The sequence below is a fragment of the Numida meleagris genome, chromosome 3 (assembly GCF_002078875.1).
Source record: "Numida meleagris isolate 19003 breed g44 Domestic line chromosome 3, NumMel1.0, whole genome shotgun sequence".
Classification (NCBI taxonomy): domain Eukaryota; kingdom Metazoa; phylum Chordata; class Aves; order Galliformes; family Numididae; genus Numida; species Numida meleagris.
The window spans coordinates 6,014,785-6,086,627 of record NC_034411.1 but is presented as its reverse complement, the minus strand read 5'-3'; the positions used below and the strand labels follow the sequence as shown (position 1 = coordinate 6,086,627).

Genomic DNA, 71,843 nt, shown 5'->3' with positions numbered 1-71,843 from the left:
GGCCCTGGAGTGTGTCAAGAGAAGGGCAACGAAGCTGGTGAGGGGTCTGGAGCACAAGCCTTCTGAGGAGTGACTGAGGGAGCTGGGATTGTTCAGTCTGGAGAAGAGGAGGCTCAGAGGTGACCTTATCATTCTCTGCAATGACCTGAAGAGAGGTTGTGGTGAGCTGGAGTCGGCCTCTTCTCCCATGTACCTAGCAATAGGACAAGAGAGGGTGGCCTCAAGTTGTGCTGGGGACACTCAGGTTGGATGTTAGGAAATAATTCTTCTCAGAGAGAGTAGTCATGTGCTGGAATGGGCTGCCCAGGGAGGTGCTGGAGTCGCTGTCCCTGGAGGTGTTCAAGAAACATGTAGATGTACTGAGGAACATGTTTTAGTGGGAAATATTGGTGATAGGTGGATGGTTGGACTGGATGATCTTAGAGGTCTTTTCCAACCTTGGTGATTCTATGATTCTAAGAGGAATTGAATGTGATTTTAGTCAGAGGTATGACTTAAGGGCAGAATGATATGATCAGAATATTAATGCAGTGTAACTAGTGAGAAATTCTGAGGGGAGATAGTGTAAACTTGAAGAGCATGAGTTAAGCATATCTATCAAAACCAGGAAACAAAGAAAATAAACTTTTTGAAGGTTTGCAGCTACTGATAAATAAAATGCACTGCTGCCATGGTAGTGCCACGACAATGCTGCTGCCAAGACAGAACTTCACATGGCAGAATTGGTTTAAATGGGTAAATTTGCCAACGTATTTGAGCAATTGAAGGAATACTGCAAGACAAACCGTCCAAAAAAAGTTTGGGAATGTGATGCAAACAGCATCCGTTTCTTATAAATAGAGGCTTTTCATCTTTGATGCCTGCCAGGACAGAATATTGTGAAATACTATGAAAGCAGAAGGCAACTTCATCACAAAGAGGTAAGTTTTTAAGGTAGTTTGAAGACATGAAATTAGAAAACTGCATAATAAAACAGACTAAGTGAACTAGAAAAAACAGGTAGGCTGCATTCATCTTGGAAAAGAAGTGTTCAGCATTTTCTTAGTTCAGAAAGGAAGCATAAACTATCCAGCATGGATCTTGGTTCAGAGCTTGGGATGTGTCATCTAGCAGATTTTCTTCTTTTACTCAAGGCTTACGAAAGAAGTGAACAGGAAACAAAAGCCATGTAAGATTATCAGGGAATTAGAGTATAAAATAGCCTGTGTCTGTATAAACAAAGGCTATTTTGCCCCTACATTTTCCGCTATCTGCCAGTAGCTAGAGATTAAATGTCAAGAAAGAAGCATAGTTTAGATATAGATGTAGTTTGTGATGTGTATTCTTTTTTTGTCTTATTTTGCTTAGAAAGTAAATCTGGTTAGATGTCTCACTGATATTGCTAATACCAGTGATAAAAAGGTTGGTACTTCATGAAAAACACAGGTTAACACTGGAAAACTTTCAGACCCTGATATATACAGTCTTGGGGCGTATATGGTTCTTGAAAATCGTAACTGATGTGATCATAGAGACTAGAAAAAGGGAAGTTCTTGCTTTTGAAAAAGAAGCTAGGGAGCTGTATGGTAGTCAGCTTAAATTCTGGCTTGGGAATGGGGAGGTCTGATACTGGTAGAAGAAAATGTGATTTTTTTTTTTTTTGCTTGTAAATATATGAAACCAGCTTGGCTCTGTGATTTATCAGGATGAGTAACAGTTAGAGACAACAGGTAAGTCACAGATGACTGTCTGTGCCCTGGAGGGGACAGAATAGAGACTTAATCATAGTATGTTGGAGATGGAAGTTGCATTTATTTTAAATTGTAATAAACTATATTCTATGCAATAAAGGATAATCATAAATTCTTAGCTTTTCAGTAGCAGTTCTGCAGAAACAGGCCTTGGGCTGTAATATGTGATACTTTAACGTGCTATGACTATATTTGAAGAACAGCAGTTATGGAAAGCATTGATAATGTTGTATTTCATTAACCACATGACTGTAGGTTACCTGCATAGTACTTTACATCTGCCCATAATGGTTAATGTCTTACCTGGAGATTTTTATGGGCTATGATATTGTGAAAAAGGCTTGGATCTGAGAAAAGAGCATCAGAAAATGTAACAGATGAGGGGAAGACCAAACGTAGAATAGCACAGGATAAAGAACATTTGGGGAGAAGTATGGAATAAAATGTGCTGTAACAAGTAATAAATTGCTGATTTCACTGTAAAAAGGAACTTGGATTAAAGCCATTAAGCAAAACTTGAAGTGATCAGACACTTTAGTGATAAGTGATAGAGTTCTGCAGTAGATGTCAGAGAGAGATGAGATGAGATTGTTCAGTTTTTCATGAGGATTTTGTAAATCTAACCAGAAATTGTCAGAATTAGATAGGATACTTTAGTTGTTTCTTTATCATCTTGGGATAGATCAACTAGATGGTCTCTGGATGAACTTTTTAGTTTTATGGTTATGATTCATGAATACATTATTACATTTTTGTCCTTCCAGGAAAAAGAGGTTTAGAGGAAGACAGTGATAATGATGGTGAACCAAATGAATATGATCTTACTGACAGCTTCATAGATGATGAGGAAGAGGAATGCGAACCTACTGATGAAGATTCTGACTGGGAACCAAGTTCAGAAGAAAAGGATAATGAAGATGTTGAAACACTTGTGAAAGAAGCACAGAGATTTGTTAAGACCAAAAAGTAGCTGCACTGAATAACATTAAGAATGTCCAATCTAGTTGTGTTAAAATTTGGGTGTGCAAGAAGAGGAATTGTTTCAAAAACTACTTTTTCCTTGATGATGTAGGAACCATGGGGAGAGTTTGATGGCGGTGAGGGGATTCAGCAATACTTTCATTTTCATGTGAATTTCACACTTTTTTTTTTATTAAGTGCTGGAGTCAAATGATTGAGCTCTGGGATTGTATTGTGTGTCAGCTGAAGTAGGGCTTTGTAAAACAGAGCTTTCTCAGCTATTTCTTCTCCAACATCATTATTCTGGTAGCGTGAAATACAATTGTAAAGGTTTATAATGCTTTATCTTTGTGTTTGAAATAAATATTGACTTTAGAAAAGTCTTCAGATTTGCTGAAACACAACATATACTGTGTTGAATAAAGAGAAGCTAGACTTCAGCCTGTGATATGGCAGGTATGATTCTTGGCCATCACTGGGGAAATATGTCTAAACCATCTTACATGTTCTTTTCAGTTGCTGAAACCTTACATTTCATTAATCAGCTACTAGCTTTCCTTTTAGGCTTCACTTCTTTGGTTGTCTTGATGTACAGTAGTTAAATACTGGTTGTCTAAATAACTTCAGAATATCTAAGTGTACTGAACCTGTCCCAGTGCAAATTATGGTGTATTTGCTCTAATTACAGTACCTGTTCAAATACATGTACATCCCTGGAGCTGTGTTTGGTTCAAAAAAAAAATATGAAATAAAATAACTATTTTTGCACAATCAAACTTATATGCCACAAGGAAAAAAAACTTACTCTGTCTCTGTTTTTTTTTAAAGGCTTTGTTGGAGATCCTGCCTTCAGCGTGTTCACAACTTTCCTGAGCTTAAGTTAAAATTTTTTAATGTGTTTCTGAACAGATGATTGAAGCCATGTTAATTTGGAACTTCTCTTTCTTTTTTTTTTCCTTACTATCTAATGTAGAAAATCAGCAAGGGTACCATTCTTGTGTGACTTTGTGAATTTTTTCCTGATTATGGTTGAATAATAGATACCCAAATGCACTTTGAGCATTTTTGTTGGGTGATGAAATGGTCTCTACTGGTGAACTTGAGGGAGCGTGTGTTCCAGCTGATCAGCTTTTTGCAGCACATTCCCAGCATGAAGAAAATACCATTGTCCAGGGCTTCAGAAGAAGCAGATGTTTGTAGTAATTTCCTACCTCTTTAATATGCTTTTGCAGTCGTAAGTTTTTTAATCATTTTTATGCCGTTATATCTGTGCTTGAAGTGATTGAGCGTCGTCAAAGTAAACTCTGCTACTCAAATCTGTGTTCTGACAATGTAATCTTTTTTTGCAAGGCCATCAGAAAGTTGCTTAGAAATTGGTTTGGGGCTAATTTTGGATGCACAATAGTAACTTGCAAAGTGCGACTGCAGTTTTTCTTAAACACAGTAGGTAATGAAAATGCAACCGTTCATGATAGGCAACCATTCAGTTTCTGTTGGCCAAAGACCTACATGATATATACAGTGTCAGATGAGTTCTGTGACCTTAATCTTCCTCAAGTAGAAACGTTAATTATTGTAATGCTATCCTCTGAATAGCTATCTAAGCTGCTCTATGGAGATACTCGCATTTGGAAAATTGAAATAGCTTTTTATCATGTGAGGCTTCTAATGAGGTGTGTAATCACAAAAGCAAGTGTAGATGTGATTCTTGGGTTTGTGTGATAGGTTAAGATTTACTACTGATACTTCGGGACTAAAAAAAAAATGTAATGTCAAAGGTATTGTATAAGGGTAGAATGAAGTTGTCTCAGTTTTAGAGTATTTTCCTGATATTTTCTCTTGACCTCAGTGTATGTTTTTATCCTTCTAGATGGAGAATTTTGTAACTGCAAGATATTTGAATATTGATTAAAAGAACTCAGTTTGTGATACAGGTGAGACTTCTCCGACACTTAACAAGACACTAAATGCCATGTTCTCCTCTGTTTTCAGTCAGTCAGGTATGCATTAAATTCAGTGGAGTGAGAGATAGTCTTATGATTAAATTCTCTCTGCCTGGAATCTTTTCTGTAAATATACTAGTACTGCTTTGGGAGGAATTTCAATCTGATCAGAATTTAAAAACCAAAATGAAACCAAAGTATGTCATCAAATGTTTTAACCCTTGGTTATTAATAGAAAATGTGATAAGTTTAAAGCTATGGGTTAACACTGTTATGGTTGCTCTGAAACCTCTAGGTTAACCTTGAGGCTTTGCTTGCTAGTCTGAGATGTAAGACAATAACTCATAAGAAATGAAACAGAAACCTATATTAATGAAAAGTTCCTGTTCTGGATGAACATATGGAATAGCAAAGAGTGCAAAATATAGCACATGCATTGACTTTCTTTCCTACTGCCTGTATTTCTGCCTCAATTAAAATTAAAAAATAGTTTACTTTATCTTGGCCTAATGAGGCAATAATGAAGTGCAAAAAAGCTTGTGACTGAATACTGAGTGATCCCTGTCAGTTAAAGCTACTCAAACTGTGCAACTAGCAGACTATTCTGTAGCATTTATAAATTCTTTCCACGTATGAACTATAGAGTTTTGGGGTATCATTGCATTATTTCTCACCTGGATGAAGCTACTTTATCACGGACCGTATTAGAAAATAGTGTGGGTGGAGAAGTAACAGAAAACATGGATGCAAAAAGTGTTTCTTCCTCCCCATTAGCCCACCTGAAACAAAACCAGAAGTCATAGCAACTAGTTATAAGGAAAGGTAAAATAGTTATAATAAAGCCCAGAAGAGAGAAGCATGGCTAAATGAGATGGTCAGACTTTAACAAGAAACCCATTAGTGATGCTTCTACAACTCTCACAATTTAAAGAAAATAAGTTGCTACTTTAGTCAGATAGCAGTAAACATACATTCCTTCATAAAGTTACTGTATAGAATCTGATCTTAGATTGGAATGTTTCAGTCTTCAGGAAATTACTACAGCTCAGTAACAGGAAAATGTTGTAACTTGTTAGAATTGCCTTAGAGCTACATTGAGATAGTGGTGCCTTTTGTTTGGCTTTCTGTTTTTTTGTCAAGTGCTTTTCTATTAGTATATTTTTGTGTTTTTCTTTTCCTAAATTGCTCTGTCCTCTGTTTTCTAAGTTTAAATTCTTCACAAGGCCACCAAAACCAACAGAACTATGCAAGTCTGCCCTCGGAGAACGTGTGTTCTTCAGTCTCAGTCAGTGGGAGTGTTGTGTGATTGCAGACTTGGAATGTCTGGAGTGGAAGATTTCCTGCCTAAGTAATACGGACATTGTGGGTGTCCTCTGAGTCCATATATCATTTCTTCTCAGAAATAGTCATCTCTGTAGCAAGCACGTTGCAATGTTGGGTATACTTGGTCATTGAAATATTCTTGGTTTTTCTTAAGCCAAAAGTATATTATGGTGCCCATAAGTATAATCTTAAACAAACAAACAAAAAAATTGCTGTCCATGTACCACTGAAGTAGATTCTCAGATTTTAGCCTATCTAGAGTTATCTCTTCATGGCGCAACTGCTTGTATGTTTGCACTGCAAACTTTGAGACAGAGGAAATCCGATAACAAAATAGTTCATTTTAATCAGAACCACTTTTCCAGTCCATTTTAATGTGTATGTACAATGAGAACAAGACAGTCTCTTTTATTCTTGTGTTGCTTTTTGCTTTTTTCACCTATTAGCAATTTTGGTCTTTGTGAAGCTTGAGTCGAAAATGAATTCTACAGTGTGTTTCTGTGTTCATTAGTTAAAAAAAACTGAAAAGTTTAAGAAAGTGGATGATTACTGAAGAATCCTATATTTCATGGAAGGATGCTTATATAAGCATTTTTCTAAGTATGGGAAAGAAATCTGCACAGTTTTGTTTGTTCAGGGACACATTCCACCTATCTACTGATAACTGTGGTAAAAAAAAAATATTGCAATCATGTCCATTACAATTGTGCAATACAGGCTAATTTTTTTTTTTTCTAGAAGTGTTGGGGTTCTTCAAATTTTGGATTTTATTGGTTGAGCTAGAACATAAGGAATGATGATTTCATTTTTTTAAAAAGCACCTGCTGTTGTTGATCTGGCATCTGTCTCAGAGATGTTTTAAGTAATAACAGTTGATATGAACCCTATGGACTCTTGTTTTGGCTCCAGTTGGAATGTTGCTGGTGTACAAAATCCCTCCTACAGTAAAAGAAGAGCAAGTCAGAGACTTCCTCATGAGGCTGATTGCGTACAAGTCTATTGGGCCTGATGACATGCATCCCAGGGACCTGAGGGAGCTGACTGATGTGGTTTACCAAGCTGTTTTCCATCATATTTGAAAAGTCATGGCTGTCAGGCAAAGTCCACAGTGACTGGAAAAAAGGAAACTTCACTCTAAGAAAGCGAGAAAGGAAGACACTGGGAACTGGAAAAAAGGAAACTTCACTCTAAGAAAGTGAGAAAGGAAGACACTGGGAACTACAGGCTGGCGAGCCTCACATCTCACATCATGGAACAAATCCTCCTGGAAGACGCATTAAGGCACGTGAGGCACAAGCAGGTGATCTGAGACAGACAGAATGGCTTCACCAAGGGCAGTTCATGCCTAACCTGTCTAGTGGCCAATGATAGAGTGATGGCACTGGTAGACCAAGGAAGGACAATGGCCCTTTGCGTGGTCCCACACCACATTCTAATTTCTAAATTGAAGAGAGGTGGGTTTTGAAGGTCAACTATTCAGCAGATAAGGAATTGGTTGGAAGGTCACAGCCAGAGGGTTGTTGTCACTGGCTCCATGTCCAGGTGGAGGCTGGTGGTGAGTGGTTTCCCTCAGGGTTTCATCTTGGGACAGGTACTCTTTAACGTCTTTATCAATGGCTTGCATTCAGTCCCTTCATCTGCCCTCAGCAAGTTTGCAGATGACACCAAGCTGAGTGGTACAGTTGATATGACAGAAGAAAGGGATGCCATCCAGAGGGACCTGCGCAGGCTTGAAAAGTGTGCCCATGTACACCTAGTGAGGTTCAACAAGGCCAAGTGTAAGGCATTACCGGTGAGTCAGGGCAATCTGAGATATGTGTACAGACTGAGAGAAGAACTCCTTGAGGTCAGACCTGCCAAGAAGAACGCAGGGAGTCCTGGTAGATGAAAAACTTAACATGAGCCAGCAGTGTGCAATTACTGTTGGGTCTTCTGGGCTGCAAGAGAAGAGTTGTGGCGCCAGGGTGAGTGTGGTGATTGTCCCTATCTACTGTGCCCTCCTGAGGCCCCATCTGGAGTACTGCACTCAAGTCTGGGGCCTGCAGCTCAGGAAAGATGTGGAGCTTTTCGAACAGATCCAGAGGAGAGCCACAAAGATGCTCAGAGGGCTGGAACACCTCTCCTGTGAAGAAAGGTTGAGGGAGGTGAGCTTGTTAGCTTGGAGAAGAGAAGGCTCTGAGGAGACCTCATTGCGGTCTTCTGGTATTTGAGGGGAGTTTATAAGCAGGAGAGAAACAGACTCTTTACACAGTCTGATAGTGATAGGACAAGGGGGAATGGCTTTAAACTGAAAGAGGAGAGGTTGAGGTTGGAGATTAGAGTGCTTCATTGTGCAGCTTTTGGTGTTTTCTTCACCATCCAGCCCTTCAGGAGTGCATCATCATGCACTTTTGTCTTGTTTTCTTTAATGTGCAAGTTTTTGCTGTTTTCTTAATTGTGCAGATTTTTCTCTTTTCCTCAGATTACAGTCCCTGAGGAGTTCTTTCATCGTGCAGATTTGCTCTTCAGATCAATGCCCTTGAAGAGTGCTTCACCATGCAACTTTTGGTGTTTTCTCTGTTGTTTAGCTTTTGGTGTTCAATTCACTGCATGGCCCTGAGGAGTGCTTCGTTCAAGTTTTTGCTGTTTTCTTCATTGTGTAGCTTTTTGTGTTTTCCTCAGAGCACCTCCTCTGAAGAGTGCTTCATCCTGCAGCCTCTGGTGTTTTCCAAATAGTTCAGCTTTTGGTACTTTCTTCATCATGCAGCTATTGCTGTTTTCCTCACCACATGGCATTTGAGGTGTGCTTCACCATGTGGCCCTTCAGTCATAGTTATTGGGCAGCTGTTTTTCTGGTGTTTTCTTCATCATGCAGCTTTATGCGTTTTCCTCAGATCTCCGCTCCTGAAGAGTGGACTTCAGTGTTTGTCTTCAGATCACTGCTCTTGAGGAGTGCTTTGTCATGCAGTGTTGGGTGTTTTCTTAATCACGGAGTCTTTGGTGTTTTCTCCATTGTATAGCTTTTTTTGTTTTCTTCAGATCACCACCCCTCAGGAGTGCTTCACAGTGGAGCCTTTGGTGTTTCCTTCAGATCACCATCACTTAAGAGTGCTTAATCATGAAGTGTTTCATGTTTATTAAATTGCTCTGTAGGTTTGATTTTATTGTGCAGCCTTTGGTGTTTTTTACTTTGTGACCTTTGGGATGCGCTTCACCATGTGTATGTTTTGATGAGTGCTTCACCTTACAGGTATGGATAAAGTTTAGGAAGTGTCCTAGTGTTATGAGTGACTAAAGCTGAATCTGGAGCAGGTGTTTCATTCCTGAGTAGCCTTTTCCTGTTGGGCTGGTTGTTCTTTGCTTTTGTGGTTGCAATTACCTTTAGAATCTCTTGCTACTTGTAGTGGTACAGGGATCTTGGGAATGTCTGCAAGGCCTTATCACCAAGGTGGTGGTTCTGCACAGGGCAATTTTCAGGGCCTTGCGTTGGGCATGTGATGCCGTGTAGTAGAGGTGGCAGCTGGAGGGTGCTATTGTCACAGGAAAGGCTGTCACGCTCAAACAAGTGGGAACAGCATGAAAATCTGAGCTCCTGAGTGGATCTGTTCTTGGGGCAATTTCACATCTTGACTATTGCAACCCACCCTAGCCTGGGGTCTTTCAAGGCCATCCTCCTTTGGTAGAGGGACAATGGTTGTCATTCTTTTTCCTGCTATTTCTTTATTGAAATACTTTTTATCTATGCTTTTTGCTGAGAATAGCTCCTGTTTTGTCTCTTAGTCATTCCTCTGTTAGTTCTTTGGTTTCATCACTTCATTTTCTAATTACAGCAAGTTTTTTTTTTTTTTTTTAATGACCCGCTGAGAGAGAGAGAGAATAAATTTTACATCAGTTATTCCTCTAGCAGGGGTTGAAGAATGAAGTGAGCCTATTTGTGCTGCCTCACTCTTTTTCCCACAGCTCACATACTCCTCACTGAGGAGCTGTAACAGAGAATCAGCTGAGCAGGGATCAGCAATGACAGCACTACATCTTTGCCTTTGGAAATAAAAATAGGAGCAAGTCACAATGTACACATGGTTGCATGTGATTTACTAACTGCATGTTTGGTCTAAACCCTTCTAGCAGCTCTAAGCAGGATGCATCACCTCCAGCTCTCTCATCATCCTTGGCACATCCCATAGTTCTTGCTGAAATCCTCCTTGCTGCTGGAGCTAATCAGGGGCAGCCAATGGCCACTGATGTTGTGCTGCAGCCTTTACTGCCTTCCATTGGGTAAAAGCTTGTGCTGGTATGGGCTGCTTCTCCTGTGTGGCAGATGCTGCCTTCCACCCAGCTTATGCTTTTTTATTTCAATAAGACTCACACAAGTGGAGCTCCAGAACATGGAGTCCATTTTCAGTTCCCTCACTGAAGTTTACCACTCAATGCAGATGAGAAAACATTTCTCCAGGGAAATGCAGGAAGCAACAGGCTAGGCCCAGCCTGACAGAGAAGCAAGGAAGCACTCAACTCTGGAACACCTGCATGTAGGTAGCTGCACTGCCTGGGGCCCAATGGGTGCCCAACCTTTTGGCTTGTTGGGCCATGTTGAGTGAAGAGGAATTGTCTAGGGCCACATACATGTAGGCCACTCTGAAAGTAGTGCCTACTATTTATTTCCATGGAAGTACCAACAGATACAAAGAGCACGAGAACACTATTTGGTAGAGGAAATGCTCAGCTACAAAGCACTATTTTTCAACATAGTCACCACCGTTAGTTGTGCATTTTTGCCAGTGATGAATAAGAGCCTGCACCCTGTGCTTGTAAAAATTTGCACCAGAGGAGGTGACCCACTGTTGCCACTGCTGAAATGCAGCACCTACTGCCTCACTGTGCTCACATCCACTGTTTGGTCTCCATAAACTTTCAGCAAGCATCAGTGAATGTCAGTGGGTTCCATTTTTTCTACATGGAGGAATTCAGTGCCACACCTTTGCTTCATACACGCTTCCATGACAGATGCCATTCTGTCAGGCTGCCCCTCTGCTGCCATCTGTCACCCGGCAACAAAGTGTAATGGGATATTGATGGGAAGTTTCAGCCTCTACTGCCATCCCACCAGCATCTGCCTCTGATGTTGTGGGCCAACATAATAGAATAGGAGGCATTACTTTTGGAGCAGCTCTCATAAGATGTATATTATAGTTAATGTATATGAGTAACAAAACTTATTTTAATGTTTGTTTGTTTTAATTAAAAATATTAAAAAGAGCAACAAAATCATTAAACTGGTAGGGTATGTGACCTTGTTTTTGTGGCACTAACACATCTGTCTGGTTCAATTGGCAGCGGCTGCAATTCTCAGTGAGCTCTCAGGTTTTCGTCAGAGATTTTTGGAGAAATTTTACTCTTCCTGTATTTCATCCTTGAAAATAACTGTTCATAGATGAACGTACAGCCAAAAAGCAGTGACATGAATAAGGCGTAGCTGCAAAGTGAGCGGTGTTTTCCTCTGGTAAAAAAGGGCTTATATAAGTCTGATCAAGAGACATGATCAGATTTTTAAGTTGCATGTCTGATTGCAACTTGATACATTTCATTTTGAAAGTTACAGGAAATGTGTTTATGTTGACTGAAAATTGAATTGCAAAAATATTTAAAAAAAAACGATTTTTTGGCACTCTAGAAACCTATTATCAAATTCCTATATCGAAAGGGAAGGCATGGGTGCACATTTTTTGCTTTTCACAGACCTGCCTTTAGCCAGTGTATCACAATGCACGCAGTTATTTGCCCTGACTGAGTCAGCACTGCCCTGCGCTCTCCCCGTGCCCTGGGTTTGTCCCAGGCAGTGCCAATCGCACACCGAGGTGTGGTTGTGGTGAGCAATGGGTGCGTGCCCGGGGCCGGGCTAGGCCGCAGGGAGGGGCAGAGCAGCCGCCATGATGGCGGGAAAGGGGGTGGCTGCAGGACGGGCTGGGCTAGGCCTCATGCGGCCCGTGGGTTGGATGTACCTGCCCTAGGAAGTGATGCTGATACAAACAAAGAAACAAAAAAAGAAAACTCTTCTGTTTTTCTTTTTTTTTTTTTTTTTTCTCCCCGCAAAACTCAGTTTCGTCTGGGGAATGTGGGCCGTGGCCCATTCCCTTGGCTGTTCTGCTTGAACTGTGGTCTGTTGCTTCACGGGGCTGTGAGTCCATCAGGAAAATGAGATTCAGGGGGCACCAGCAAGCCTTTCTTGGTAATGACTGAGGGAAAACCATGGCGGTAGGAATAACCTGGCATCACTTTCCAAGAATCAGTGAAAGAGGTAAGCAGCTGAAGCAGAGATTTGGGAGAGCACTCCCCTCCCTGTGCACACAAACACGAGCTGCCTTGGGCTCCCATTCTCCAGGGAATCTGTCCTGGCTTTGAGAGGCAGCCCTGGCCCAGCTGCCTGTCACAAAGGGCAGCTTCCAGCACTGCCCTGGCAGAAGGAATGGGTTTCGGGGAGCCATGTTTGTTTTTTGTTTTCCGTTTTCTTTTTGCTTTCCATTTTCTCCGAGATCTTATGCAGATGAGTTCTGCAATGAAAGTAGGATCTGGGTGCTGCTAATGAGCACCCATTCCACTCTAGTCTGGGCTTTGAGGGATGAGATGGATGGGGCAGGACAGAAGGCTCCTGGAATGGGGGCAGAGAGGGCTGGAGCCAGGAAAATGCTGACCTGCCTGCTGCCCCCAGCACTGGGGTGCAGAGGTCTGAGCTGCTGAGTTTTGCTTGATCTGGAAGGAATGGGAGAGGGCTCACAAGGGACAAGACCAATTGTCCCTGTCCTGCCTGTGAATGAAAAACCCTGAGATCTCCCTACAACTCTCTGTTACAACTAGAAACACATGAAGTGCACAGAGGGTGTCCTGATGTGTGCTGGAAGCCCCAGGCTGCACAGAGAGGTACATCCATAAGGAGTTTGGTGCCATGCACTGTGAAGGACTTTCTCTCCCAGCACCGCCCAGGAGGAGTCTATCATCACGTGGCCCTGGAGGATGCTTTTGAGAATGTTTCCCTTTGGAATTCATTTTTGTGGGCAATAGAGTACTCAAACTGATTTCCAAAATTTTTTCCTATGACTTTTGCTTGGCATTGTTGGTGGAGGTTTATTTACTTTTTAGTAACTCATCCTGAGGTTAATTTCCAGATGTGGAAACTTGTTGGTTGCTTGACTCTGTTTCACCAAGAATAGTCTAGGAAAAATAGGTGGGAGGAATATCAGGATGCTCTAATAACATATAATATTCCTAGCTAATCCCCAATAGCTACAACAGACTTCAGAAGATAAACGTGGACAGATAGTTTCAGGAGAAATTACAAGATTAATGCTCTTGATGATGTAATACTACAAGTCCTTGATATTTCTTTGGTAGGATAGAAAACCAGTAGGTTTAGTACTTTTCCCCGTTTCCCTAAAAATGTCATTTAAAAGAATGACTTCAGTAATGGTTTTACCTCAGAGAGGAAATTATGAGATCTCTCCAACACATATTTTTTAAGAGCAGCTAATGATAAGAGGATTTGAGCACGTTAATGGATTTGAATATCCTTTTGCTATTAAAATTAATTGGTCAGCCTGGCAGTTTTTCTTCAACAGACAGTGGATAATTCATGTTAATCGCTTGAGTAGAGAAATGATGGCTAAGGGAAAAATATAAAAAATAATTCACAATGCTCATTTTGACTCTGTGTTTGCTGTTTTATTAGCAAGGTTTGCTGCTCACTTAATATTCACAAGTAAACAAATTATTTACAAAAGCCATTTACTCCAAAAGTAGGTGCTGCCACATACTTTAAAACAGGAAGCGTTTGTTGTCACAATAGAAAAGACTTGATTTCAATACACGATAGTCCATGGCATTTTATGTGTAGTTTAAATTGTGTGCCTTACTGCTGTTGTCAACCTGTTTTATCACAATTTCCAGTTAAGAAACTCTCACTGTGGAGTTGCACAAAATGAGAATAGTAAAAATGGCATTGTGGGAGGCAATGCAGAATTTGTCTTGAGTTGTTGCTTCACATTTGACCAGACAATGAGCTACTCAACTCAAACAGTGACCAGCTTGATTAAACAAAGTCTGTCTTCATTGCTTGCAGGACAGCTCACCTCAAAATCCTTGTAATTTTGGCCCTACTTGTATTTTAGTTTGAAGGTGCACGCAGAGTGGATAAGGTGTCTAGGTATGGTTCAGCAGGGTGGACCTTTTCCCACCAACTTGCTCTTCTTTCCGATGTGCCCCACTGAAAAACAGGACAAGTCGTACGAGCACAAATTGAAACACATGAAATTCCATCAGAGCAAAAGGAAACACTTGTACCGTGAGGACTGAACGCTGGCAGAGGTTGCCCAGAGAGGCAATGGAGTTCCTATCTTTTGAGTAAGTTAAAGCTCGGTGGAACACAGTGCTGGGCAACCTGCTCAAACTGAGGGTGGCCTAGATAATCTGGAGACATTGTTCACCACACCCACAGTTTTGTGATTGAGTCTGTGATTCTGTGAAGTTCTCAATGACTCAAGGCAGCAGCAGCAGCTGACCAGAGGGTGCCTGAAAGTGAGAAGGATACTGTTCCTCTTAAGTATTTCCAAATACTTAATAAACAGAGTAACACTCTACAGAAAAATACAGGGTGGAATGCTGATAACATATTCTTAAACCAGATATCACATGAAGAGACTTCGGGTTTTTACTAGACTGAGAAGCAGTATTTAGCTCTGAAAATTTTGTAGAGAAAGTGTCTTTCGTAAGAGCATGCTACACATTGGACCATAGAAGCTGGTGGTCTGTAGGCTTCAAGGAGCTTCTTCATGAGAGGTAAACTGAGAGGGTAAAGAGTGACATGAAGCAAAATGGGCTTTTTTGCCATCCTTTCTATCTTGTCCATTAGGGAGTAGAAGGAAAAGGACACCAAGAAGCTTATAGATAAGATGATAAGCTCAAAGAGAGTAAAAGATTTTGGTTAAGAAGAAACGAAGAGACATCGTGGCTAGGGGTGGTGGTCAACTCTTGCGTCTTTGTAATATGCTTTAATGCATTCACTGTTTTTTTTTTTCTCTATCAGTGTTAAACAGCTCCAAAACAAGTGCCTACATTCCAAATTTACAGATGGGTAAACTGACGCCCAGCATCAGTCTGAACTATGGGATTATGCAGCAGTCCAGTAGAAGGATTCTAGTGGAAATCCATAGTATGCTGCTTCTTCAGGCCTCTCACCAGCAGCGGGTGTTTGCACGGACAAATGAGAGAATCTTCTGAGGTGGCACTATTTCCTCTTTCCTGCCTCCCTCCAAGATGCGTGAGATTGGAACCACCTAAAACTTACTTCAGTTTTATGCAGTCTACCTCCTCTGTGACTGGCATTGCACTTGTTTTGAGATCTAAGTCTGTACTAGATTTACTTCCATGGTACGTTGATCTCCATCTGAGCAACATGATCTTCTTGAAGTACTTCATGGTGTTATTTTTTACAGTTACAAAACACATTGTGTTTATCATGCTGTTACTCATAGCAATGCATTCAACTATGTAAAAAGCAGTAAGATAATGCTTCTCTTTCACAAAGATTGTGGGGAAAAAGTCACGGACAATGGTGAAGCCATAGAAAGGTGCCCAGCAGAGAACATAGGCGGTCAAGATGCACATCAGTACCATAACAGTTTTTCTTCTGCATCGAAGCCTCTTTCTGATTTGTTCTGTCTGAAATCCTGGTACGGTTTTAAACCAAAGCTCTCGAGAGATTCTGGCATAACATAAGGTCATCGTAATCACAGGTGCAACAAATTCAATGCCAAAGATGAATAGGAAATAGGATTTATAGTACATCTGTTGGTCAACTGGCCAAATTTGACCACAGAAAATTTTCTCCTGGTTTTTTACTATAAATAATACAGTTTCAGTTGCAAAGTATGCTGATGGGATAGCTACAAGTATGGAGACAATCCAGACCAAGGCGATGAGGACGGTTGCTGTTTGATAATTCATGCGTGGTTTCAGGGGGTGAACAATGGCCAGGTACCTGGAACAGACAAATACACTCGAAATGAAGTTTGCAAACAGCATTAACCAGAGCACAGTTCAAAATACAGGTGGACAGAATGAGGCAGGAGGAAATTGCTGTGACTGTTAGAGACTGACATATTCATCTATGAGGAGTTAAGAATAAATTTGCCCAAAGTAGCAGCCTAGAACGGAGATCCTAAACCAGGACAGAAGTTCTGGAGCAAATAGCTGAGGAGTTTGTTAAGATAGCAGGGACTTGGCAATCTGAAAACCTGACTGCATATTGTTTTAGGAACTCAATCTTAAACTCCCACCTGCTAACAAAATCAAACTGAAAAAGATGTAGTGTTGTATCATAAACCTTTCCATTTTTAACAGGGATCACTCATTGGGAGTTATGGATAGACTGGAAGAAGAGAAAGAAGGGAATATTCCTATCACTGACAAATACATTAGCAGAAGCTAATGCAATATGGAGATGACAGTGTACCCAGGACATGCCATGATATAGCATCTGGAATATTTTGGTGGGCATCACATGTACAGGTAAGTGTTTAAAATATGCATTAATATACACATAGTCAGGTGCAGGTAAAAGAGCAAATACAGAAAAGGAGGAGAACACTTTGCCTACGCAGAGAACTGTTTGAATAATTTTTTTTTTTAACATATATGATAGTGTTTCCATTATTTGCTTTGTTAATCTATAGGGTGAAAAGAGTTGAAGCTGAGACTAGCAATGGTTACAGGTGAGCATGTTTTCCAGCCACCAGCAAAGGACTGTATGTCCATTTTCTGCTCATGCACATTTTTGTTTAGGCTGCTGGAGGTGACTGTTGCTAATAATTAATCTGAAATATGCTTTGTTAAGCAATATGCCGTCCTGTACAAGTTGAGTTAGGTGTTAGCACTCCCTGTAAAGCTGCACGATGCACTGCAGCATTTCACAAACAAGTATGGAGAAACGGAAGTATGATGCTTGCAAGACCAATCAAATGCCCTTGATTCATTTAAAAATGGGGTTAGGACCAAATTGCACTCACTCTGGGTTGCAGGTTTTTTTTGTTTTGTTTTGTTTTCAGAAGCTGCAGATATAAGAAGAGCTTACATTAGAGTACTCTTCAACCCAGAAAGATTAGAATACTGCTAAGGGGAAATTTTTATCAGAGAAATTCCAGAGCTCCCAGTGCAGTTGTATTTGACACAAAGGACTGTTTGAAACAGCGGCATTTCTCATTCATTCAGAAGCTTTTCTGTCTGTATATATCATATACACAGATAGCATCCACAGAATGTATTCATTCTAAAATAAAATGGAGAGTCAGTAGGGCTTTTCACAAGCCAGATCTTGGAAGCAGATAAATTGCTCACTGCTTTTAACACCGCAGGCTAGATGTCAAGGGTCAGCAGAATTGTTCAGCCTCATTGTGGAGCTGATAAATGAATATTTTTAGATTGGGTCCTGTGGAAAGAACGTTGTGGGATAATGTGTATGTAGTCATAGGTATGCACATCAGCTCAGCAGAACATTTGGCTGAATGATTCAGGGTAAAACTCCACGGCAGAGTCAGAGGAGAGCTATTGTGATGGATTTCCTGGTTGCCACTTATTACCACACTTTGGCTGTCACTGTGGAATGGTGCTGGAACACACAAACTGGATTTATATGAAACTGCTCTGGAAGATGTGATCCAAAAGAGCCCGTAAAACACACTAGGTGCTCATGAGTGTTCAGTCCAGGGGAACCAGCTACAGCTAAATTCTCCTGAATATTAACAGCGTGGACACTGGGCTCTTAGCACAAACTCCTTCTCTTCAGATCTCCATTCACACTGTGTTATTTTTTTGGATTTTGAAATTCTTATATGTTTTCTGCAAACAGACATCCAAGAATATGAAAGAGAGTCAGACCTGTGGGAAGTCTTATAGAGCAGGATTACTCTCTTGACACAGGTGAACCTTTTAAAAAGACCTAAATATGTGAAGAGAAAGCTAATAGAGGCCGGTCAGCTAATCACATGACACAACCAACATGGCTGTGAAATGAATTTGCTTTCTCTATGTTTACTAATTCAAAAGCTCATACATAACAGACAATGAAACCAAAACAATGTGTTCTCACAATGAACTTCAGTGATTAATTATTTCCAGGGTTGTTTTTTAAAGATGTGTGGGGAGGTATGCTAGAAATCTTCTGATTTCCTTTCAGACATAAGGGCTCAGTGACCTGTATTACTTCATCGAACTGGGATGCAGTAGAAGGGCTTTTTAGAAAATTAAAAAAAAGAAAAAATAATAATTCAGAAGTAGAAAAAGAAATAGAAAGTGGTGATGTGCACATGTCAGTGCTAAGAAACTTAAGTTTGAGTCCCCAGGATTATGCAAAAGTTACTGTGCTAGAGGCTGATCGAGGATTTGTTTCATAGGAGCTGATTGTCCCTTTCCCCAGACCAGGCAAAACATTTCTGAATTTCTTCAGTCTTTCTGCAGATTTTGTGTTGACTTCAACGAAAATTAAGTCAGGTGTGCACAAGCCATCTCTATACAACCATCAGCAGGCTGAAACTGATCCTGACTTATCTTCTGGATCGGGTGCCAAAATCTAGGCAACATTACACTAGAATATGAAATAACACGAGAGAAATTGACCAAAGGCTGGTGGTAGAAATGCTATTACAATGAATGGTAAGAAGTTCTTGAAAGAAATCATACAGCGTGTAGGTGAATATACAGAGGATATACAGAAATATATATGATCGTACACAAAAGGTGACTTGTGATGGTCTTTGTGTAAACAGTTTACTGTATTGGTCTTTGGCTTTCTGTGAGTTGACTGTATCAGGCTTATATCAGCATGAAGCTGATCTTCAGCACTTGGGTCTGTCCGAATCCACAAAGCACGAGGCTAAGAGAACAGGAGTTGTAAGAAAGAGTATAGTTAAATGACTTGTTAAATTCCAGGAGAGAGAGGTAAGCAGAGAAGTATCTCGGGACTACAGCATAAAACAGGTAGTGCAGCAGTGCATTCAGCTCACACCGTTATGAAGGCTGTAAAAAAAACCTCTGCAAGGCTGCACTGATGTAGCATTTTATCATTTCCTGGACACTGCAATTACCACTGTTTCATGGGTTCTGTAAATGACATTTGGATATTTCCCGGCTTGCTGCTATGCTATCCTCAGGGAGGCATGTAAAGAGAGAGGAGAGTATTTCAGTGAAGGAGGGTGCTAATCATACTCACTGAGCATCCACTTCTGGGTTGGAGCATCCAGCTAAGACCTCAGTACTATCAAATGGTTAATGTAGTGACTGTTGGGTTTGCTCAGTAGAGCATGACGGAGAATAATAACCCCATTTTGCAAGCTAGAAAGAAGTCCTACCTGTTATTCTCTTTCACACCAAAACAAAAATTGGGAAAAATACTTTAGAAAGGAGAAAAACATATCCTATAAGGCAGTAAATTCAGGAAATTCACCTGTTAAATTCTGTAGTCACCAGTCAACTATTTCTCTCACTGAAGAATACTTACTTCACATTTTGTAGAAAAGGTGGGACAGAAGGAAAAGCTCTGTAGCCCAGTAGTGGAAGCTCCTTAGAGATACATAGTTTGGAACAAGATTGGGTATAGCTATTGAACACCTTCCTTTTTGGTCTATCGATTGTTTCCAATTTCTCTGTCTCCTCTTTCCTAAATCTCTTCCAACAATTGAATTAGATATATTTTTATGGGGGGGTGGGAGGGGGAAGGCTTTAATAAATGAACATTCTTTTCACCTGAAAAGTTTAATCAAGAAATTTCCACTGAGTTTTCTTTGAGATGATCTTATGACCTCATGTGATAAGTTATTATGAAACAAGATATGCAGGTCTGTGTAGCACCTACCTTGACGAGAGCACATCCTACAGAACAGCTGAGCTTGGTAAAAACCTAGAAATCTGGCCTTCTCCTTGTGGAGTTACAACAACTCACCTACCTGTCAACAGCGATAGCCAGGAGAGCATTGGTAGAAACATAGAGAGAGACAGTCCGTAGGTAGTTGACCGAGGCACAGAGGACATGGCCATGCTCCCAAGACAGCTGCCGTACCACATAGTAGTCCATCTCAAAGGGGCAGCACACAATAGCAACAATGAAGTCCGAGATGGCCAGGTTGGCAATCAGCAGGTTGGTGAGGTTTCGCAGCTTCTTGTAGCGGGCAAGGGCGGCGATGAAGATGAAGTTGCCAATGCCACAGACCAGCATGATGCCAACAAGAGCCACCCCGATCACAATCTTGGCTGCAAAAAAGGTGCGTGTTTTGGTCATGTCATCTTCGCTGTCCAGCGGCAGGTCGTAATCGCTGTAACTGAAATTGAAAGGGAAGGAGAAATTTCGCATGGAGGTTAAATCCCCGTCGTGGAGATTGTAGATTGCAGCAAAGTTGAGGTTGACAGTAGCATTTGGGTTATGTTCATCTTGCTCCAGGACCATGTTTGTCTTCTTTTGACGCACGTGGCTTGGCTGACCCTTGGTTTTGTGTTAGAATTACCCAGGGTGTCAGGGCACAACAGTGGCAGGCAAGAGACCTCATCCAAAGTTTCCTTCTGAGCAGTGAGTCACCTTGTCTTTGTCCCCATGAGACTATAGAGCAACAGCATCATTTATCGTCTTCTGTGGGAACAAAAAGAGGAAAACATTTCCTGAGAGGAAATTACAGCAAAAATAACGTTCATAGGGGAAAGCAATATCCACCTGATTGCCCCGCAGCTCTATTGCTGTCAGTGCACAGCGGGAAGAAATACCTTGTGAAAGGATGCTTCAGTTGTCATAAAATACCTAGAGTTGCATAAGACACTGGTTGTTACATCTGGCAGTTATATTTACCAAAGATGAAATTTTGTTTTTAGCACAGAGTAAAGTGACAGTAAAGGAGTGTACAATCCGCTTCAAATTTCTGGCAGCCTTGAAGTCCGGGGTGTCAACATCTCTGTGTGAAGTAAAGGAGCTAAAAGGACATGGCACCTTAGTTTGCTGAGAAGCATCTGATGTCCCTTCAGGGCAAGGATTTTGCTTTATGCTACATGTCTCAGTTAGGGCAGTGAGATAGACAAGAAAGAAGAGAAATGATGTCCTGGCTTATAAATACATTTCTTAATTAGTAAGAGTTGCCAAGACCCAAGAAAAGAGCGAAGCCAGCACTTTCTGTGCTGAAGTGAGAGTGGGGGGAGGGATGACCAGATTTCCAGTCCGCATAATCTATCATTGCTTCTATCAAACCAGTGGAGTACTGCCAGTCCGCATGGACAAGAGTTTGTCCCATGAACCTTCCCCTAGGGCTTTGCTGCAAAGGCAAACCTGCTGTTTGCAAGTGTGCTTCCACAAACAGGTTCTTGAGGTGACGGGGAAAATCCTCCTTAAGCAAGACAAAAGCCCCTTGAATATTTGAAAAGAGAGAGGAGGATACTTCCCTCTTTGTACTTCCAGTTGTACCAAACATTAAAAACAGATTTATTTTCCACACTGAGGAAAATACCTAGTGTACTCCTTAATTTTGCCTTTCCCTCTGGACCAAATTGCTGAGAAGACTGTATTCATGCATCCTCCCACACTGTGTCTGGGAGAGCTCACACCAGATTCCCAGATGTCAGGACAGTCCCAATCCATCCCAGGAGAGAACTGAGGAGGATTGCTGCTTTTTCTGCATTACAGCGGCAGGTCTTCAGCTCAAGAAAAGCTACTGAGCAATGCCCACAATGGCTACAAAGGACAGTGTACAGTGGAGCTGTTGTTCGCCTTCCCTCCGTAGAACCACCCTCAGCCCCTAGTGTACCAATGCTTCATAAATTTGAGAGAAACTCTTCTGTACAACTTCTGTCCCCACATTGCTTTTCAGATTGAGAGTTGCAGAACAACAGAACAACAGAAAGCCAAAGCCTGAAACTAAATAGCATTTCAAACAGTTAACTGCTTTGTAAGACATCCCCAAAGCTGACTGGAAGCATGAAGCTTCGCATAACACTAAACAATTACCTGGACACAAAATCTGTATATTGGTCATAGCAAGGAGCAACATCTGTTTTAGACAAATTTCTCTGCAAAATATCAGGAAGGATCACTAAAATAAATAAAAACAACCACACACAAACTGACATAACACCATCAGGTAACTAACTACCTGCAGTTGCTCTTATCTTCTTCGAGGTCTCTGGGACTGTGGGTGTAGCCTCCTGGATTCTCCCCTGCAAATTCGTTGCTGTCACTGAAGCACAGAAGGGATTACTACAAAAGCAGCCAAAGGACTTTGCTGAACGATCATTTCTCTGCCCTGTAGCTTAGAGGGAGGATAGCTCTGCTGTCTCTGTGCATGCATCTAAAGCCTTTTCTCAGTGGGAGGCACCTTGAAGCTGTCCATGCATTTCTAATTTTAAAGAGGCAGTACAATACAGAGACAATACAGCACAGGTCCCTAGCCTTATTTTTCCGCTCTTTAAGTCGCCTGAATGCAGCGAACAGCACAGCACTTTTGTTACCGAATCTGAGCATGGAGGGTGTAAAACCCTGGTGCGTGCTTGCTTTTTGAGTTTTGCCTGTGCTGGGCGGCAGCTACCTCTACCTGGTGTGAAACAGAAGCAGAATACAAAGCTCCCATTGGAGAGGAGCGGGAGGAAGAAGAGTGAACCACTTTCCCAGCGACCTTTGTTTGTGGGTGTCTCTGCAGCCATTGTCCTAAAGGCTGCTGCTGTGGCAGCTTCTGCAGAAGGGAGGGTCAAGCATTGAATGGCCATAAATCAGAGGACTTCTGACAGCTTCCCTTGCCCTCTAAGGGAATTAGTCAGGGTAGGAAAGTGGCAGTGAATCCTTACAGACATGGTGTCCTTTGTTAGTGCTGCCTCCTTGTTGCTCTGAAGTGCTCGCACCCCAGCAAGCGTTCTTTTTGCTTCCCAATTCTCCAAAAGAAAAGGAAATGCACTGCAGATCTCCTATCTTCTTCTGCGCCTCTGGTCATTTTTACCATAGCTGACATTTTTCAAGGTGTACGGTTGGGAGGCATTGCATAGTTCTTGGTTTGTGAGACTGTAGGAGGCTATAGGAAGTCTGAAAGAGTCTTAGTTTGCAGAGGACTTATAATGTGATCTACAGTGCACTCTTACAAGATTCAGCTTTTGTGAGCTAGTGAACTCTTACCTCTGGAAGAGGGAATTAAAGAGAGTAATCTGTTAAATGCCTACAAATGTGAAATGTGTTGGGATGAAAGAGCCAGTAATGTGACATTTCTACCAGAAAACCTATGGAAGGCCAGAGAGTCTACACTATCTAGAGCTAGCAGACGTCATTAAGGATTTTGCATCACTTTCACTTGGTTTTATTTTAGCAGTCATTCTAGTAGTTGAAAAGCCACTTTAGATGTGCTTAACTTGCTGAAAAGATCCAACCAAATGAACAGTGAGGAAATTAGACATGGTCTACTTGTTGAATTCTATCACAAAAAAAAAAAAAATTTGAGGAAGAGACAAGGTAGGTGTTGTACATCAGAATCAGGTCTAAAACATCCCTAAAATGGGCCACATACACTGGAAATACGCCTTTAGAAAAGCTAGCACAAGCTGGCTTGTAATGTAGCTCTTGCAAGATTTACATTGAGAACACTCATGTTCTCTTTAAGACTTTGTTCAGCTGTCTCACATTAAGTTATCTAGTGAGTTAACCAAGTAACATGATATCTAAATATTTATATCCCTTTAGGCCAGAACCTCAGCTGCTGTAGAACAGTCTATCCCCATTGACTCAAGGCAAGCTGTTGTTGGAGCCCTGATAAGTGCAGCTCCTCCAGATCTGCACTTCATGCTTGATGCATGGCCTCTGTACAGCTGTTCCACCACGGTCCAAATAACTGTGCTGTATGTGTCAAGCTGTTTCTTAGAAAATACTGGTAATACCGTGAAATGATGCATTTGGCACGTACTGTGCAAGGCAGTGCTTTGTGGTTTTTGAGCTGAAATTGTTGAATAGACAGTGAAACCAAAGGTCCTGAGCATTGCCTTAAAGCTACACAGATACACTGAAGGTTAAAAATGGGGCCTAGGGCCTCAATAACTGCTGTGGCAACATACCCTGCTACAGCAAAGGCCGAGGTGGTAGTGGAGGCACTCTGAAGCCACTGGGTACATGCAGGAGGATTTCCCAGCTGCAGATGTGGTACAAGAAGTCACAAAGGTCACCTTCCAAAAACCAGTCTTTGATGTGAACGTGCTCGAAGAGCAGCTCCCTGGGGCAGCCAGGCCTCAGTATGGGCTGGGGAGCTGTCTGTGCATGGGTGGGACTTCTTCATCCCAGTAGCTTTGTAGCCAGTGAGTCTCTGTCTTCTCCTAGGAAGAGAGCACGGGGAGGCTTTGGTGTGCCTGAGAGTGTTCCTTCCCCGCAGCCCGTATGTGATTACACCCATTTATCGCATGCTTACACTCTATTACGTTGTTTTTCAAAGTCTGCGTGTAAGTCTGATGTGGGATTTCTCCGTAAGAGTAGGTTTCTCATTCCTAGCAACTTCCCCAATGCTGTCACAACATTTTAGCAGCATATTTCCCCAGACCAGTATTATCAGTTTGACAAATTCAGACAGAGGAAAAAAAAGTCAATTCTGAAAACTATCGTGTAAACAACCTACATTCCTGGGTTTGGTTGGTGTCATTAATATGCTCACAGTTTGAACAGGGAAATTATTTGCAGGCTAAATTATGCAAAAAAAAAAAAAAAAAGATTGTAATGCAAAGTACTTGTTTAGAGACTTTCAAATAATGAATTTCTAAAGCTAACGTTTAGCCTGGTAACACAGCTAAGGACTCTGGGCTTTTATTTTAAAACAGCAAATGCACCATCTATTGTCCATATTTTCTTAATTGCTAAATAAATTGGACTCGGAGCTATGTAATTAATCCTGGGGGACTTACATAAGCTTTGCATGAAGTGTAACTGGAATTGTACAGATTGCTAATACAAATCAGTTGGTGAAATGTGACAGGAACTCGATAGAACAATAGCATCAGACATCCTGCTGATATTCTGGATAAATGAACAAAAGTTAGCGGTGCACATGGGTTACCACTGTCAGTGTATCTTTGCACAGCATTCCAACCAGACACTCAATCTGGGGGCTTTACTGAGAGTGTGTTACTGGCATACCGGTATGTTCGAGAAGGTTATGTTCAAGAGAAATTATTTGAGATTTAAAGGGCTGACAAGAGTTCAATATCAATCCGAGAAAGAGATTAATGTAGTGTGAAAGCCTTTCAGCAGGTAACCTATGCTGATTATTTCTGCACGCTCTTGAAATGAATCCGGGCCCAACAGAATAATGCCTAATGACTGTTTCATTTGACGCTGCTCAGAGCATGAAACCACAGTCCTGGTGTCGAGATGAGTCATGAAAAGCTGCTATCACACTTTATTTCTGCCTTGAAAAGGTTTTATGGTTCTTCAGTGTGGTGTCACAACTCCAGGGTCAAATCAACCTTCTTCTCATCATAGTTTTGAAGTCTGAGAGCAGTACTGTTGAAGTGATTGCACTGAGAGGAGATGAAATGTACGTCTCTGTTTCACAAACTAGCTGGAAGTGAAGCAACTCCATCCCAGAAGGTACACATCCATGTTTTGATACGATAGCTGTGCCCACTCCCAGACACCCCAGGACTGACTGCTATGTGAACTACCGGGAACATGGTGGAGCTCATGTGCTGCTGCCTGGCCGTGGCACTTTGAGAATACATAGTGGGAGTCCCAGTATCTGTAGGGACATAAGCACAGGCCTGGTGACTAGTGATACCAGAATAAATTCTTAGTTCACTGTGAGAAATAACATTCTGTGACATACGATACACAGAGACCAGCATAATACTATTTGAGAATCAGAGCGTAAGTTGGGAGCTGTGAAATAGCCTTTGGAGGAGAGCCTGTCCGTGTGACTGGAGCAAGCAGGGTGGATGAGCAGATCACCAGACTGGCATATAGCTGCTGCTCTGGGGCTGCAGCAAGATGGCTTGCTGATGGACTGCCTGCTCTTTTCCACATTATTCTTCTGAGCAAACTTTTATTTAAATGAGATTGAAATCTTAAGCCCAAAGTTTTCCCAGAAGAGATATCTAATATAAGGCCAGCTGTCCTTTTCAAATGAAATTATTTATTAATCAATTTTTTGTCATTAACCACCAGGAGGCACACCTGCAAAATCACTTTAACTGTGCAAAGAAATCAGTTTCCCAGTCTCTTAATTTATGTAATCTTGGTGCAGAGAGTTCATTTTGAAGAGAGAAGGATGACAGATTGGAGATTTTGAGCACAATTCAGGAAGATATTTAGAGTTTGTTTCCTCTGCTAACACTCTCTTAAGTCTCCTTCAGATGCTTTTCTGTCCAGTATCTGACAGAAATACACATACCATCAAAGGTTTCTACCTTATGGATACAGTATTTTACCTTTTGCTGTCAGAGATGGCTGCATATTCCAGGTTGATAGCTCCATGTTGAACCTGATCCTGCCTTTAGCCAAAGATAATTGCAGTGAAAGGTGCTAAGAAGTTGTCCCTTCCTCATTACACAGGGATATTACAGTTTTTTTTTTCTTCCAGGGCAAATGAAGTTTCTTGAGCTTTCCATGTTGTTTCTATGGGCAGGGGAATACTTTTTGGTTGTGTTTTCCTTCTGTTTGGCCGATTGAGTTAGGGACTCATTTGCTAAAACTCACAGAAAACTAGGCCATGCATGCATTTACTTCAGCCCACTTAGTAAGGAAGGCACAGACACGATGGTGTGAAACACTGTGTGAAGGAGACTTTGGGGATGCAAGGAGCCTACTTCTGTCCCCATCTCAGGAAAACCATCTTCAAGGTACACTTTGAAAGGACTGGTGTTCCCAGAATATCTCAACTGCCTTTTATGCCTCAGGGCATAATTTTTTTACAGTGAAACTTGGCATCCTCCAGCCCCATCTCATATGTAGATCTGACTAAAGAGATTAAGTCAGGAAATCCAACATTAGCCAGATGGAAATGTGCCAAGCTGCTCCTATGAATGAAAGTTCCCCCTGAGCTGCAGTTGTACCAACCATGAGGGAGTCTGGGTATGGCAGATGAGACAGATGAAGAAAGAAATGCTGAGAAGCCTCGGCTATGTCAGGAACAAGTCTTAAAGCTACTGGCACTTCTTGTGCATCAGGGCAACTTAGGAAAAAACTGCTCTAAGGTCATTTTGATCATTTTAAGGGTTCTTGCAGCAGTGCTTTAGAGTTTCTTCCTCAATCTGCAGATTGACCAAATCTCTGCATTGCTACAGCACTGTCCTTTTCCTTTTGCCCAAGGCAGCCTTTCTGCTGGCTTTTTAAAGTCTCCTGATGCTGATAAGGAAAACTAAGGCTCGAACCATGGCATTGCAAGGCAAGAGTCTAAAACAATTTCTGCAATTAAAATCACAGGCAAGACAAGCTGTTGGTCATTAACAACACTTCTCTGCTTCATAAAGGTGAACCATTGGAAAAGATTGAATCAGATAAATATTAAAAATTAATCAAAAGAATTGGATTGTCTAGGGTCACTCAGAGGTGGTAAACCTCTTCAGAAATCACATAGGGAAAAATGTTACTGCTGAGCTGAGTGGGGATGGAAAGGGGCTCTTCTGCTGTAAGTGTTCTGTGAGTGCTCTGGTACCATCGTAAGTCTGCCATGGTTAACTCTGTGTTATGAAATGATACGTTTGAAGGCACATTGAAGCCCTCACTGCCTATCAATTCCTGCTTGACGCCTCTGCCAAAGGAAGTGACAATTTCTTTCTTTAAAAAAGTGGTGTGATTTAATGTTTTTAAAAGAGGTATTTCAACTCTTGTCCAGCAAATATGACACAATGGATTCCAAGAGTAAGATGTTATCCATGGCATTATGTGACCAAAAGCAAAAAAACTCCAAACCTGGAGTTTCCCGTAAGGTTTTGCATGTTGTCAATACTAGATCAAGCATTTCTGTTTATCTCTTGAAAGGTCAAATTTTTTCTTTAATGTGAGGATTACTCACAGTTCCTCAAAGATCATTTCAGACAGCCTGATGGAGTTGGTGTTAATAGAGCCTGTCAGGCTGTAATACAAATGGCTTAACAGTTCCTTCTCTCCACCGTTTATCATAAGCTGAGCATGGATTTCCCAGAGTACTAAATTAAGTATTTAGTTATTCATAACTTTTAAACATATCTTATTTTTATCATTCTTTTGGTGGGTACAAATGATGAATGATGGGACAAGCCTTGTGTTCCACATTCCTCTCTTGTTCAAGGCAAACCGCTAAGCCAAGATTTCTCAGAGCGGCTGGTGATGTTGATCACCTTGAGCTTCAAGGCAGGCAGAGGTGACAGACTTGGTAACTCTGGCTATGCAGCCACTGCTCTAGGCATGTCCACTTTCTGAACAACGATCACATCTTTGAAATGAGCTCCTAAAACAGACAGTGAAAAGCCACTGAAAAAAAATGACACATTTTTGATAACATTAATTCCATTAACTCAGTATCAGGGCTCTGTAGGTACTAATGGCTCTTAATAGCCTCACCTGGAGCCTACACCCACATGGCCAACAGGTATGCCTAGGAGCCCAATTTCAGTTCAGCCCTGTGCAAGCCTCTCTGTCCCCTGCCCTACCTCAAGCACACTACAGCTGTGTCTGTCTCCCATTTTTTTTCCTCTAAATCTGCCTCTTGTATGGACCTTGAATTTATGTTGTAGCTTTGCTTTTGGAATTGTCTTGAGCTGTTCTGGCTTCCCTTTCAGTTTTTGTGTGGAAAACCATCCTTTGCTAAAACTCTTGCATTAAAATCTGTGGTTTGGAAACGTGGATTTTATCTTGACCATTATCTGCTGGCTCAAGAAAGATTCAGGTACTTGTTTTTGAAGCAATTTCATGTGCTCTATGACCTTGTGTGTGCAATGATATAAGCAAATTTGAAGTCGCATATATGTACCAGCTTCAGGAATTGTATTAGAATAGACAAGTAACAAAGTATTTTTATGGAAGAATTGTGATGCTTAGGGAAAAAAAAGATATCCACAATTATTTTTGAGATTAAGACTTAGCAAGTTTTTTTCTTATATCTAAGGAAGTAAAATGCACTTACTTGATGTTGCTGTAATCTGTCGTGTAATTTTGCCGAGAGGCAAAGATTCCTCACAAATCAATTCAAAACTGCACAACAAAGAGAAAATACACTAAAATATGCCCGTGTATGTCCTGATATATGAATCAAATAGGTGGCCCAAGGCAGGGAACAGAGGTCAGAGGCCCATGTTATTAGTTTTACTGTTCGTATTAGAATTTTAAGGTTACAGAAGGTGATGAGGACTCCATCAAAATTGTATTTCCAGAGGGTTCTCATAAGAGGAGTTTGGGAAGGGAATTTAACGACAGTTTATTCTTGGCTTACTGGGTACTGTAGTTAATTTGTATGCTTCCTTGCTTTCCCACCTCTGAAATGAAAGGATAATATCAGTATCCTGTGACAAATGCTTCAATATCCGAAGATGACAAGCACCATATAGGACATCATTTAAATTATCAGATTTCTAGTATGTTAATGCTTTATTCCTATTAAGTCTGTTACACATAGTAAGTTTACTATCCTCTTTGAAGCAAGAGCGTGTGGTTTTAATTGTTTTAATGTTCAGGGCAGTGTGTAACTGAGCTTGACTAACTTGTATTAAAGTGGTAGTAGTAGCAACAAAAATGCGCAGCATTATATAGTTGTATTATGATAAGGGATTTGTCTGTGACTGGTGCAGGAAAGTAGGGGATGTCTGGGCAAGCCTTAATCTGGGGTGGGCATAATTAGTAAACAACCGACCCACGTTATCTGGAGGAAAGAACAGTTGACCTAGAAAGCAGTGTCTTAGTTGAAATGGGTTTGTATTTGGCAGCATATAGAAGTGAATACCATTCAGATACAGTTTTTTGATTGCTGGAATATCAGAAAGGGAGATATTGATTTTTTGGATGATATGCTGAATCAGACCATCATTGAACAATATGTGAATCCATCTGCAAACTGTTAGATCAGCAAATACTGGATTGGTAGAAGCTAGCATTTAAATTGATTTAACATTTATTTTCTAATAGGTACCACAGCAGACATAAATGTCCCAGCAAATGTTTTTCTATAATTATTTTGCCTGGTATGGTAACATGTGTTATTCTGTCCTGAGATTGAAACTGGCTTGCACAATTCACAGAAGAAACTGCTTTTTCCTTTTGATAGACTGGAAGGAAATTTTCAGAAGCAATTTTCTTTAAGCTCTTCAAGGTTTTTCAAAGTTTAAAATTATTTTATTTTTATCCCGATTGAAAAATAGCTCTTTGAAGAGATTTCTCTGTGGATGTGATGACTGGCCTCTGGAATCACTATAGAAAAGTAAGATTCAGTGACAAGATAACTGGATATGTACAGTTGTTCAACCTCTGGTAGTTTGGGGAGTAGCTAGTCCTTTCATATAAAGGCCAAGGATTTGACAATGTTTCTTGAAGAAAACCATTGAAGAAGATGATAAAAATGTGAATTAATAAGAAAGAGATGAACAACAAAATAACCTACTGATCTATTCTGCAGAGCTGTTCTCAACAGAAGGCAATTTTTAATGCTTTTCCCCACAAAAATTGCTGTTCAGGAAAATAGTATTTCCCTGGTATTTTGAAATAAGGGAGCTTAATTATTTCATCATCTGCAAAAGAACTCTGATATGTAGGAATTTGGATGACAGGAGAACTAAAATCAACCTGGGAGGGAGGGAAAAGCACAGCAAATACAAACTACTAATTGGGGACAGATTCTGTTCTTAATTTTATACTTAGTAATATTTTGCTCCCCATCAAAAACTGCCTTTCCAAAATGTCTTGCTGTGCTTTTGTATTTCAGAGCTTCATTCACTGTTGGGCTGTCTTCTCCACTGGAGAAAGCTTATTCACAGGGAATTATTTATGCTTGGTGGAAGGGAATTATAAAATGGTTTTCAACTGAACGCTAAACCGTATGCTCACAGAGTATTGTCTTTACCTTGAGAAGAACTTGAGCCAAAAAACAATTTCAGACATTGATTTTTTTTGTTATTATTTTTAAAAAGGCAAAATGGTGAGTTGCCTCAGTTTGGGGACTACTGCTACACAAAATTACAGGTGATTGTCTTTATTAAAGACAAGCAACTAGGGAGACAGAAGAGATGTAAGAAGATCATCTGCTTTTGTTGGCATTCTGATGAACTTTCACACGTTGGGAGCATTGTAACACATACTGTGTTTTCACAATAGTCACTAGATGTAGCTAAAAACCCAATAGATTATTAAGTGAAAAGCAACCATCCGTGATAGTCCTTCAGCTTTTGACTGCAAGTTTGGCATGGGGGCTTGCAAGTGTCTAATTCTGCATGTTAAAGTCAAAATGTTCTTGTGGTTGGTCCCTCTCCACTTGAAACTAGTCTTGCTTGTCTTTGTAGGCACAACTTGGTAGTTGTGCTTGACTCAAGTGGTGGGTGATTTGCTACTGATGCTGAGTAATGGTGCACATGCTTCCTGGGTAGCAAACATCACTGTGTGTGCTGGGGAGGTGGGGTCAGAGCCTGGCTACTGTCCTCAGGCAATGTCAGAAAGGCTTTGGAAAGCTGGCAGTGGAATGTGTGTATTTCGATGACTTCATAAATCTGTGCTACATATATGAAAGTGGTGGGAATTTTTTAAGTACTGGAAATAGATTTTTCAGGGAATGAATTTGGCTTTAAATATGATGGTTGGTCAAATGAATAATGCTTAAACAAGTACTGTTGAAATGAAGCAGTTCTTATCAATAGTCTTTGATGGTGCAGAGTTAAAGGTATCTCCAAGCAGGTCTACTCTAGTACAGTTAATGATAAATGCTGCTAAACACAGACAGTCTGAAAACAGTGTGCATGCTCTTTCTTGGCAGAGCAAGTAAAATAATGCCCACACAAAGCAGAACGCTCTTCTGTCATATTTGCTCAGCTTCCCAACTGGTAGTTCTATAAGCCTCTGCACTGTGATGCAGCTATCTCTTTTTGCCCTGAAGTTTTCCTCATTATCACGCAGTTTTGCATCAAGTAAACATCTAGGTGCTCTAGTGTGATTCCTCATAATTTCTTATCCCACTTTGCCTATTAATTTAGTAACTACAGTCTTAAATACACAGGTCAGCAGAACAGGAAGAACTGAGAGGACTGGAACATCATCTCAGTCCTTATCTCAAAAGGACTAAGTCTAATTCAGTCTCTGAATCTGCTTATGATGCCAAATAGATAGCTCTGTACCATGAAAAACCATAACAGACCATTAAGGAGCCATTTTTTAGAAGCTGAGTAATAGAGAAATCAGTCTAGAAAGTGGCTTTCTGAAAGCTTTTCAATTGACAAAAGCAGCAAAAAAAAAAAAAAAAAGAGCAGAAAGAGAAAATTGTGTTAGCACTGTTAATCTCAAAGGATGACTTGTCTGAAGATGAACTGCTTGGTAGTTAAACGTCGACAATGGAAGAGTCAAAGTAGCATGGCAATGGGGACAAAGTACAGTTCAGGCTGAAGATTCAGAACCCCACTGGGGCAGATAACTTGCAACAGAAGTTTTCTTCAGTTAAAACTTTTGGTGTACTACAAAGGTGACCTTAAACAGCAACCAGAAAAGAGGTTTTGTTCTTAAGGTGCTGATAACTCTCTTATAGAGACTGTATCTAATGGAGCCAATGTAGTATCAATCATGCTTATGGCTGGTGGCAGTGTCAAGCTGATTGCAGGTTCTGTTCAGGTCGTGTTTTTTTTCCCAAACTCCAAAATGTTAACTGAATCATCGAGGGATACCTAACAGCATTTGACTTTTCTTCCTGAGTTATTCCAAGACTTAGAAGATAAGACATCCAAGACTTAGAAGACTTAGAGACTAGAGTATATGGACCTGCCATTCCACTTGCTCTGCCCTCTCTAGATTTTTAGGGGCTTTTTCCAGCAGCAGTCAGATCCTCAGTGACCTTGCATCCGCAGTGCATTTATGCCATTTCCAGTGAAGGTGAGCACTTCCCTGGCAGAGCAGCAGCTGTCTGTCCTCAGCTGCTGCTGCTGCTTTTTCTTGAGCATAATTAAACAGAATGCAGACACAGGGAGAATCAGCCTCTAGAGCCATATTTGCAGCTCTGACTTAATTTGCAAGATAAGAAATGAAATTTATAGAATCATTCCAACACTCTTAGGAAAGATTAAGTAAATCCATGATGCCATAAAGTTGAAGCAAGTTGCGCTCTTCCCAAGGGCAGAGAGATTTTTATAATGCCTTCGTGTGCACCCTGTAAAATTAAGACAGTGTTGGTAGATATGCTATTTAAAATCTCACTGGTAATTTTATATTAGCTTCAGTACTGCAGATGATTGGTTTAGCACACTGTGATCCTGAACATTTAATAGTGGCAAGGAACATTGTAGGTACACTTAATTTATTGAAAGAGTTGGTGTAGAGCTATGGGATTAAGAAGAGGGTTTGGTCTGCTTAAGACTTTATCTCTGTTTGCCTGTTTCAGAAGAGAAGGTTAAAATTCTCAGAGATTAAGGCATGCATAAATGTCAATTCAGAAGGGTGCATGCAGGTTAAAGTAAATGGGGATAAACAGCAAATATGATTAAGGCTCTTTGGATAGCGTGTTTCTTCCCATGAAGTGTTTTCTGTGCCATTCAGACATCTGGCTGTCTTGTGCTGACCATGTCACAGTTAGGACGCTGTTATTCTTACCAACACCTGGCTGTGCCTCTGTGTCCTTTCCTACTGGGTGAAAAGCTTGCTGCTCTTGTCCCTGACTCAGTGTTGTGTAGTTCTACTTTGGTTTACTTCAGGATACCCATGGAGGCACTTAGAGTTAAGTCTTTGTAGCTAATAAGGTTGTCTGTAATGCACTGTCAGGAAGGAATCTCATGTTGTCTTATTTGACACTGAATAGTTGCAGCTGGTTGCCTCTTGCTTCAGGTAGTGAGAACAGTATTTGCCTTCACCTGTATTTGTATTTTTATATTGTTCCCAACCCAGCCTGGGAGCCCAGCTTGTGTGGATGCTCCCTTAATCTACAAGAGTCACACCACTGAAAGGGAACTGTGAGAACGCTCCGTAGGACTGTTTTCAGTATTATGTTTAATCCAGTAGCCCAGCGATACACTTAGCCCACTTGGTCATTCAAGAGGGCTGCAGGTGGAGAAACCATCAATTCTTTGAGATTTGGTCTAGCAGGCATTAGCACGGTACTTAGAGATGGTCTTTGTCCCAGCTGTGCTGTTGCTTTAGATTATGGATATTTTTTGTTGCATTTATCCTTTCAGATGAGCATGATTGTGTTATGACTGTGCCATGAGCACATAACTGGCAGAGTGGTGAAGGCAAGCTAGTGAAATTTTGCGTTGAGAAACTGCATGTGGGAAAAGTGCCTGAGGGAGTTCTTTGAAACCAATGTCAATCTCTTGAAGTTTGAAATCTGCCTAACTTCTTAACAGGAATGTTATTTACCAGGATCAGAAAAGCTACTACGAAAAGGAAACTAGGTGCAACATACCAGCTCCTGTACAGTTTCTGTTCTTTCCCATGGGCTGCGCATCAAGCATTGGAGTCTGGCTGCAGTTTCAAATCCTGCCCATCTATTGTTTCTGCCAGAAGGGGAAAATAGAGGCAGAGCCTCCTCGAGCTCAGAAGTCTTCCCTCCTGTGGCAACACTGCACATGCTCTTGTGTGCACTAATCTGAGTGCAACACCTGTCCTCCATCAGCTCTGCTTGAGGCCCCTGCACTCACCAGATCCCAGTGAAGAAACTCCCAGTCCCCAGGCTGTGTGAGATGAGGCAGCATGTGGGGAGTTGAAGAGTGATGAGGTCTTCCTATGTGAATTTAAGAACCTTAACCTTGAAGTGAGTGATGCCTATGCAGGTCTTCGTAAAAAAAAGGCTCAATTATTTCCTCAGAAAAAGTCTGTGACTTAATTGCATGTTTGTAATAATCTGAGTTTGGTGATTCTGTAATCCCTTAAAATGCTGCTTTGGAAAGCGTATTTTGGTGAATTAACTCATTGAACTTCAAATTCTCTTCAATCTCCCTTAAAGACTATTTAAAACCTGATTTACTAGATTGTTTGGAATGGCACATATCACTTTTGCAGGGCACAGAGCTGTGGATCCATTACTTTGTTCATTCCGCATCCCCATGGATGCTCCCAGGGATTGTTCATGTAATCAGTGCAGCCATTTTACGCAGGGAGGATCTTGTGAATTTCATTAGATGTAAGGTAAGCTAATCAGCCACCACCTGTGGCTTTTCCTTTGGTATTGCACTGTATAAGCTAAATGTTCCTCTGCTGTGAGTTTTATCTTGGGCACCAAAAATACCTCTGGTAACACTGAAGTAGGACTATTCATCTAAAACTTACGCTGTTTACTCCTGCTGCAGAAAAATGTCAGTGTCTCATTCTCTGTTAATCTGATCTGTGTATTTGCTGCCTCCCCCATTAACTTTTGAAAGAAGTTAATGAGAGAAAACGTTTTGCTGTCTTTGTAAAGATAAATCTATTCCATGTCTTAAAGCTGCCATCATACCTTGCTGGATAGTTAATCAAAGCTGAGGCTTAACATTTCAAATCCAGCTGTTTTAGGCAGCAAATGCTTGCGGGTTGCTAAATGCACTTAGCCTCGATTAATAAGCCTTAGAGCAATTCTCTTTGACTGGGAGGGAGCACTTTTCAGTTAGCATTTATCTTCTGTTTATCAGTGGCTTTCCTCAGAATTTTGAGCTGGGATAGTTGTGCAGCACTCACAAGCTGCCTGGCTGGTAGCTTGCAGCCTGTAGGACATGATAGGTATACTCTTATCATAGAGGAACAGGGGAAATCTTCAGATGGCGTAAAACCATTATTGATTTGTTGTATTTGCAAAGCTACCTAGCAGTCTATCTACTCTTATCAAAATGTGATTTCTGCTAGTTTTTTTTAATATAGTTTCTGGAAAGGTGAACAGCAGAATAGGGCTTTGATTTTTCTGTGGTGCAGAGTTGTTCACTAGAAAACTCGATGTCTTTTAGATAGGTGCTTATCGCTTAGTACAGAAAATCTGAGCAAAAATAAACTTTCCGCTTGTTAGCAAGGGAGTACAGGCAGGGATTCAGCATTCACTCATTTCCAACATTTAGGAATGCTAAGGCCCAGCTTGGTCACCTTTTACCTGCTTGTTGTTTGCTGGGTGATGGGGAGAACCAAACAAAACAGGGTACAAGTTTCTCTTCTTTTTTCATGTTGTTATAGCTTTACCCTGCTATGATTTGCTAACCAGTTCCTAATGCTCTTATTGCGTAGCTAAAGACTCATGAAAACCACAGATAATGGTACAAATCCTTTCTTGCTTTTCCACATCTATAGTATGCAATGTCATGCTGCTCCTTGTTCAGCTGGCAATGCTTCAGGTTATTGGAGTGAAAAGCTGTAAAGCAGATCCTTGACAATGCGTGCAGATGAATTCAGTGGTTTGGAGTGGATTAGCCCTGATCCAAGAGGAGTGACAGCCTTGTTTTGATTTAAAATGAGTAGTTATGTTACCAAAGAGAGTTAATTGGCTTGGAATGTTCTTCTCTATATGTACTGTATTGCATTAGCTGCTGTGCTATTCACAGAAAAATTGTCAGGATTTCTGTGACTAATCTAGTGCTGTCCCTGAGATAGATGGCTGACTCTATCTAAACCTCAACGTTTATTTCAGCGGAACATGCAATAGAGATATGCAATAACTGCTCGTGATTTATTTCCTTTGTGAGGACAGTTATATTCAGAGCACCTGAGCTTTGCTGTTACTGCTCTGACCTTTCTCTGAAGGAGTCTTGCTTTTCAGAAATTGTAGCATTTTGATTACCTGGAATACTGTAAATGGCAAGAACGCTGCTAGGTTGGAGAGATTATATTCCTTGGTAGTAAACAGATCTTAATGAAAGAGAGTGCTTAAGCAAGACGTCAACACTGACAGAGTATCTATTAACAATGAATTTTGCAAGCATCACAACTCATCTGTCTGCACTGTCATTTCATGGCAGCTTGAATGCTTCGTGAACTCCAATTTTATGTGGATTTGCAATTTTTAAAAGCCAAAATTACTTTGCTTAGACAGTAACGATAAGCAATTACATTTTGCACCAAAGCACGGCCTAGCTCACCATCTCTTTGCAACTGAAAACTGCTTTTCTTTAATTCTGCTAGAAGAATACACTGAGAAGAACAGCAATAACTGGGGAATATCTTAGGCTCTGTGAACAGGAGATGAGAAGCTGTTACCAAACTCATAATAGGTGTATTTTCAATAATATCATTTGTTGAAGTTCAGTGACTGGCAAATTGCTATAAAATAATAGAAAACAGAATAGTATCTATATTACTTTTATTGCTCTGTTCTCACACTTTGATTTAGATTTTCATTCTTATTAAAATCCAGAGGGCAAAGTAGCACGCCTAGAGTTTGTTTGCATACTGTTCTACATTACCTTAAAATAAAATAAAGGATCAAGCCTATAATGTATATATGTAATTTTATTTGCAGCAATGTGAGTTACTGGTTGCACTTCAGACAAGCTCGCATTACAATTTCCATCCCTTCTGAGCAGCAGCTTACTTGGCAAGAGGAATTTGAAGTTACTGACTGGGTTTTTAACTTGGCTTTCCACCACCACACAGATTTAGTAGAACTGAAGGTCTGTTCCTACTGCCTACTGTGAGATGCAGGAAAGAATAGCTGGGAGTTAATGGAAAATCATGGTTTGATGGGGAGGCCTATGGTACCTTCTAAGTTTCCTCATACTCACGAGGATCATCATGTCACAAACTCATATTTATGGGTCTCTTGATAGAAGATCATTGAGGACAAGGGCATCCCTCAGTTTCCTGTGTAACCACAGAAGACTCCCAGTGATGCTGGCTTCCAACTAAAAAGTTCACAAATCCTGATTACATCTGGCAGAAAGGCAAAGGATTTCTGGTACAGCAAAGTCATTTCAAACACTGTAGCAGAGTACTGAAAGCATCTCACCTACTTTTAAACTAGCCAGCTCTGAAATAAGCAGATGAATTAGTTCTTAAGTTTTCCTTATACATTCTTAAACATTGTTTCCTAAGGATGACAGGCCAGTATTTGTTAAATGTTTACAATATTGGATTTCTGTATCATGCATCTCCCCCTTTCCCTGTTAAGTAATTCATGTATGCTTCTCTTTAGCGCCAAAATATTCATGTAGTTATTTCTTCCCGATCTTACTGGTCTTCTGTTAATTCTTAGGTCCTCCTGCATATTTTTACACATCTTCAGGGTTTTTTTTTTTTTGCTTTTATCTGTGTCTAGCAGTTCACACCATCTGTACCACGCTGCATAGAAGCAGTCTGTCTCAGAGCTGAGTGCAGAAAGCCAAGCGAGCTTCTTCACCGCTCACTTTGCAGCCTTGTGGCAGGGGGCCATGCCTCACGGGGATTTCATTCAGACAGACATCGGCTGACAGCACTGATATTGCACTTGTTGCATGCCAGTAAGAGCGTGGTTCTGAGTTACCTTTTTAACTTCTCTGGAAAACAGATGGGAATACAGCAGACGTGCTGCTGAGTTGCAGAACGTCGCTCTTCAGTAGCATTTTTGTTGTCAGTAACTGTTATAGACCAGAACTACAGAAAAGCAGTTCTGCGGCCGCAGTAATGTTTCCTCTATTGGCTGGAGGTGAAGTAAAACTTCAGGCAGTCTGTCTATAGAAGTGCTACTTATGTTAGCATCTTTGATAGTACTTAAAATTTTTCCTCATCAGAAGAAAAACAGATTGTTAAAGGATGCGCAGATGGAACTATCTCACAGCTGGAGGTAGGCAGAGCACAGTATCTTAGCAATTCGGTTGCCCATGCAATCTACAGAACAGCTTCTGCATCCTAGGGCAGGGCTCAGCTGCATCCAGAGTGCCTCCTGTGGGCTGCGGCTGTGCCCAGCTGACGTGCCCTGAGGTGGGGACTCAAGGATCTCAGTGTCCTGGTCATGGAAGGGCAAGGGTGATTGTGAGGTGATGCAGCTGTGCAGCCTCCTCCATGGGGGTCTGTGAGCCTCTCATCAGCCTTTTCTGCTTGGCTGGCCAGAGCATGCAAACATTTCATGTTCAAAAATACCATTTTTTGTGACAAAACTCATGAAAAAGAACTCACTTTGTTCCCTTATGTACTATTTATTTGTTCAGACACAAGCATATATTTTTCCCCATTCACTTCTGTTGCTGCCTTATAATCATGATAATCTTTGAAGCTGACTGGATTGCTTGTGACTATGCACAGGAAACCGTACAATTTTTTTCCTGGCTTTGAAATTGGAAAGATAAGGAATTTATTGGAAGAAGTTATTGTGTTTAAGATTATTGATGTTGTAGGCACAGGATTCACTGGTGTAGGGGAACTGTTAGAGCACAGCTTGAACCGGTGATTGAGCACCTGGTGAAGGGCTGTGGCTGTTCCAGGGAGCACAGGCAAATTGTTTTCACCTGTGCTCCCCAGGTGGCCAGAAAGGGTGGACTCAGAGTGGGGCCTCCCTGAGCTCATATAAGGGCTGAGCACTGAAGGGAGAGCAACTCTTGGACCTAGGCTGCTTCTTGCTGTGCAGTCAGAGAGCCTTTCCATCAGCGGGGTGAGTTCTGTTCTTCTTTCTGTGTATGACTCTTGGTCTGTCTGTGAATGCTTTACCTGGTATTGCCAAGAACCTGTCAAGATTGATTTCACTTTGTTGTGAGTAGAACAACTGGCAATCCCTGTTTTCTGTTAGGCTCTGTGAATTTAAGTGAACTTATGAGACGTGGCCATGCCCTGAAAGCAATGACTGCGAGAGATGGAAGTCGAATCTGGAAATAACCTTTTCAGAAATATCCTTGCTAATTGTGCCTTCAGTAACTATACTTGCTAGTTCAGTTGCTGCTGCTGGGAGACGTTACGAGATGTTACTAGTAGAAAACACGCTGTTTGTAAGGAGAAGACAGCCACAAAGAGTGCTGCAGTTTGGGAGTTATTAGTGCCATCTGAGCAGTAGACCATCCACCTCAGAGGCAGTAAGTAGATGGTTGCTCTCCTCTTTCCCTTCCTGCTAAGGTTCTCAGGCACTCATCTCTGTTTTGGCACTTGTAATTTCAGTATCAGACAAAACAGGGCTTCCAATTGCTGCCAAGTGTAAGATTTGCAGACTTGTGAAAAAAGGAATTGCTGTTAATTTCATATCAAATAAATGATCCTGTGGCTATAAAAATATGAGTTTTTTCATCAGGAAGGAAAATATATTGAACTTTGCAAATCATCATAGTTCAATACGCTCAAGTTTCAGAAATCGTTTTGCCTTGACCCAGGTCATAGAAGTTCACCTATTCAGTCATAAATTTATATAAATAATTCATGTTGACTGGGCTGTGGCATCCAAATTGGTACTTCTGTATCCTTTGACTTGTCAGATAATTACTTTGAAAATTAACTAGTTCTAAATGCTGAAGGTTTCTGAAAGGATTATACTTAACTGTGTGAAGATGCATTATTTAGTAGATATTCTGAGAATTTTCCATCCACCTGACCTCCAAAGAATTTTGTGGAGGAGACAAGCTAGTATCCAATGCTTGCTTATCCATGTAGGTGTTATATTGGTGTTGGAGAATTTGTTTGCATCCATAAAACACTCAAAATGAATAAACTGTCTCTACTAATTAAGTTCATAATAGAACAGCGAGGAAGACTTTTTTGTTTTATGATCATTGATCTACCTGCTCCTGTATTCTTACTTATCTGCACCAGTAGCTGTAAGATAACCTTTCAGATGTTTCACTTGGGCTAACCTATGATGTACACGGACCAAGAGATGAGGTACAGTGCTTTTACTGCCTACCAGACCTGAACAGATCACATTTTGGGACGTTTCATCAAGGCTGAGAAACTCCCTCCAAACATCCTCAGGAATAGCTGGTAGTGAATTTGATCCTGAATGGCATCTTGCCCACCTGTGCTCAGTTATTGACAAGCTTTTGCTGGGCTTGCTGATCACCGTGATGGATGTAGTCACACTCTGGAAGGAGCACGAATTAAAGGTTTTATTTCTAAAAGGAAGTGGGACAATCTCAAAATCAGTGCTGGGACTTGAATATTCCTTTCCTATCAGTAGTAAAAATGGACCTTGGCAATGGCTTTAGAGGTTCATGCTATGCACTGAACATCCTATTTCCATTTCACAAAGCATTTGATTTTTTTCATTGTATTAGTGTTTTCTGTTTAAACCACAACTTGTGTTTTATGCCCATTTGCAGCAGAGTGCAAGGGCATCTTAAGTTTGACTCCAGTTCTTGGTACCAAGACTACTGAGCAGTTACCGTGCCATTGTTTGCACAGTTATAAAGTATTCCTTAACATGGGAAGGACTGAGTGAAATCTAACATAAGAAAGACTTTGTACAGAATTGGGCACTGCAACAGTGGGGACCCAGCAGAGAGGACTAAGGGGGAAATCCAGTCTTCTCAGGGACATGCTGGGGCTGCCAGAGGTCAGAACATCTTTGCAGTCTTAGCAAGGGTCGCTTTGTGACGTATTCTTCCTAGCTGAAAAGGTTATGGGATGCAAGATGGAGTTTCTGACATGCTCGAGTTAGTGCTGGGCCTGAGCTATGAGCACTGGAGCTGTATAGGAGATGGATGGAAGGAGAGGGATGAAAGCCACAGAGAATATAGAACCGGGAAGAAAGAGTTCAGAAATATTCCTGATTATTAGTCAATAAATAAGTAATGTTTCTTATACAGCCGGTAACAGGAATTTGTTTTCCTAGGAAGGCTGAATTTCAGCACTTCATATCTGCCTAGCCTGATCTTTTGTAATTACCTGATTGTGTTTGGTTACTTGAGATGGTCTCTAGGGGTGTGGATACAAATAACTTTTGCATTTTGTCACTTGGGAAAGGTAATCTGTTTATCTCTGCAGGTGGAAGAACATCATCAGATACTGAGATGCAGGCAGCCCTAGAATTATGTCTCTGCCAGATAAAGGCAGCTTGTTTTGTGCATTTGGAATTTGTCTGTCTTTTGCATGTGTGTGGAGGAAGAGCTTTTTTCCTCGGGGGAAATCAACCATTCCAACATGGCCTTTATTCTTCTCACTCACCCATTATTGTATAAAACAGTGAAATCTTGATCTTCTATGCTTGCAATTAGGATTCTTCCATGACTGGCTGTGGGGCCAATATGAGCAGCTTTTGCTGCATAAACCCTGGAAAGACAACTGCTGCCATGCTCCCAAGTTGGTGGGATGTCATTGTGCCCCACAGAGCATTACCAGCCAGACTGGCTACGTGGGTGAACTCTAGTAAAGCACAGGACAGCCTCTGTTGACCCTGAGGTCAGACAGATGAGAAATTTCAAATCTTATCTGTTATATGAAAGTGTTTTCCAAACAGCGCAGGCTGCCATGCTACACACTTTGTCGTAAAAACAATTTTTTTTGTTAGTTAAGATTTCTTTAAAGAATTCCCAGCTTCTCAGAGGAAGCTTTGTTACATGTGTCTTTCCTGTGCTGGGAAGGCTCATTGTTGCAATATAGCTGTTACTGACTTTCTAATCATTAACAAGATTTCTGATTAGGAATGAAAGTACTATTTTTTTTTTCTTCTTAGAGTAAACAAATATTGCTACAGGCAATATCTTTATTTCCACCATTGTTTTTCTTTTGTTACTGCCTCATTTCTCTATTAATGAGAGAGGTTCAAAGAAATGTAGCCTAAGCTTTCATCTGGAATTACAGGATGCTTATATACAGCACAGTGAACCCCCTTGGTCTGAAACTCTTACAATTTGTAATGATTAATGTAGAATTATTTGCATGCTTTATTGTAGTTATTGTGCTATTTTAGTGATTTTTTTTTCAGTCTGAATGTCCTTCTACTATGAATGATGCAGTGCAGTTCTGGACTGCAGTTAAAGCCTTTTTATAGTTACGACAGAAACTTGCCCCAGATTGATTCTGATCAGATAGCAGCTGATTTTTATTGATTTTTTTTTTCCTGCGTTCACAATTCACAGCTATGAAATGAAATGGTCCTGCAGTTCATATGCATTCACCTCCCATGTTTAGACAAGGACAGCTTGTGCTATGTGCTCAGCTGCTACTATTTTAGACTTAAGATGGATGATGAGTGCAGAAGAGAGGGGGGAAGGCACAGACGAAGTTGGAATCCAGGAAATAAAACACATGTTAAAAGTAGTTTAATTGCTTAATGTAGCCTTTATTCACAATACTGCAGAGTTTTTACAGCTTGGAGTTCTTTGCACAGAAGTCTGGGGTATAGATAAGCCTGTTACTACAAAATGGGACTGAGGAATCGTGCTCTTATGGACAGCACAGAAATACTTCACCATCTGTGATTAAAAACCAAGCCAAACAAAATCTGGATAGAAGGGACAAGACCTGCTCTTGAACTACTGAGCCACCACTGCAATTACTTCGAGACATCAGTCTTGACTATTTTTGAGGATTTTTCTGACAGAAGGAGACTGTGAGCTTGTAGTTTTATTGACTTTCATTAAATAGCTGCTACAAGGTGAGAAGGGCCCTCAGAACAGGAGTGATTGTACCATAGAGGCTGGAAGGCTGGTGATTTCTGGGCACAGTCTTGGGATGGGGCAGCAATGGTAGCTGCTTGGTCACCCCATCCTCTCTCAGAAGCCTCTTGGCATGGATGCCTGGCAGCATTTGGCAGGGCTGTCTGGATTTAGCAAATGCAGAGTCTGAAGTGACAGCTTAAGTGTTCCGTAAGGGTTTTTGTTGGTAATTTCTTTGTAATTTGTTTTCGTGGAGTGGATGTGTTCTTTCACGGACTTTAAAAGCTAGATGGCATTTTTTGCAAACAGAATAGTGCAAGCTTGTTCTACCCTTCAGCTCAGGTAGGACTTAACACTCACTGACACACTTTTCAGAGAGACATCCAGACTCTCTGCATGCCCAGGTGTGATAGACAGCTATTATAGGCAAGTCAGAATCTGGCTGTGTACTTTCCCATAGCTTTGAACACATGGAGAGGAGAGCTGTAACGTGTGTTACTGCTGGAGGCAGGTTTGTTGCAGTCCTTGAGGTCAGTGCAAGCATACTTCTGCAGGCTCAACAGTGTCAAAGAACATCAGTGAAACAGGTATTGCAGGGACCAAGGCAACACCTTTTATTCTACCAAATGATGAAGCTGAAACGAGACTAGCTTTAGCTTTCCCTAATGTACATGTTGCTCAAGCAATATATTTTTTCTACAACTCTACTTGAGAAGTGCAGGAACCAGTTTTAAACAACTGTTACACATCTTGGACACTTTTTTGTAAATGAGAAGTTGCTTCTGAATGAGACGTGGAAAACTTTTAATACAGCCAACGTATGTATCTCACGGTCCCAATTACAGATCTGCTGCTTCTCCTTTAGATCATCTCTTTCTGTATTATCACTCAAGTATGCTGCATGATAGTATAATTACATACAGATAGGTGCTAATTAATAATGATGCAACTGACGTTTAAGTCAGTTTCTGATACGTATTTTTCCACTGTACACATTAATTATTGCCATAATGTCTCTTAGCAATACCTTCACTGTCTAAATGACAGCGGTACAACTTGCTCGTTTGAAATTTCTGTTTTGTCTACGCAGAAAAACTGCTGGGAAAGACAGCCTATCATTTTAAAATCAGCATTGTGGGGTTCCTACTGCGCATATGTGAAGTTTCAGCAGAAATGCTGTGAGCAACACAGCTGAAGGCAGGTCCATAGCAGACATCAAAAGCTAAGCAGTCACTCGAAACAGTTGTGGGGAACACCAAAACAATGTGTTTTGCAGATATAAATACCTGTTGGCACGGTTTTTGAAAGGAAGATAAGACTGTTTTTGTATTAATTATAAACTAATCCTTTGATTCATCCTTAAGTGTGTTTAAATGTATTCAGTGAAGAGTGCAAACATGATGTCTAATGAGTAATGATGAGATTCGGTGATGTGTTAACACTGCTTCATAAAACTGCAATCTCAATAACAACAACCATTCTTCTCTAATTCTGTGGTCCAAAACACATACTTTTCATCTACTGGATGTTTCTGAAAGTAGGAGTGTTCTTTATGCAGACTATTGAAATGTGCTGGAACAGATGTTTCTCCCCTAATTATTTAGTAATTACAGTTGCCCAGTGCATTAGCAGACATCAGTCTGTTTGACATCTGTTTTATAGGGCTGAGATTATCTGAGGGCAGAAATCTGTGAGGTGTTTCTCGAAGATGTGCCATACAAACTTTTGCTCCAACTGCATTCAAGTAGGTGTGAGTTGCTGCAAGTAATAAATATAGGGGGATTAAAGTAGACATGAGGCAAGTCTTGTCAGCCGTTATTTGTGCATCAAAAAGGTAAATAAACACTTCAGTGTGCTGAATGCAGGATGGATATGTTTTTGCAAGGGCTTCTAAAAATGTGCTTCTGACTTAGGTCGTTATTTTTTTATTTTCCTGAGACTTTTGATATTTTATTTTGTGAACGATTGGGTGGCATGGTTGAAGGTTTGAAGGAAAGATGGTTTTGCTAAAACGTTTGAGGATGTCATTGTGAGGAGGATGCGTACATAAAAACACTAATTGCACTTTTTTTCATGAACATCCGTGTGAACAAAATCTTTCCTTCTGTATTTCTAGAAACAGGAGCCCACGGATTGTGTCAGAATAAATGCATGGTTATGGATGTTCTTTGTGCTTTATGAATGTTTCTCTGAGGTGAGAAAAGGTATAGAACAGCTTCTATTGGAGATGTTGGCAGAAAACCACAGAAAGGCCTTGTAAAATTAGGTTAAAAGCAGCCTGCCTTCAACAGGGGATTGGTCTGATGTCCCTTCCAACCTTAGTTGGAACCCCTGTGATTCACATTTAAGTGAAATCTCATTGTAACCAAAACAGCCCCTTTGCTCACCAAGGTGTGTCTAACTGCTGCTTCATTCTGCAGTTCTGCTGTGACAGTTTCTTAAATTCTTGAGTATGGAAATATGCTTATAACTAGAGAATCATAGAATCATCAAATGGTTTATATGGTTTATGTTGGAGGGGACCTTAAAGATCACCCATTTCCAACCCCTGCCATGGGCTGGTTGCCCCCCACCAGCTCAGGTTGCCCAGGACCCACCCAACCTGGCCTTGGGCCTCTCTGAGGATGGGGCACCCACAGCTCTCTGGGCAGCAGTGCCAGGGCCTCACCAGAGGACTTTGAGAATTTCTTCAAGTATGGTAAGAAAGCAAGAGTTCACTCTGTAGTGCCAAAGTGTTGTGATCCAGTACGTGCCTTTGTATCGGGTGTTCCACAGAGTGATGGTGTTTTTGTGATATAGGAAGAGTTTTTTGTTGTGGTTTTTTTTGTTTGTTTTCTTTTTCTGAGTGCATCTTTGCTTTTATCAGATTGAGCCATATCTCCCTGCTCACTGAAAATGTACACTTACTTGTCTCAGTTTGTGTCTCTGCAGCTTAGCTCTTTGTCTTGAGAACAGAAAAATGGAGAACTTGGAGGCAGGCTTTCTTACGTGTTAGTGTAAGAACTGTGCTGAAGTGTAGCATCAAAACTCAGTTTGGAGTTAATATGTCTTTCCTAACACATCTAGTAACCCAGTCGAGCAAAGCATTTCCTAAGGGGAGGAAAATATGCTGATTAATGTGGCATTCATACCCCTTGTAAGAGGTCATTACTACTGGAGCAAATGCTAATTGTGCTTCAGCCACAGTTGAGAGGTACTGCACTGGGTGATGGAGCATACAGGCATATTAGTTCCTGAATCCATTTCCCTCTGGGGAAACAAGCAAGTTGTTTCATTGTTTGTGCTCCCATCCCTCCCTGGTTGGCTGGGATGTGCACAGGGCTTGTGCTGCACATATATGTGGGACAAGTTGGTGTGGGATGCTGTAGGATACCAGGATAAGCTTATGCAGACTCACTTATTTATTCTGTTTCTTATGAGCTGCATGTTACAGCCACTTCATTTCTGATTTGTTATCTGCTCCAGCTCACTTACCTCAGGGCTGTATTGACATCTGCAGTATAAACAGATTTCAATTGTTTTTGCTTTGGATGACAAGAGGGGGAGCCTTGGTCTCAGATGGAAACCATGTAAGACAAATCAAAGTTGCAAAGCAATGGAGATGTTGCTTTAATTTAGGAGAAATAGTAAAGGAAAAAAGAAAAAAAAAGCATACCGCTCAGAAGACAACAGTCTGATGCAGATTGCCAGTGCTTTCTCCACTTGTTTCTTGGGAAGAAAGCTGACTTCCTTCTGTTCCAGTCACCCGGCTAAATGTGAGATAGCTGTCATCTGCATAGCCTAATAATGGCTCTCTGTAATGACTCTCAGTCTGGTAGTTCACTGTGGGGTTTCCTGGCAGGCAGTATCATGCTACATTAGCAGACTTCCTGTGACTTCAATAAGAAATTACCAAATTGTTTGTTTACGGTGGCTTTCCTCTCATTACTCTGAGCAGAATGTGTGGCTTCATAGAAACACATTTTTTATGTTCTTTCTTAGTCTTAGGCGTTCCTATTTAAAACAAAAAAACCATACAACACGAGTCAGGGGGAGTGGTGTGATTGACGTGAGAAAGGAGAGAAGAAAAAGGAACAGAACTTGTACTAGAGAAAAAGAAGATAGAGAAAATGAGAAAAGTATTGGTCTCTTAATGAGCTGGGTAGTACTGAAGCAGATGAGGGACTGCAGATAAAACTGAGTAAGTTACTTTACAGCAGTGGATAGGATGATGCATGTCAGAAAACTAATATGCCTTGACTCCCTCTGGGTTAAACTTCATACTGCAAAGCAACAGACCTGAACTGGCATAAATTAGTATGAGATGGGAGGTGTCACTGGTTTGAAGCTTTCAGTTCTAATTGCGTTCACTGCTCTGCTTACATCTCCTGGGAGTAAACTTAGTTATAAAATATGTGGAATTTCATAATTAGTTTTTGCAGGAGGAGCAGCTCTGGTCTCTGCAGGCTTAACACGTTTGATGTAATGGCTGGATTGTCTGCACCAGCATTTTCCCTTTGGAATAAGGCATAGCCATTAGAGGTCTCTCTCTGAACCTTCTGGCAGTCCTTTACCAAGTGTTGATGGTACACTTCCCTCTTCAGTCATATGGCCTTGCTAAAGTGCTCACTGGATGTGGGGTAGGTTCTGAAAACCAACTGCAGCTATCTGGATCAGTTTTCTGGATGGAATTGTTCCATCCATTCCTTTATTCAAGTGTTTTTATGACTAATCCTTTAAGCAAATGTATTCGTTATTCTCCACCGAAGAGATTTTAATGAAACCCTACTTGGGTTATGATGCTTAGCTCTCATCTAAAAGCACAACTTGTAGAGTTTTTATACCTTATGTAATACAGGAAATCTATAAATGATCGGTAAATCTATAAATATTGCATTTTTCATTGCTGAATGTCTCCCCTTTCTAACAGCTTTGCCGAAACTTGAGCACTGTTTCAGTTCTGCTCTCGCTTCTCACAGATGGAGGTCATGCTACAGATTTTAAAACCTTCAGGCACCTCAGCTGCTTTCCTGATTATTTAAAAAAAAAAATCCACACAAAACCAAACCAAATGGGATATCTCTATGGTGCCTGCAGTTCTTATTCAACCCTGTGGTTATCTTTTCATATGTATATATGATAAAAATAGATGTAGACACTCAAGGGGATTTTGCTTTTATTTGCCTGTGCATGTATGGCATCTGATTCTCATGCCCTAAAGGCTCTTGATGCTACTCCAGTAATATAAGGGGCCTTTAAACATTACTACCTCATTTTAAAGGATTACCATAAAAAGACTTGAGCGTAAAGGAGAATCAACTTTGTTGCAGTTTTATGGGGAATTAAGTCACTGTAAATTCATGGTAATCTTGTTCTTCTATTCAAATTGGTGTAGTCATTAAGAAGGGCTATTTTCTTTCCTAGAATGGATTCTCTGCAGCCTCCATTATATGAACCCAGATCTGTGACGTTCACCATAATGCTGGGCCCATGCAGTGCTCAGAGGAGATGAGTTTTCTGGCTGAGAGGGCTCTAAAACAGTGGGATTGCGCTCTGGAAGCTCCTCGTGGTGAGTGAAATATTTTTCTTCTTAAAAATCTTGCTCAGAGGGTGGCTGTCTCTGGATCTCTTCCTCTGTGAAAAATCAATGCGTTATGGTTTCTTTCTAAAGCCCTTAGTACAGTGTTGTGAATGTTGGGTTTGTTGATACAAGAGTAATGAATAAACTGCTCTGTCGTCTTTGCTGTGTCTTGATAGCATTGTTGCTGCTCGAAAGTGGCTTGATTCAGAGGCTTGAAGAGACTCATCTGTACACAAGTGCTCTGGCCTGATAATTTTGGTACAGTGTTCTTGGGGAAAAAAAAACAAACAGTAGAAGGTTGATTTTTAGGTTGTCTGAGTCGTGATCTCTGGGTCAGATTACCTGTTACTTGGAAGGAGTGCAGCAGTATAAAAGGCAAAGGAAGAAACAGTTCTGCATAGAAGCTGGGCACCGTATTTTTGTTTTGGCATTGAATTTTATGGCTTTGGCAATAAAGTAGCATTTCATTATCACTTGCCATATCGCAGACCCTGAGGGTCTGTTCTTAGTTCTGATGCACTGTGTGTTTCTGTCACAGTAAGAGCTGTCCTTTGTATATTACACAATAAATAATATTCCTAGAAACCGCATTTCAAAAAATAAAGAACTGTAAGTGTGTTGAGAAATTTTATTCTCTATATTCTTCAACTTCCATGCAGCAGAATAAAAAATGTAAAAGATATAAAAAAAAAAAATAGGAAAAAATCCCAAACATGATCTCTCGCCTTCTCCAGCACAGTATTATTCTCTGCAGTATAAGCTTTTAGAGAGACACAAAGGGTCAGTTCTAATTAACAGTATGGAAGGCTGAAAAGCAAGCTCAGAGCTAGTAGTACACCCATCCTGAAGACAGATCAAAATGGATTTTCCAGCTTTGGAAAATGCAGTTTGCCAGGTCCGGTCAGAACAGCTCTCCTGCCTCCTGAATGCCTGGCTTCTCAGCCAGGAGTTAGAAACATGCTCCGTCTTAGGTTTTTTATGTTGTTGTTGTTCTTCATCCTAGAGGCTGGCATAAGTTGTAAGATACATTTTCATTTCAAGACTCTTTTTTTCTTTCCTTTTTTTAAACTATCTATATCCATAAAATTCACTTAGTCATTATTCTGGAGAGTAAAGTTATTTAGAATGAAATTTGCTCCTCTTTTAAATATTAAATGACACGCTGAGGCAGGGAGTCTCATGTTATAATTAACCACTGTGACAACAGACATTAGTGTTTTGCCCTTGGGGGGATGTGTGTATGTATGTGACTTGGAGACCTCATCTGTACCACTTTTTTCCTCTTTTCTATACTCATATACAATTGCTAAGTGGAGGAAAAGGATAAGCTGACCGGCAATGAACCAGTGTGTGTTTGCCTATCCACCCTCTGCATATAGACTGTTTAGTGGGAAATGGGGAAACCAGACTGGATGCGTGCATGTCAGGCAGCTAAAAACCCATTTTACTTGATCAAGCAAAACAATCCTTCAGACTGGCCTGCAGAATGTAGGATGAGAAAGAAACCAGCTGAAGTTTACTTCTGTTTGGACAAAAAGTGATACCCCACCAGACTGAAGGTTAAATGCTGGATTAAAACCAAGACATATTGATATGACTACCTGTAGTCAAATGTACCTTTCTGTATCTGGACACAACGTGCTTCTGTACAGGGTTAGAAATGACTTTTTTCACTGAAAATAGCTATATCATCACCTTAAAGTATCATAGTTATTTTTTATTATCCTGATCAGTACTTTTTCCTGGTTATCAATTTTCAGCGTTTTTGTACCTTGTGCTGTAGCAGTTTGCCTGCTGCTAGGTTAAGCTTAAACTCCTGCACTCAAAAATTGCAGTGATTTTTTGTGTGCGTACTGTGATAATTGCAAAAGAATGCAGGACGTTAACCTCAGATCACTTCTCCCCTTCTTCCCTTTGCAGAAGAAAAATCCAGAATCCTAAACACTAGTAATGTTGTTTTTATTTCCCGTGTACTTTTGATAAAAGTAAAGCACGTTTGACTGAGATGCTTCTAAAGGAGCTGAATTTATCTTTTTGTCTCAAACCTGATGATATAAGCATTCAGCACTCAATACAGTGAATGCGGATAGTGAAAGAAAACCAAGCTGCTGAGTTCAGACAAAATAACTGCTCTTCACTTTAATGTTGCATATTTAATCTCTTTCTGAACACTCTTCATGCCAATCTTAAGTATGCTTCCACTTCTCTGACAGTTGCATCAACACACCTCATGTAATACCTTGCGCATTATGGTCTCTAACATCTAAATTTTCATAAATGAATCTAACATTTTGCGTGGCTAGAACCCAGACCAGTTTGCAAATGCTTTTTTAATCCGTTTATGTAAAATGTCATTTTTAAAGCAATAAATACTTCTCCATCCTTTTTCTGTATGCTTTAGAAGGTAGCGTCTTGAACTTAGCATTGACACTGGGAGATTCATTATTGTTTTGATCATGACACTGATATCCACTTTGCGTGAGAACGACAGCTGGCCACAAGGTTTCATGAGTATATACAGTTAAAAAAGAAAATAATTAAGTGCTAGGCAATGATTTCTAGGGCTTTTCCTTCTGTTTCTGTAGTCTTTCAGAGGGTATTTCAGCACGTCTTTCACATTTGCAGTCCTTTATTTTGAAGAAAGGAAATTGATGTTCTCCGTTATGAGTGTGCTTTATCTAGCCATAAAACTGGTGTAGCAGAGCTGGGGAGCTCTGCAAATCCTATTCAACATCATCGTTCTTCAATAAGAATCAACCCAATCCTCCTGATTTTGGAGACACCCCATCTCTGCTTTTTGATTTTTAAACACACAAATGTGCTGCTGTGCTTGAACTACTGACTGTCCTCTCGATTTGGGAGTTCTATTAACAATTGGGGGAAAAATACTGGCTCTAATTAATCCCCTTTGTAATGATGCTTAGCCACTTTGGGAAGATGATGTTATTAGTTGGACTGAAGGCTTATTTACTTAAACTCAGAATGAGTTCTTCAAAGAGCAGCCAGTGCAGTTCCCCCAGAATCCATAGTGTACTGAAGCTGGAGATTTGCTTCTTCATTAAGTACTGTTCTAGTATTCTTCAAACAAATGCTTAGCTTTGTGTTTCCTCAGCTTTGGGTGCTTTGAAATTACCCTGTTTTACCAGCCACTTAAACGTTGTAGTATCAGCACCTTAAAGTCGTAATGGTCACCTTTACTTACATTCTTTACTCAGTTTATTTACAGATCCACAGTACTGTTTGAACAGTTTCCTTCTACGGTACTCTGCGTGAGCCAGATGTCAGTCAGTTCTGGGAGGCTGCCCTTCCCACACTGTGCCTGTGCTGAAGGCCTTCTTGTTCTCTGTGAGTGCTATGCTGAAAGATACCTGCAAAAAGTCAGGATGAGCATATTCTCTGGAAAAAAAAAAACCACATAAAAGAACAGAGGTATAAATGTTTTGATTTTGGTTGTCAGGTTTCTGTCTGTGGTAATGTTTGGCCATTTTCTTCTGAAAATTTATTTTTAAAGTTCATTATCTAGCATTCAAACTTCCATAGTTATATTTCAGGCACTGTTTTATGTCTCACAGGGGAGTCTCAGACTGCCTTTGGGGCTGGAGGGTATAGCACTGCTTCCTTACTTCATATAGAGCTGCAGGTGCCTCACTGGCTTTCATAGTACCTTGTGATGGGGCAGTGACTGACGTCAGGTTGCTGCAGTCCTGCTGTCTACTTAACACTAATCTAGCCTTCTCTTCATGCTGTGATGCTGAACTCAAAGGTGTTAATGACTGAGTAGGAAGTTTAAAAAAAGAGCCTCTGACAATGTTTTATAGGGCGAAAAGTTGAAAAAATAATAATAATGCTTGTGTTGGCCTTTCTTGGGAGAAATGGGTAAGCAACACAAGAGCAAGTGCTGTTTTAAGTTCATGGTCAGTAATTCCAGCTGCTTCAGCACTTTACTGGGTGCTATGGTATAACAGTATCTGCAGTATCAGTGGCTTCCTATCCAGAAAGTCTTGCTAGATAAACAGCAGACTTTGAAGAGGAATAAAAATGAGAGAGTGCATGAAGAATGGGAGGAAGATACCAGAGATCTAATGAGCTGAAAGTAAAGCATTTGAAATATAATTATGTGAAGAACATTTGTTTTTCCCCTTGTGATTTTGCTTGAATAATGAGGAGTGCATTATCTGCAAAGAAATTGGGAAGTAAATAACAGTTACTTTCAAGGAGGGACAAGATTTAAAGCGTAGTATTTGATTTAAATGATCTCTTTCTGAATTTGAGGTGCCAGGGAAATAAGCTGAAATCTGTTTATGTCAGACGGACCAGATCTCTTGTTTACACAACAGTGTAGTTCCAATTAATTTCATGGTAGCTGTTTTGATTTATTCCAGTATGCAGAGCAGCAGTCACAGAAGTACTGGGCTGCCTCACTTGCATGCAATTGCCATTTGTGTGTAGGGTTTAGTAAACCATGTTCATGCACCTCAAATGTGGGAATGGGTTTCGCTATGCTTCCTTTGGATGTGAGAGGGGCCAAGTGATTGGGGATAGATGCATTTCTCCATTTCCTCCCTCTTTGAGTTGAAATGTTCTTCCACCAACACCAAGTGCAGTCTAACTGAAGAGCAGTTTTCGAGTAAGGTGTGGACAGCCCAGGGGCTGCTGCACTGTGCACTCAGTCTGGAAATTGCTGTGAGATTGGTTTAATTACATAAAGTATGCTGCTCTGGTATACTAGGGTTGTTAAAGACCCAATATTCTCAGAAAAGAGGTTGGTCTTTAAAATCGAATGACTGAAAACAGCAATTCAATTAAAGTTTTAGTACTTCTGGGAAGGATTTTATGATGCAGCCAAAAAGACTGAATTTACCTCACTCTGATAGTTTGCCACCGAGCTCCAGCTGGCTGAGACCGATGCCAGTGCCCCCTGCAGCCCTCACCAGGCAGCTTCAGTGTCTCCTGCCTGGGTCCCAGCTGCATCCTAGATGCTGCACCAGAAGGACACCCATCGTGCTGATCCCTTGGGTGCTGCTGGTTGGGCCTCTCCTTTTCTCGCCTATACCTTCTGTGTTGTGGGTGAAAGCGGTTTCCCCTAACCTCGTGTGTCCATCAGTTAGATGTTCAACCCTAGGCAGGTTGCTCGAGGTTGGATGTTTCTTTCAAAAAAGGGAAGCATCCTTTGCAAGTGTCCTGTGAGTTGACTGACCCCTAGAAGGCAGGTTGCTTGCTTTATGAAAAAGTCAGCTCTTGGCTGACGTCTTTCTGCTGCAGAGCAGCTGAGCAGCAAATGTCAAGATACCTCCTTGGCATCCTTGACTCTTTACTTAGCATGCTTTCAAGTGATTGCAAACTGACAGTAAGGTACTGATAAAATGGGTCTGCTGGAAGCTTAAATGCCGTATTTAGCCTTTAACGAGCATAAGGTAAAGGTTTTTTTTTCCCCTCAGAATTGTATGTGCTGTATTTACCTCTTCATTTCTAAGAAAGATAATACTTCCAGGGAACCATGAGAGGCTAAAAGGGTTATTTTTAAACTAAAAGATTTTTCGTCTTCAATCTACTTATTGGATACTACTTCAATACAAGAAACAGAGTGACATGCAGGCGGTCAGAAAATGCCACATTTAAAGCCTCGTTGTTCAGTACACAACAGCTCTTCTGTCTTTTGACTGCAGCACTCAGTGCTGCTTTAAGACCAAATGTTAGAATGTATATATTTTTAAATTACTGCCTCTTCTCCATCAGAACAGGAAAGCTTTTAGCCACTGCCACTGAGGCTGGAGGCAGAATCGGTAACTAAAATTTTCTGGCAAAATGCAGCATTCTTATCTTAGTCTTCTAGTAAGTTAGAACCTTTCAGTCATTTCCCTTTGTCAATTCAGGATCATAGCATTTTATCTCTTATGCAAGGAAATGCACTTTATCTTGCTGCAGATTAGTACCAATTAATGATCTTTACTAGTCTTGTCCAGCCTTGCCATGGCTGTTTATGCTTGCAGTTGTGTTAGATGAGAGTGAGAGGGATTTCTATCTGAATGTTACTGGGAATTAAAGAATTTGAAAAGGCCTGGTGGAAGTGAAGCTGACTGATTTAGGCATTTTCCCCAGCATTTACTCCTTTTGTCTTTCTCAGTCATCCCTTCTGCAGTGTTAGACTTGTGCAAAAATGCAAACAGGGAAACTTGTGATCAAATAGGATATCAGTTTAGAAATATTTGTACCTAGAAGTCATCTAGGTTTCAGATTACAGTGATTAAAAAGGAAGAATAAAAGGGATTTTTGTTCACTGGAATTTCTTTTGCTGAGTAATTAATACAAGATTATGACTAATGATAATCATAAAATCATAGAACTCTTAGAGTTGGAAGGGACCCTTAAAGGTCATCTGGTCCAACTCCTTGGCAATGAACGGGGACGCCTACAGCTAGATCAGGTGCTCAGACCCCCGTCCAGCCTGACTTTGAAAGTCTCCAGCGATGGGGCACCACCACCTCTCTGGGCAACCTGTGACAATGCCTCATCACCCTCACTTTAAAAGACTTTTTCCTTATATTCACCATAAATCTCTTCTCTTTAAGCTTGAAACCATTTCCCCTTGTCCCGTCACACAGACCTTGCTACAGAATCTGTTCCCTTCCTTCTTATAGCCCCCCTTAAGATACTGACAGGCTGCTCTCAGGTCTCCTGGAGCCTTCCCTTCTCCAGGCTGCACAGCCCCAGCTCTCAGCCTGTCCTTGTAAGGAGGTGTTCCATCCCTGGGATCATTTTTGTGGCCCTCCTCTGGACGTGCTCAAGCAAGTCTATGTATAATACATGAAAACAATATCTAATGAAATTTGAAAGCATCTTAACAAGTGATTAGTGCTGCCATTAAAAAATGAAGACCCAACCTCTCAACCAGTGATCCTAAACCAACAAATTAAGTACGTAAAACATATAAAACACTGAATTTTCTTTAGGACTCCCTGCTGCCTTGTTTGATTCTTCTTGGTGGTGTTCTGGATTCTGCAGTCCTGCTGTCAACCCTGTTAAAATGAACAAGCAACACTGCATTGCTTTAACAGCAAAAGCCATTTAATATCTATGTATTTCTGTGAAAGATATCCAGCAGAGCTGGCAAGAGTTAGCTGGGCCCAATTTGACTTTGGTCCAGTCTGGCAGATTGTGTAGGCATGAGTGCATGTTGGCACAGAGCTCTCAATGTAAGGGACATGCATTGCTGTCCTGCAGTGTCCTCTTTACAAATGCCATCAACATACTCATTTCATGGATCTTCTCATGCAACAAAAAAATCTTGAGCGTTGCTAGGGGGAGCAAGCCATTTGAGCAAGTGGAAATAATATAGTGCATTTCGTTCCCTTTTGGAAAATCACTAGCTGTTCTTTTTCTGAATGCATTTAAAATCTTTTCTTTAAAATATTTTTTTTTACATAAGTTCCTGAGAAATATTTACTAGATGTGTGAAGTGCTTTCATGACTTTCTGCTCTGAGACCTTCCAAAAAAAATTGACAGTATTCAGAATTTCTATTTTTCACTTACCTAGCTCTAGTTGATAATGGTAGTCCTGCTTCATAAATAGCTGTGGAGGTTCAGGGAAAGAACAACTTAAGCATTTATCTACTGAATAGGTACAGTGTCCTCTGCTCAGCACAAGTTGACCTTGATTCCTAAAATTACTTTTTAAAAATACACGTTTATCTTTTGTTGGTATCAGCGCTTTAAGCCCTTCTTTATTAATGGTAGTACTGGGGATATGGTACTTTTGGCTTCCATCAATGGACAATTCAGCACTCTTGGTGAGTATGTGAAAAGGTAAACGGACTCTAGAGAAGCTACTTGTGGTCTTTAGTTCTCTGATTACTCATTAGTCTCTGCATACATAGAGCAGGCCCTAGTGCCCTAGAAGTCAGGAGCTACCATGAAAGCTGTCAGAGCAGTTGTGTGAGCTATATAATAAATGAGTGCTCAGAATAGAAAGGCCAGAAAATGCCTTGAATTTGTGACTGCTGGCCACTAAAATACCTTTGAAATCTCAACCTCAGCCTAGTTGAAATACATCTTTTTCCATCAGCCCTTTGCTAAAATAGAAAGTTCCAGAGCTGTGCAAATTTACCTGTGTTACAATTCCAGCACTGTGAATCCCTGAGCTGGATCTGGGGTGGAGTTCCACATCCTATGGGGCTCAGGGCACTGAAGTCAGGTGCCAAAACCTGCAGAAGGAGGGGATTTCTGATGCATCTCTAACAATTTTAAGGAACTGCTCCAATGCGTGTAGCTCGTGGCATGTTCTATGAGTTCTAAATGTAGACTCCACATTTTTTTGAGCTACACCAAAGCATATGGCCCAGGAACACTCTCTGTGATCCACGTGTGGTCAAAGCAGTACCTTTTCCTGCCTAGGCCATGGCTTCTTTTGTGCATTGGGCTGGCAATGGGCTAGCTGTGTACAGACCTGCTTGCCAATCTGAGTGAAATTAGAACTGGGCCATGAATGATGTGTACGGTGGTGTGCATCTGACAAGCAGCCCAGACATGGCATTGTGAGGGCCAGGTGTGGAAAAACTGAGTGGTTTTGGCAGAACATTGCAAAAGTGGATGACCAAGCCCATACCTGAGGAGGATGTCAAAGGGGCCTGGCTGTGGTGTATTCATGATGAAATCTGGAAAAGGTCTAGAAAAAGCAAAGGGAGAGCATTCTCAAAGGAGGAGGCAGAGTGTGAGTGTGAGGAGGTCAGTCAGGGTGCAAGAGTACAGCTCTGTGCCTTTACTCCTAATCTGCAGGTTTGGTGGGTAAGTCTTTATTCCAATTTCTCCTCGTCAGTAACTGAACAGCAACTTAAATGAGGCCACACCGTACTTAACTCCCCTTAAGACTTCTGGGAGAGAGGGAGACTTGGAGAGTTTTCACATTAATAAGCATCTGAGGTCCATATAATGAATTGGCCATACTCCTGCATGGAAAATCTTGCACTCAAAGCAAGCGAGTCTCCTTTCCACTAAGCCTGCAGCCCCCGTCAGAAAAGTGAATGGACCTGACTGGTGCATGGACAGGGAATTTTAAGGAAACATTCCTTAGAGTCATAGAATTGCTCAGGTTGGAAAGGACCTTCAAGATCATCAAGTCCAGCCGCAACTTAACCATACTGCTCTAACAACCCATCGCTAAATCATATCGCCGAGCACCACATCCAAACGGTTTTTAAACGCTTTCAGGGATGGTGACTTAACCACCTCCCTGCGGAGCCTGTTCCAGTGCTTAACAACCCTTTCTGTAAAGAAGTTTTTCCTGATATCCACCCTAAACCTCCCCTGGAGCAACTTGAGGCCATTTCCCCTTGTCCTGTCACCTGTCACCAGTGAGAAGAGACCAGGCCTGCTCTCACTGCAATCACCTTTCAGGTATTTGAAGAGAGCAATGAGGTCTCTCCTCAGTCTCCTCTTCCCCAGACTAAACAGCCCCAGTTCCTTTAGTCTCTCCTTGTAGGACATGTTCTCCAAGCACTTCACAAGCCTTGTTGCCATTCTTTGCACTGCTCCAGCACCTCAATGTCCTTTCTGTACTGAGGCGCCCAAGGCTGAACACAGTACTCGAGGTGAGGCCTCACCAAGGCCAAGTATAGGGGCAGGATGACTTTCCTAGTCCTGCTTACCACACCATTCCTGATACAAGCTAGGATGCCATTGGCTGCCTTGGCCACCTGGGCACACTGCTGGATCATATTCAGCCAACTGTCCATCAGCACACCAAGGTCCCTTTCTGTCAGGCAGCTTTCCAGCCACTCCTCCCCAAGCCTGTAGGGTTGTCTGGGGTGGTTGTGACCAAAGTGTAGGACCCGACACTTGGCCCTGTTGAAACTCATATTGTTTACCTTGGCCCATCGATGCAGTCTATCCAGGTCCCTCTGTAGTGTCTCTGTAGGGAAGTGGGTCCATGAGATCCTAATGAGGTTCAACAAGGCCAAATGCAGGGTGCTGCACTTGGGCCGGGGCAATCCCAGGTATTTGTACAGACAGGGGGAAGAACTCCTTGAGAGCAGTCCTGAAGAGAGGGACTTGGGGGTCCTGATAGACGAGAAGCTGGGCATGAGCCAGCAGTGTGCGCTTGCAGCCTGGAAGGCCAACTATGTTCTGGGCTGCATTAAAAGAGGAGTGGCCAGCAGGGAGCGGGAGGTGGTGGTGGTACCCCTCTTCTTGGCTCTTGTGAGGCCCCATCTGGAGTACTGCATTCAGGCCTGCGGCCCTCAGCACAAGAAAGACATGGAGCTCTTGGAACGAGTTCAGACAAGGGCGACCAAAATCATCAGAGGGCTGGAGCACCTCTGCTATGAGGAAAGGTTGAGGGAACTGGGCTTGTTTACCTTGGAGAAAAGAAGGCTCCGGGGAGACCTCATTGTGGCCTTCCAACACTTGAAGGGAGCGTATAAGCAGGAGAGGGAACAATTGTTCACAAGAGTGGATAGCGACAGAACAAGGGGGAATGGTTTTAAACTGAAACAGGAGAGATGTATGTTAGATATTAGGAGGAAGTTTTTCACACAGAGGGTGGTGATGCACTGGAACAGGTTGCCCAGGGGGGTTGTGGATGCCCCATCCCCGGAGGCATTCATGGCCAGGCTGGATATGGCTCTGGGCAGCCTGATCTAGTGGTTGGCGACCATGCACTCAGCAGAGGGGTTGAGACTCGATGATCTTTGAGGCTGTGCCATGCCGTGCCGTGGCATGCCCTCAGAGGTATGTGTTATACTTGCAGGCCATGTTTCTCTGAGGGTTGCTGAAAGGTTATAAATATATAATTTGCTGTCATTTGTACAGACATATAAGAGCAGCTGCCTGCTGCACCCCATCTCTGTGGATGGAGTTAAGCTAATCTTTAGAAAACCAGCTTTTTGAAAAGTTGGAATTATCCCTAGCTAACATAATGCTTGGCTTCAAAACTGTCGCTTCACTGTAGATAACTGCTTGTTTTTTTAAAAAAAATCTATTTAATAAGTCCTTTCTCCTTTTCCATTTAAAATTGATGACTTTCATTAACTTTCACTGCATTTTTTCCCCCTGTTTTTACATGAATCAGAAGACAGATATTGTTTTCTTTGGAGACGTGTTAGATGTCGTAGACCATGTCTCTGAGCACCTGATGGAGCTGTAGGTGTCCTTGTTCATTGTAGGGCAGCTGGACAAGATGGCCTTTCAGTATCCCTTCCAACTCAAACGATCCTATGATGTATTCATAAACTCACATTCAATGAAGTACTTTTGCGTGTTTTTAATACAGTAGGCAAAAGTATTTGTCTTGTTTTATGATGTTTTTAATGGAAGGGAAAACTCATTGCTGAACATGTTCACAAGATGAAAATAATAAAAAAATCTGATTAAACATCTTGCTTTAAATCTCATTTCCAACATTTAGCTTTCTTATATGCAAAAAGTGATTTAAAAGAAGTAAGAAAGCAGTATTTATCAGAAATATAAACTGTTTCTACAACTTCATAACTAAAAGCAAGTTCAAATGAGAAATTCCTCAAAACTGAATTTCACTGGGACTAATTTTGTTAAAAACAGATGAACAACTTCCAGTAAAAACTAGAAAAGTAAAAAGAGAGAGACAAGCAAAAGTACTACAACTTTAGGACTGTGCGTGGTCCCCTTGTTTTCCAAGGGGACTCATTTTTCCAAAGGGACTCATTCCATGAGTGTGTGGTTTCCATGGGTGGGAAGAGGCTAGGTTCACCCTAGCTGCTAAAACATGGGGTCTGTTAGTTGGCATCTAATTTAAAAGGCAGTTAAGGACCAGTATGCTGGTGGAGATTTTCTGTGGGCCATGATGTCTACCCGTATAGCTGCATGTGCTCTGTGCAGAAAGGGCCAGTGGTAGCCCTTGGTGAGTGTGGGGTGAAGAGGCATCTAGTAGCATTAAATTAACTGGTGAGATAAGAGCACTTAGCTTCACCTAGATGTCATTTGAAATTTCTAAGGTGTTGCAAAAACATCAATTAATCTTTGCATTTACTGAACAGATAAGAATTATTGTTTTTATAAAGCCAAAACTGGGTAAGAGCTGTGGCACAGTTATTGCTTTTGCTATATCTCTTCCAGATGTAGGACTTATTTTTAATTAAGCAGCAGCAGTATCCACTAACATGAAACTTCATTTTTCATCAGAAAAATTGGGTATTTAAAAACATCCAGTGTCTGTCCAGACTGCTCCCACTGAAGTTCTGCCTGTGCTGCATGCTTCAGAAAATTAACTTGAATGTTTTGTACTTTGAGCATTTCAGCTGGGTACGAAATGGGAGAATAAAACACAAGGAGAAGCAATGAACTGTGTTGCCATCCCAAATGGCTTCAGCAGAGATCGTTAGGATATTTGTAAGAGCACTCCTGTAAAAACCTGTGGCGAAGATTTGTATTCTTATTTAAGCAGGGCAGAGGAAAATTTAAGCTCCCAGTCCTCATAGTTCCAGGGAAAAATGTCACTATTATTTTTAGAATAGATTGTTATAAGATTTTTTTCATCAGTCAGCCTTATGGCTTCTGTGAGCAGTCCCCCTCTTGACTCTCAGAGCTGGTAATCAGTGTAAAGAGAGGGGACAAAGCAGTCAGGTGAGCTCCTTCCTAATAAGAGGGAAAGAAGAGAGCTGCAGGGCTAAGACTGGGAGGAAAAACTAGGGAAATTGAAAATGGATGAAGTTTATTGAAGTGGAAACTTTTATATGCTAAAAATCTGTCCGTATTCACAATCAACTACAGAAATGTAAGAACTGTAGGATGGCTCCTGACCGAGATTGATTTCTAACTGCAATCTGGACTTGCAAAGATTTTTTTTTTTAACATCAAATGAGTGCAAGCAGAAATCACCTCCACTGCTATACATATAAGGAAATTCAGATGTCATTAAATAGACGTATTTTGTGAGACTTACTGTTCTGCTGTAAGACTGTTTTGTAGCAGAGCACTGTAAACAAGAGTTGGAATTGTCTCTGTGTTCTCTATTTTTTCAATTAAAATTCACTATTGGGAAGATGAAGTACATGAGCTCATGTTGGTGAATGTTCTGTTCTGAAGCAGAAGAGTTCAAAGGATCAATGTTTACCTAAAGCACCCCTGATACTGGTTACATCTCCAGACTCTAGAAAGTAGACCATGTTTTGTCCCTAAAATTACAAGCACTGTTTGTGATCGGATATAAAAGTTTGTATTTGTGCAAGTGGAGGCTTATGCAAGAGTTGGTAAATATATGACTACTCCTGATATTTTAGCTGTCATTATGATGAGGAGGGTGATTTTGTTTGCGTAACGAGGGGATGAATCTTATTCCCATCTGAGTGCATGTACTAGGCAGTCTGCCACAAGCAGCGACTCCTGACCTGGGCAGGCAGCTTACAAACCACTAGCAACGCATAGATCTCAGTACTCTCTAGAGCCACCTCTTCTCTGACAGCTCGCATTCAACATCCAGGAGAGCCTAAATTATCAAGCTGTATTTATGAAGTAAAAATGTAGCCTTTTCTTCTAAAGTTATTTCCTCAAGTTGTGAAGTTATTTTTTATTCTGAAGTTATTTCCTCAAGTAATTTTTTGCTTTTCTCTCTTGAGGAGTTTGTTGCACACATTGTATTTTTGGTTTTCTGCTTTGACATCCTGAGGTTTAATTTCCCTTTCTGACAGTCCCAGATAACAAATGTGCGAAGTATCCATCTGTGCTGTATCACCGTGCTTCTGCTCCTGAGAGCTCATTTTTTTTGTTTGATTTCTGGTTTCTGTGGTTACCATCAAATGGAGAAAAACACAGCAGGAACAGGAAGAATAACATACAATGATGTTAGGGAAACTATTAATAGCAGTTGTACAATTGATGCTTTCTGTGCCTTGGAAGTACCCAAAGCGTTAGTTTCCTCAAATGCTGAGGTTTATTTTAGAAATTTTATAGAATCACAGAATCACACAATGGCCTGGGTTGAAAAGGACCTCAAAGATCATCTAGTTTCAACCCCCTTGCTGAGTGCATGGTTGCCAACCACTAGATCAGGCTGCCCAGAGCCACGTCCAGCCTGGCCTTGAATGCCTCCGGGGATGGGGCATCCACAACCCCCCTGGGCAACCTGTTCCAGTGCATCACCACCCTCTGTGTGAAAAACTTCCTCCTAATATCCAACCTGAACCTCCCCTATCTCAGTTTAAAACCATTCCCCCTTGCCCTATTGCTATCCACCCTCGTTAACAATTGTTCCCCCTCCTGCTTATACGCTCCCTTTAAGTATTGGAAGGCCACAATGAGGTCTCCCGGGAGCCTTCTCTTCTCCAAGGTAAACAAGACCAGTTCCCTCAGCCTTTCTTCATAGGAGAGCTGCTCCAGCCCACTGATCATCAGCCTGCTCTGTCATCACTGGGTTGTGGATGCTTGCAACTTGTGGTTGTGAAATGAAGCAGGCCTTCTTCCTCCCACAGGCTGCCAGGCAGTGCCTCTGTGGAGACCTTTGACAGTACAGGCACTTGGAGGACTGGGGCATATTGCCCATAGGTAGCACAGCTCACCTCTGCAATCAGCTCCACAAGCTCCAGAGTCAGCGAAGAACCTACAAATTTATTTAGAAATGTATTTAGCAGTCTATACATTCATTGAGAAACCTAAAGCCTGATCAGCTTGCAAGATGTGATTAGGATTTTCTTTTTCTAGAGACCAGCCTATAATTTAACATTGGTCTGCAATGCTTTGGGAGTGGCATCCTTGGTGCACTTTGATCTTCTGGAAACCAAAATACTTATGGAAGAACTTTCTTCTAAAATTCTTCCTAAAGTGATCCCATAGAATGCCTGACCCCTGGTGCAAGTAAATACTAAATAAATACATCAGAGTCATTGAGCTGCATCTCTCCATTGCTTTCTAGGAGGGAGGGAAAGGACAAGTATCTCACACATTCAAGGAGTCTCGCGGTTATTCTTAGCTGAAACTTTTATCCTTCTCCAATGGGGAAAGCTCACTGGCAGAATAGAGAAGATGCAAACAAAATCATTTATTTGTTTGTTTGTTTGTTTGTTTGTTTTATACTGAAGGAATAGGAGTGCTTTTCCTTATTTAGTTGTAAGCTGAAAATGTAGAGAGTAGGAGAGGTCATGCTGCAGAGGAAGCCCAGAGGATAAAAGAAACCTTCTGTATGAAGGAAAGATAACAAAATGAAATGCTATTTATTTATTTTTTTTTGTAATGTCTTGCAGCACGGCCCTCTACTTGATGAGTTGAGCTTCTACAGCCTTTTCTAAATCTCATGCAAGGCAAGGAAGTGTACTGTTCACATCATCTTTACTCAGCTCAAGAAGAATGATTTGGTGTGCACTGATCATTACATTATCGACTTACATATGTTTTCAGGCTTACTGTATAAGGTCAAGGGAACCAGAATTAACGGTGCAAATCATTGAGCTCCAGGTCCTGCTGTAATAACTGTACTGCTGTCATTTGCATGTAATTAACATTTATCATGGTATTTTAAAAGATCACATTAATCAGCCCAGAAGATTTATGGCATTTTTAAAGGATCTTTACCATCAACGTTAATAAGTAATTATTTTAACATTCGATGTAGATTCTTTTTCTAGGCAGATCAATAAGGCAAAAGGCAACACTTTAGTGATGACTACTGTTTTCCCTCAGCTTCTTTACTAAAGCAGAAACCTATGGAACCAACTTGCCACTGACTGTTGTGTTTCTGTCATTTCTTTTCTTCCTTTAGCCTCCTAATCCACTCTGAAAATTGAGCTGAAAATCAGTGGTCATTTGGTGTGTAAAGTCAGGTTTCAAACATGGACAGATGTCTGTTACTAGTGTTACATTCTAAAACTGCTTGTTCTGCTTTATCTCTGATTGTTTTCTTTTATATGTAGGTTTCTAAATTCAGGAAACTACCATCCATCCACGTATTTTGGTTCTTTGTTGTATAGTTCTGTTTCACTTACGCTAGTTGCTCTCTTTGCAGTCTTCATTTTTGTTGGCATTTCTTGACCCTTATTCTCCATAAAGCTGACAAAATGTTCATAATACTTAGCACCATATGCCACGACAGCAAATACAGAGGTCAGTAGATTTATCTCCCTGCTATCTTCCAGGCACTGCAAGACTGCTCAGTGTCCTTTTGGCAGTCTTTAACATTTGTGCAGTCCCACTTTTTCACATTCCAAATGAGATGATAAATCCAACTTAATGCTAAATCTCAGTGAGAAATGTTCCAAGATCTCATTCTTTTTGATTGCATTTACCATACAGCATGCAGAGTATATGTGCAATTATTCCTTCAAGTCGTAGCTTCCATTCATATTTCTTTACATTCATAGTGTTGAGCATTTATACAGCACTGCATGAGCTGAAATGACTGAAGATGTGAGCTGAATAGTTCAGGTAAGGGAGTATGATTTTTGGTAGTGGGAGCCATGTTGGAACAGTTCCTAAGAGAAACGAATTTTAGCCAAATGTTAAAGAGAGGAGAAAGAGAGCATCTGGCCCACCAGTGTCCCATGTGGGAGAATGTTTTGGAGGTTCTTTTCATCGCTGATTCTCTCTGTACTTAAATCATAATTCTGTCTGGGGGATTTCTCCTTCAGCGTTGTTATAATTGTAGGTTGCTCACTGTGTTGAAACCATCTACCCAAGTAACATATTTGTGATGTAAAGGAGTGCTAAAATTTCATTTTACAAACAGGAAAACAAAGCACCCACCCACACAGACAGATGGCAACAGATGCAAACCAATAACTGCTCAGTAGTAGTGAAATAGAAGCTGTTAAGAGCCTTCAGATTCCGAAAACTTCATAGGAGATGCATCTGTGTTCAGCTAGGGGCTCAATGCTTCCAGTACAAATGCTGGATTCTTAAGAGAAAATAACTTTATGCTTCCACTAATGAGAAGCTGTGCAAGGTTTACTACGAATTTGCAGTTAAAGCAATAAGAAACGAAGAGTCTGTGATGGATTGCATTCAAATGTTGCCAAAACTTGACCCAGAAGAGGCATACCCATATGTAGTCCCAGGAACTCAACTAATATTTTCTTTGACCTCACACATCTTTAGTAGTGGGTGTTAGATGTGTGTAGCTGTTGGTCTCTTTTATTTTACAAATGGGATATTTCAGTGGTTCAGTTCCTACCTTTTCATATCTGCTTCTGCAAGGCCTGTTTTAGGACTCGCTTTTGAAATTTTATCTTTCACAGTGCAGGGTAGAAAAGTACTTTTCATACACCTATCAAAAGGAGAATCTCTCTGAATTGGACATGAAAGGAAAGAGAAAAAACACTTTCCAGTGTAGCAAATGGCTTCAAAGTTCAGAGGAAGAGAATTCTCAGCACACTCAGCTGATCAAAACCCAAGCTCAGCGCTGTCTACAGAATTTGCTCTATAAGCTGTGTAAACTCAGAGTCCATTAATTCCAAGTTAACTGATATGCCTGTGTAGCTGTGGCTGCACAGCTACAATGGTACCAGGATAACATGGGTATGTTTACTTCAATGGTGGCACTGTGGATACACCCAATAAGCTTATCATAGCTGTAAGTCTGTCTTCCATACTCTAAATTCAATAAATTTCTGAAATGTGAATACTTTTTCTTAGCTTGCTTCCTTTCCCATGGCTGCAGCAGCATAAGCTCTAGTGCTATTCCCAGAGAGTGCCTCTGTGTGGCAGTTAGACATTCATCTACTTAAATGAGGGGGTTAATGAGAAGGTAATGAGGTCAAAAAGTGGAAAGGATTTTCATAACTGCTTTATACGTTGTTGCAAATGCAAAATAGGAATAAAGATTTATTTTACATTTCTTTTGACCTGATAAAAATGACACGTTCTAAGGAAGACGAGAATATCTATGAAATTTTCCACTTTTTTGAAAATTATTCTTGAATGCCTTGTTGGTAGGTCTTCAGACAGCTCCAACTATTGATCAAATGGCTGAAAGCCAAGAGTTATTTACTGCCTGAGTGTTACTTAGAGCAGAGCAAACAATCAAGGGCATTATCCCAATTATACAATGATTATTTTGGAGGAAGAATACACCATTTGAATCCATAAATAATGCACTTCACCGTCTTAGCTTTGAAAAGGGGGGCACTCATGCTGAGTAACTGCAGACTTCTGAGAAATTGCTTTGAGGAGATATTCAAAGATGCCAGCAGGAAGACGAGCATCTGGTTTCTGGAAGTCAGGTGACAAATGGATATCGGTTGAGCGTAAACATTCCTGATGTTTGGTTATTTCTGCGTTGCTGCTTTTTGCTAAGGACTGCCACTGTTGCATGGTGTTTCACTGACTCTGCAGCAAAACAAGGACTGGAACCCACAACTGGTGCTTACCTGTTTTTGCTTTATATTGATCAGTCAAAGCTTGGTGTTGATGAGGTCTAGCTAAAAACAAAAGAAAGTTTTGTTTGTGTACATAAAGATAAAACTTTCCTGCAAATTTGCAAACTTCAGAGCTTGAACAAGAGCTCATGTTCAGAAGTTCTGACCATCCCCTGGCCCCAACAAAATGAGTGGGAGCAGAGTGAAAACCAGTGAGAGATGCTTCATTTTTCCAGGACCAGAGATGTGCTTATGAAGGCCTGAAATGATAGTTGTACTTTAAATTATTTTAGCTGTCTTTTTGCAGATGGGTTTGAGCTGTCTGTGTCACACTGAGCATGTGAGAGAGTGCAGGAGAGCAGCAGCTTTGTGCCCCGAAGCACACTCTTTTTCGGACACACAGCACAGCTGTAATTCCCAAGGAGAGTTTCAGAATAGTTTTCATCTCTGAAATCTTGTTCTTAAGATCTTTGTGATGTTCTTAAAGAAATGTTGGTTGTTATTTTTCTAAATTCCTTGTTCGTTGAGGACAGAGTTAAGATGAGGATAGGTTTTCCATTTGTTTTTTCTACCTCTCTTAACTAATATTTCTGGTGCTGGCCTCATTTCACGTGGTCAGAAATTACAAAGAAAATTCAGGAATTGTCTCAAAAATAGAAAGAAGTGCTGTGTTGATTTACTATACTCTGCCTGTTCATTGCTATATAACATACAACCTTACGTAAACTGCATTCACAGACTGAGTTATTGCCTATTTCTAACTAAAATATTCATAGAGTATTTCTGAACAGATTCAGAAGTCATTCATTATAGATTCAGATCATGGTTAGCAGGCTGAATTTATGCTCAGTTTGATGCACAGCAGCAAAACTTCTCTGCAGCTTGAGAGGGAGAGTAAACCCAGACTGTGCAAATGCTCCGCAGGTCAAGGAGTGGCTGGGACATAATCCCCTGTGGAAGAGTCTGATGCTGTCTTTGCTCCTGAGCTCTTCCCTGTGGTCAGTGGTCCTTGCTGGATGCTCCTCATAGGGCCAGGTATGCATCTCCCAAAGCAATAACGTCTTCTAGGGCAGGAAAGTAAAAAACAAGGAGACAAACAACTGATATCAGGAGGCAGCATATACTAATAAATAGAATAGAGGACTGCCTACCTCTGTATTCACAGTTAGAGAATATTGACTTATGCAGACCTTCAGTTTGACCTCTTTTCTCTACATTCAAGTTGTGACCCCTGAGTCTGGAGGTGTGCAGAATAAAACTGTATATTTACTCAAAAAATTTTCACTCTAAAAGAAAGTCTTTTCCTAACTTCATGGAAACAAGAATTTAGCTGTGCCTCAAGAAGAGAGAATCAACTTTTTTTTTACCTAGACAAAATGCATAGTCTCACCAATTGCATACCTTTTTTTTTTTTTTTTTTTTGCAATTATTAACAATCATTTTTTAAAAGAATGTGGATTTTAAGAGTAAATGGAACAAAGAGCATATGAGATGGAGAGCACAGCTTTCATCTAGTATGGCCAGACTGGAGAAGAGAAGGGAGTACATCTGCCCCTTAGTGCGGATGATTGAGTTGGATGCTCAGCAAAAACAAGTGATAGGTGTTTTCTGTCCATTACCCATCAGAATAGAAGTATTGTAGGGTAGTTATCTATAAATTTCCCTAATTCCCTGTTTTTTTTCTATTATTATGATTAATTATCCATTACTTTAACAAACCAAAAAGCTGTGTGCCTTTGTGCAAGATTCTGCAAGCAGTACCAACCACAAAAGCTTGGATTAAATATATTTTAGACAGGTATTCCTCCAAAAGGAAATGAAACATTCTTGATTACTTCTCTTCAGGCACAGGTACTTTCAAGTCATAAATAAGCATGAGAAGAAATTTGCTTCAGCTGTGACATCTGAAGCACTGATCTTCTTGGCAGGTGATCATTCCTGAGATCATGAAGGGTCTATGTTATCACTCCAACTGGGAGTGAGTGAGAGAAGCACTGTTGATCACTAGTGATGGAGATACGCCCAGCATTTGAATCCCGTGCATAGGCCACAATTACTCACTTGCTTTTACCCTGTGCTTGTGCACCACTTCATACCTGCGTGAGGTTATAGATCAAACAAACTGATTCTCCTCGATCTGAGAGGGCACTACAGAAATGTATGAGGAGGGCTTACAGTCAAACTGAAGATGTTCTCCTCTTGTAGCATGACTGTTGGTTTTCAAGTGGTAATCAGGAGTGTAAACTGTTTTATTCACCTGATGCTGGATGATAAAATCAACGTGAAGAAATAATAAGGCATCTGAGACAACTATAAAGGTAGAGTGAAAGGCATAAATGTAAGCTCTGTATGAGGATCCACTAACCAGCCTTGAAATGATTGTCTTTTGCTAGATTTTAAAATGCGTTTTTTTCTATTATTGCTTTGACTGTGATTAGCAAGGACAGTAAAATACAAGACATTTAATTAAAGTCTGTTCCCATGAGATAACCAGCTTTCTTATTCACTTTCAAATTTTGTATAGTGTGGAAAAAACCACCTGTGCTCACTTAGTCATATTTAGTTGCTATGTATTACCAAACTATCTTTTGCTGCATACTGTTCTCAGTAGAACTTGGTCCCTGGTGACCAACACATCCATTTGTGTGTTTCCAAATTCAGATCTACAAAAATTTCTAGGCATAGACAGTATAATACGTTATACTGACTCAACCTGGTGGATAGGTGGTGTTCACCTTTTCTGATCCGGCTCTTTGCACAGCTTTTTGAAGTCCTGCTGTATTTGCAAGAATATAAACTGCGACCAGAATTTAGTTTCACATCCCTGTCTCTCAAACTCATCCTGATCCCTTTCCTTTAGCAGAATACAAATAAGTTAATTGGTCATCTGGCTTGTTCCTTACAGAAAAACTACTTGCCAGTGTGAAGTGATCTATCACTTTGTTATCCTGTGATGACCTGACAAAAGAATTAGAGCTAGACATTTCTCATGCATTTATACTTGATTAGAAATAGCCATTAGCAAGTTCGGGACTTTCAATTTATGTATTTCCTGCTTGCGTTTATTTTTTCTTATGATTGCTTTCCTATAACTCATATATTAACCAGTAATGATAGAGTAATTGATTGTGAGGATGTAAGTAGGTGGTCAGAACTGGTGAGTGCTTTTGGTTCAATGAAGTAACAGCAGGGCTTCTGATAACTGAGAAACACTGTGTAATACCAAATTTTTATGTGTTTACTCATACTAATTACACGCTTTTGTTTTGGTTCTTAAAATGGCCTTAATGGACCCTAATAACTATCTTGGAATAACCTGTTTCTCCTGAATGCCAATTAGAGTGTCAGCATCCTACCCCCCAAATTTGCCCTTTCTGAGAAGTTCATTAAAACATTGAAATCAATTCTCATAAATTTTAGAGTAGCGCGTTTTTATTTCAGTAAATGCTAAGTACCACAGAGGTAAGCTGCTGTTAGTTACTCAATCAGATGAGCCTAGACACCCATCAAAAAACAATTAGCACTCACTTTAAAATAGTGTGATAATGAATTGCATTAATTGTTAATGTTCACTTTCAGTGTCATTACAGAACACATCCTAAATTCTTCCCTGTAGGAAAACCAATTGACAGAACAGAAATGCAAGAAGGTTGAGTGCAATTATCTGTAATGGCCCAAGCTCCGTTGCTTACTTGTAAGAGTGATTTTGGTCATGCTTTCACCTGCTGGTGTCTGCTCACAAACAACACTGATAACTGTTTCCAGGACCAGATAAAACGGATCTTTCCATTCTAAACCAGTTTGGAATGGCTGGGATCCACTAAAACAAAACGAAGAATATTAAAAATGGTATGTTTTTGCTAGAGATCTTAAGTTTCAAAGGGAAATAATAGGTGCACATTAAGCAACTTCTTTAAAATAGTTTGGGGCCATCAAAATCTTTTTCAGAGCCTTGAGATGGATCCCTGGTTGACTCTACCTGCACCCTGCCTGTTTGAATTTATGCTGGTCATCAAAATAAGAAGCCTGGGGAAACCAGTGAAATGTGAATGTGAGAGGCAGCTCCTCCAGCCTTCTCTGCAAATCAGAGGTGAGTCATTTGAGAGGGTAAATGGGTAAGGAAAAGTCTGAATGACATTTGGAAAAGGAAGGGAGGGTGGAGAAATGAAACAGTGGATGAAGAAAAATAAAAACAAAAGATGAAAAGGTTGAGGTTCTAAGAGAAAAATAAGTGCAGTGCTAGTACGGCACTCTTAAAACAGCCAACAGGTACTTTTAAGGCAGGGATTTTTGTCCTTTTGATTAGATGGCAGAGAGCCATACAAAGTAATTAAATAAGGTCTCTCTATTCCTTATGGAGGAAATACAAGGGAAATTCACCTACTACTGAATGCCAGCTGGCTTTATGAAGGGGAG

The 71,843-nt window shown here is 40.8% G+C and overlaps 2 protein-coding genes and 1 long non-coding RNA gene across 9 annotated transcripts in view; 2 read left to right on the top strand and 1 right to left on the bottom strand.

The window, feature by feature from the left end:
- APLF (aprataxin and PNKP like factor) overlaps positions 1-4,006 on the top strand; it is a 25,030-nt gene extending 21,024 nt beyond the window's left edge. For 5 of the 6 annotated variants that reach the window (XM_021392239.1, XM_021392240.1, XM_021392238.1 and 2 more), the window contains one exon: positions 2,495-4,006. In XM_021392239.1, the coding sequence (XP_021247914.1) occupies positions 2,495-2,700 (206 nt within the window). In that variant the 3' untranslated portion in view covers positions 2,701-4,006. The remainder of the gene's footprint in view (positions 1-2,494) is intronic. The other variant, XR_002437047.1, reaches the window with a different exon arrangement.
- On the bottom strand, positions 13,627-22,323 carry PROKR1 (prokineticin receptor 1). The gene is made up of 3 exons (XM_021392686.1): positions 22,102-22,323; positions 19,921-20,597; positions 13,627-15,962 (listed from the first exon to the last, which is right to left on the bottom strand). The coding sequence occupies exons 2-3, from the start codon at positions 20,415-20,417 to the stop codon at positions 15,266-15,268; spliced, it is 1,194 nt and encodes a 397-aa protein (XP_021248361.1). The 5' UTR covers positions 20,418-20,597; positions 22,102-22,323; the 3' UTR covers positions 13,627-15,265.
- Positions 39,510-71,513, top strand: LOC110396652. Of its 2 annotated transcripts, none has more exons than XR_002437133.1 (3): positions 39,510-39,633; positions 48,962-49,106; positions 71,376-71,513. It is a non-coding gene; the product is annotated as an uncharacterized LOC110396652 (long non-coding RNA). The 2 variants fall into 2 exon arrangements; XR_002437132.1 differs by lacking the exon at positions 71,376-71,513 and adding an exon at positions 49,295-49,726.

What these genes read in the sequence shown, in the direction of transcription:
- PROKR1 (XM_021392686.1), bottom strand. Translation starts at nt 20,417, where the DNA reads ATGGTCCTGGAGCAAGATGAACATAACCCAAATGCTACTGTCAACCTC. An exon ending in CTGGCTATCGCTGTTGACAG is followed by an intron (nt 15,963 to 19,920) that starts GTAGGTGAGTTG and finishes TGTCTGTTCCAG; the next exon opens with GTACCTGGCCATTGTTCACC.